The sequence below is a fragment of the Hordeum vulgare genome, chromosome 4H (assembly GCF_904849725.1).
Source record: "Hordeum vulgare subsp. vulgare chromosome 4H, MorexV3_pseudomolecules_assembly, whole genome shotgun sequence".
Taxonomy (NCBI): Eukaryota; Viridiplantae; Streptophyta; class Magnoliopsida; order Poales; family Poaceae; genus Hordeum; species Hordeum vulgare.
In genome coordinates, this window is record NC_058521.1 from 20,362,075 (window position 1) to 20,434,163 (window position 72,089).

The 72,089-nt window shown below is 43.4% G+C and overlaps 1 protein-coding gene across 1 annotated transcript; it reads right to left on the bottom strand.

Annotated features, from left to right (window-relative positions):
* Positions 1 to 10,939: 10,939 nt before the first annotated feature.
* LOC123447541 (putative 3,4-dihydroxy-2-butanone kinase) lies at positions 10,940 to 19,830 on the bottom strand. The gene is made up of 20 exons (XM_045124148.1): positions 19,650 to 19,830; positions 19,466 to 19,539; positions 19,312 to 19,375; positions 17,682 to 17,794; positions 17,542 to 17,589; positions 16,775 to 16,846; positions 16,598 to 16,687; positions 15,688 to 15,861; positions 15,435 to 15,518; positions 14,823 to 14,878; positions 13,755 to 13,885; positions 13,366 to 13,458; positions 12,830 to 12,894; positions 12,423 to 12,566; positions 12,295 to 12,338; positions 12,005 to 12,088; positions 11,850 to 11,917; positions 11,628 to 11,740; positions 11,460 to 11,555; positions 10,940 to 11,288 (listed from the first exon to the last, which is right to left on the bottom strand). Exons 1-20 carry the CDS (start codon positions 19,687 to 19,689, stop codon positions 11,157 to 11,159), a joined length of 1,785 nt encoding a protein of 594 aa, XP_044980083.1. The 5' UTR covers positions 19,690 to 19,830; the 3' UTR covers positions 10,940 to 11,156.
* Between the last annotated feature and the right edge of the window lie 52,259 nt (positions 19,831 to 72,089).

A 72,089-nucleotide genomic window follows, 5' to 3' on the forward strand; every position in this document is an offset into this window, starting at 1 on the left:
ATGCAAGAATAATACTCTATCTGTTCCTAAATATAAGTCATTTTAGATATTTCACTACGGACTATATACAGAACAAAATAAGTAATTTACACTCTAAAATATGTCTATATACATCCATATGCAATTCATAGCGAAATATCTAAAAAGACTTATATTTAAGAACGGAGAGAGTATTAGTGTTTTTTTGCAAGATTCTCTTATATTATACGCACAATCAATGTATTAAAACTATGAATAGATTGAGCATGGAGGATTAATATTGTTGTATTTTTTATAAGATTCTACTATCTCCGTCCTAAAACTTTTGTCTTAGATTTGTGTGAATACAAATGTATCTAGTTACGTTTTAGTATAAGATACATCTACATCTACACAAATATAAGATACATCTACATCTACATCTACACAAATATAATTTTACTTCACAGTTTTTAAGTTCTTTATCAGCGGGGTTGATTTTGACTGGCATCGTCTCCCTCCAAGAGGAAGATCCGGTGGGATTTTACTTGGAGTCAGATGTGATACCCTTCAAGTTAGAGAAGTGGTGTTGGGAGATTATGCGGTTAAATTCAGGATTACATCCAAAGGGGATGGATTCCAATGGGCTCTCATACCTGTGTATGGGGCTGCTCAGCCGGAGCTTAAACCTGAATTTCTCGCTGATCTGGTTCGGATTTGCGATGAGAAATTGCCACTTTTGATAGGGGGTGATTTCAATATTATTAGGCGGGCTGACGAAAAGAGCAACGATAATTTGATGGCAGATGGCCATTTATGTTTAATACTATTATAGAGAGACTGGACCTAAGGGAGATAGAACTCTCTGGTAGGAAATTCACATGGGCTAATTCCGTACAAAACCAAACTTTTGAAAAGTTGGACCGGGCTCTTACTAGTATTGAATGGGAACAAAAGTTTCCACTAGTAACAGTGCGTGCGCTTCAAAGAGCGATCTCTGACCACACGCCACTGTTGCTGGACTCTGGCAATGCAAACCATATGCGTAACAAAAATGGATTCTCCTTTGAGTCAAGTTGGTTCTCACGGGAGGGATTCATGGATATGATTGCTAGGGAATGGAACAAGGAGTTGGGGGGGACATCCAACGTTGATCGATGGCAAAATAAAATTCGACATCTTAGACAATACCTTCGTGGTTGGGCTAAGAACGTATCTGGGATCTATAAGGATGAGCGGGATAGGCTTATCAAACTTATAGATGATCTCGACCGTAAGGCTGAGACCAATATTTTGGATATGAACGAGCGATCTTTGAAGGATGAGGCTGAACAACGACTTCGAGTACTCCTTAGAGAGGAGGAAATGAAATGGGCAAGTAGAGCAAAAGTACGGGCAATCGTTCATGGGGATAATAACACTAAATTTTTCCACTTGATTGCAAATGGCAAACATAAGAAAAAGAGAATCCTGCAGCTCGAGCAAGATGAGTGTACAATAGTAGGTCATGAGAATCTAAAATTGTATATCTCTAACTATTATAAACAGTTATTCGGTGCTCCTGATCATAGCTTTGTGACTATGGATGAGCATCAAGTAGCGGATATTCCTCAAGTTGGAGAGGCTGACAATGAGTTTTTATCCGCCCCTTTTACAGAGAAAGAGGTGCTGATGCGATTGGGGAAATGAAGAACGGTAAAGCTCCCGGGCCATATGGGTTTCCGGCTGAGTTTTACAAGAAATGTTGGCATATTATCAAGAATGATCTCATGGCAATGTTTCATGATATGTATGATGGTCACCTACAACTCTTTCATTTGAATTTTGGCACCATATCGCTGCTACCAAAGAAAGAGGGGGCGACACGTATTGAACAATTTCATCCAATTTGTTTGCTAAATGTTAGTTTCAAAATTTTCACAAAGATGGGAACGAATAGACTAACGAAGATGGCTCATTCGGTGGTGCAATCTACGCAAACAACTTTTATGCCCGGACGGAATATCCTAGAAGGGGTCGCTGTCCTGCATGAAACTTTACATGAAATTCATTCGAAGAAACTTGATGGTGTTATCTTCAAAGTGGATTTTGATGGCGTACTATAAAGTTAAATGGTCTTTTTTGCAGCAAAACCTGTGCATGAAGGGGTTTGACGAGCTTTGGCGAAAGCATGTCGACTGTTTTATAAAAAAAGGAAGTGTCGGTATTAAGGTAAATGATGACGTGGGTCATTTCTTTCGGACACTGAAGGGTCTCACACAAGGGGACCCAATGTCTCCTATTTTATTCAACATTGTTGCTGATATGTTGGCTCTTATGATTAAGCGGGCCAACGAGAAGGAACTGGTAGGGGGACTAATCCCGCATCTTGTGGACGGGGGTGTCTCCATTCTACAATATGCAGATGACACGATTCTTTTTATGGAGCACGATCTGAAAAAAGCTAGAAATATGAAGCTCATCCTTTGCTTATTTGAGCAGCTATCTGGGCTGAAGATTAATTTCAATAAAAGTGAAGTGTTTTGTTCTGGTAGGGCCAAAAACGAACATCACACTTATAATCAATTGTTCGGTTGCGAAAGTGGGAATTTACCTTTCACGTATTTAGGGATTCCTATTCATTACCAAAAACTATCAAATAAGGAATAGAAATGCATTGAGGATCGATTTGAAAAGAAATTAAGTTGCTGGAAATGCAAGCTTCTATCCTATGGAGGACGGTTGGTACTTGTTAATTCCGTATTAACAAGCATGCCTATGTTTCTCTTATCCTTTTTCAAAGTACCTGTCGGGGTGCGAAAAAGGTTGGATTTCTATCGATCTCGATTTTTCTGGCAAAGCGATGAGGTCAAGACTAAGTATAGGCTTACTAGATGGGACATTATTTGTAGACCTAAAGAACAAGGGGGATTAGGAATCAAAAATTTAGAGACCAAAAATAGATGTCTACTCAGTAAATGGCTGTTTAGACTATCTATGGAAACAGAAGGTATGTGGGTACAGATTCTGATGAACAAGTACTTACAAAACAAAACCTTATCTCAGGTTACAGCACGATCAACTGACTCTCCTTTCTCGAAGGGTTTGATGCGGGCAAAAAATGCTTTCTTCAACAGAACTAGGTTCATCATAGGAGATGGTGAATCGACTAGATTCTGGGAAGATACTTGGCTAGGGGAGATGCCTTTAGCTATTCAATATCCGCAGCTGTACCATATTGCACAACATCGACAAGCGTCTGTTGCGTCAATATTATGCGAGACACCTCTAAATATTCAATTTCGTAGATCCTTAATTGGTGACAAATGGATTAGCTGGCTGCATCTTGTCAGAAGGTTGATGGACGTTAACCTCTCTGACAGACCCGATCGTGTTTAGGGGGACCTGACCACGAATGGAGTCTTTACGGTAAAATCTATGTACATGCATCTCATAGATTTAACACCTATTCCAAAATCAGCGCATGTATGGAAGATCAAAGTTTCCCTTAGAATTAAGGTCTTCATGTGGTTTGTTCACAAAGGGGTTATTCTAAAGAAGGATAATCTAGCCAAGCGAAATTGTAATGGTAATCCTAGATGCAGCTTCTGTCTGAATAAAGAAAATATTAAGCACCTCTTTCTAGATTGTCCTATGGCTAAACTGGTATGGCGCTCGCTTCACATTGCTTTCAACATCAGTCCTCCTAATAGTATCAACACGTTATCTGGGATGTGGTTACAAGGGGTTGATGTTCAAACTGCTAAACTTATTCGTGTGGGATCTTGTGCACTATTGTGGGCTGTATGGAATTGCATAAATGACTTAGTGTTTAACAGACAACGCGATATTCACTTCTTGCAGGTTATCTTCAGGGCTACCGCACTGATCCGCACGTGGTCATTACTCACTCCTGTGGAAGCCAGGGAGCAGAGGCGGAGGCAGTGGGGGGCGAGCGGGGGCCAGCCCCCCCTATGGTTCGGCCCCCCTCAATGAGTTGTAGCAGAGTACTATATTAGGCTTAATTATCCGGCTATTAGCAAGGATGTGGGCTAAGCTACTAGTGTCAAGCCCAAAACAATTCCGCAAGAAGGCAACATGGGCCAAGGCTGCACTTACGCATCCACCATCGTTCGGACAACACGTACTCTTTAATCGATCAATGCACACGCACGCACTCAAGCGTTGAGGCGAGTTCCTTCCTATACTCTTTCTTCCGCTAGGGCTTCGTTTCGCCGGGCTGCCGGGGGTCGCGCCGACGCAGGTTGGTAATTAGCAAAGATGTCGTTTGCCATGCGTCAAATCTGAGTAAGATCCTACAAGTCTAGCCTACGAACGACGGTCTGTCGGGCGGCCGCGAAACAGACTACCAGATGCAGAGGTATTGTCAAATTGATTACATACACCTTGACACCAATTAATCAATTGTTTGTAGTTAGCATATTTTGTTACTTGCGAGATTAATTACATGTCACATATTGCTTTTTTTGCGGGGTAGGTTACATATTTTCTTTGTACTAATATATGGGAATTGTAAGGTCAGGAAGATGAATAAACCATGGATAAGTAATTTCTTCAAGCCAATGCTTCAAACTCTAACTCCAGAGTTGAAGATACAAATCTAACCATGGAGATAGATGTCACAGAGCAAGCTACTGCACATAATGTCCACAATCTTAGTTCAATTCATATGTGAACATCTCAACATAATGTTCCCAGTCTCAGATCTCAAAGGTATCACTACCGACAACTAAAATAGTAGTTACATATTTTATTAAAGTGCTTACAAATTGTTGACTAGACAAAAATAAATTAATTGATCAATGGGAAATATAATTTATTTATTTGTCATTAGGATGGCTTCATCATATTAGTTTTATCTTTCAACTTATTGTATGTTTCTTAATAAAACAATAAAATCAAGTTGATTTATTGAAATGAAAGATATACCATATTTCAATTTCATCATCTTGGAATAATGAAGACGAAGACTAGACAATTAAGTAGTTTGATCGGTCTGCTAGCAATTCATAATTCTACACGTAAATTAGAAAAGTAATTTTCTATATGTAAAACTTAATTATATATATATATTGATAAATCTTATATGATGAACTTCATCATTATGTTCTTCGCCCCCCTTATGATCAAATCCTGGCTCCGCCCCTGCCAGGGAGCCTATGGTTACTGGATGTGTCCATTGAAAGATGATAGCACATGGTATCTTCAACCGGTTTGGATGGCGACATATTAATAGGATAGGTGTTTAGTCATCTAGGTCTATTGTCATCTTCGGTTTGGACGCGACAGACGCCTTGTATCTTTTTATTCACTTTTTGCTAGACTTTTCATGTACTTTGCTGAGACTTGATTTTGATTTTAATATATGTCTGCATGCATCTCTCAATGGAGAGGCCGGGGCTTTGCCTCCTTTTTGAAAAAAAAGAAACTTTGGGACGGAGGTAATATGAAGTTATATACAATTTTAGGCATATTACACACAAAATTCATTGTAAATGTTATGCATTGGAGATATTTTGAAAAGTCAAGCGGCATAAATCCATAAACAACAACATAAAAACGATTTACAGAATACAAATTTACAGAAAAGATGTCCTAGCTAGAGACAAGGCAGGTGATTAGGATCAGGATTAGATAGACTTCACTTATCACGGTGCAAAGGAACAATCACGTGAGCGTTCTCCCAAACCCTGCACGCCCTTAATTTTGCCAGGTGTATACGGGTCCGCATGCTCACGCTCGATCAGTACAAGTTAGAGCTAGCTACTCCTAATCAGGAAGCACTGATTAATTGTGACAGGCAAGAAGCAGACATTATCCAGATTAGATATGCAGAACCCCTAATCAGCAGGCAGCATCCTTGCCCTGCCTGTACGGGATGAATAATATTCTACGGCACCAGCCAAGAATCTCGCTTAATTCCCAGCCTCTCTTTCTTTTGGCTTAGCTTTTCTTGGATTATTATAAGCTTTACAGTGATGATTTAGCTAATACTTGAAAGCACTAGCCTTAAACAAATGAACAAGCACAATGATCGTACTGCGTATCTACATTTTATTGATGGTTGTATGCTTTGCAGAAAAAAATACATGAAAGGAGATATTACCTACTCAAAGGCTGATTATACACCACCCTTATTGAGCCCACAATGATTGGAAACTTACGAACTATCTAGCATATACCACATAAACAGATATGTGCCATGGTAATCACTTTCATTATAAAGAAAATCCCCAACAAAGGTACCTTTACTTCGACAACTCGTGATCACATTCTTTTTCAGAGATTTTCATTTAGTTGATATATTGAGGTGATACAACCACACTAAGCAAAAGTCTGGCCCCTGTAACATGATGCACACGGTCAACACAATCAAAAAGAAAATATTGTTTTACAGTAAAAGTAGAAAAGTAGTTTATCGATAAAGGAACATCATTTTTTTAACAGAGAAGTGGCATCTAGTTGGTAGAGAGCGGCAAAGCTTCACCCAGAAAATTTATTCGGAATTTAAGTACACTTACTACTGAAAGCTGTTCTAATTATATGCATAGAGCATGCCCATTGGTTCTCAGCTAAGCCAACCCAAGGGTTCCATGCCTGGAGCATTTTATTAATTAGGTGCACAATCATATATTGTCGGAGTACGTAGTATATTATATTACGTATAATCAGTTCCAATCATTCCTTAGATCCTATGAGGAACACTCGCGGATCATGTGTGCCGATCTGTAGGTTACAACTGCAGAAACCGAAGACAGTATATTCTTTTACACCTGAATACCACGCAGACAGTATATCTCTAGCAGACTCGTACAATGCGGATCCGCATAAGGCGTTTACAGTTTCGATGAAGATATATTTTGCGGGACGAAATCGTCCGCTCCAGAATAGACCCCGTATATAAAACTGTATAATTTTAAAAAAATGCAGGAGAAATTGCAATCATACTGATCATTAATAGTTCATCACATACTAGATGATCGTACATACTATATTCTACTACTACTACTAGAGGGGGTGGGGGATCTCACGGCGGCGAGGCCGAGCTCGATGTATCAAAATGGACGAGCTCGCGACCGAGGACGACGCGGTGGAGGAGCTCAGTCCTCCTCGTCGGAGCTGGCGAGGTCGATGAACTTCTCCCTCTCCTCCTCGCGGATGTGCTGTCACTCGTTCTCCTTGTCCTTCGCAACGAGGTTGGCCGCGACAGCATGCTTGAACAGGAGGTCTTCAAGCTCCTCGTCGTGGCGGCGGCGCTCCGCCTCCTCGCGCAAGCTCCGTTCGGCAATGGCGGCCGGGACCGCGTCGACATCATCGCCGACATAATCTTCGGGCCCGACATGGCGTTTGGAGGCGGAAGAGGGCTCGTCGGTGGCGAGAAATGCGAAAGGGAGAGTGGGGAATCGCGGCGAAACGCGTCGGCGAGGGGATAGGGTTTCGATCCGTATCTGCCCCGCAAACCCGTAAATATACGGCTTCGGGGTAAGGTTTGCGTGTCGTGGTAAAATAAATTACGGACTGGACGAGTATAAGGGCTCTGTTCTAGCCAGAAAGTTGGGCCGAGCCCGTATACTCGGCGGAATTATGCGGGTTCGCGCGTTATACAGGGTCTGCTAGAGATGCTCTTAGAGCAATTTTAGCAAACTCGTATATCTCCCCAACCCGTAAGATAACCGCCATTTTAGAGTTTTGTGGTAAAAAAAGTCCCGAACAGACCCCATAAACGCGAAAGACCCTTAAATAAAATTAAGGGGCGCGGTAAAATTGCCCCTCCGACCCGTGAATACACAGTTTTCGCCCCCGCCCGGTCGGCGCCCTGTATCTCACGAAAGCGGTTGATGGAAGGGACATTTCAGCCCTTGCTGGCTCGCTTCCCCCATCCTGCAACGCCGCGCCCTCCGAAAGCGGTTGGCGGGAGAGACATTTCAGCCCGCGTTGGTTCCCTTCCCTCATCCCGCGGCACCGCCACCCGCCCGCTGCCTGCGATTTCGGCCATACCCGCCGCCGGAATCACGCTGCAATACAGCTGCTGAGCCCACTCCATCGTGTCTCCTCTCCGCCTCACCGGATCCTCCGAGTCGCGCCGCCCCCGGGTGCCCACCGGACCGAATTGACTCCCACCGAGCCGCCAGCGGCTCCGCCCCGTCTCTGCCTCGGATTAAAAAATTTGCGGCCGCTGCCGATGAGTCCTTTCGTTCCCTTGTCTAGTTCGAAGCAGCAGTCGATTTGGCGAAAAAATCCGTTCATGCGAGCTCGGGTGCGCCATTTTTGTAGATGGATTTGAGCCCTTGCGGACTTTTTGCTCGAGGATTCATCCTTGTCGGATGACTCGGGCATAGAGTCGCTGCTCGAGAGACATCGGCAGCAAATGGTCGTGGTCGTGCTCCCCATGAAGGAATACGAGGATAGGAACCGGAAGATACGGCGAGGATCCACCGCCGGACACATGTGCATCCCTCGCAACCGCCAACTTAGGAACGAGATGCTCATGCAAGACTACTTCGCAGACAATCTAACATATCCGCCCCACCTCTTCCGACGAAGGTATCGAATGCGTCGACCCCTCTTCATAAAATTAGTGCAAGCTTGCGAGGTAAATTCTCGTTTTTTTTACTCAAAGGAGGAAAGCCGCTACCTTGAAGGGTTTTAGCGCATATCAAAAAGTCTTGATAGCTACGCGAGGATTGCATATGGCATTCTAGCTGACTATGCCGACGAATATCTTCACATTGATGAAGATACTACAATTGATTGAGTGTGTCGGTTTGCCAAAGTGATCGTCCGCGTCTTTGGCCTTGTATATCTTCATGCACCCAACGAGAAAGACACAAAAAGGTTGATGACGGCAAGTGAGAGGAGAGGTTAGACTCGTATGCTAGGAAGCGTTGATTGCATGCATTGGACTTGGAAAAACTGTCCGAAGGCATGGCACGGGCAATATTGTGGCAAGTTTCATGATGCAACAATTGTGCTAGAAGTCATAGCATCCGAGGATTTATGGATTTGGCATTGCTTTTTTGATATGCTAGATACTCTCAATGATATTAATGCGTTGCAACGGTCTCATTTGTTTGCTAGACTTGCTAGTGGTGATGCTCCTGCTTATAACCAAGGTTGTCAGAAATGTGATTTCGAATCGGATCGGAGCTCCTTAGAAGGATCACAAATCGTAGAATCTTCACTATCACGGTTGTAAAAACGTAGATTCTATGAATCAAAATCGTAGAATCATAGGGGTTAGTTTGGATCGTAAAGCCATAGAATCACAACAGAATCGCGATTCTGACAACCTTGCTTGCAACTACATGGTCAATGGGTATGAGTACACCAAAGAATACTATCTTGCAAGTGGTATTTATCCTTCTTGATGTACATTTGTCAAGAGCATAAAAAGACCCTGCACTAGGAAGCATGTTGAATTTGCAAAGGTACAAGAGGCTGCCCGAAAAGGTACTGAAAGAGCCTTTGGGGTTTTGCAATCAAGGTTTACCATTGTTCATGGTCATGCCCGATTTTGGGACAAACGAACCCTGAAGAACGTCATGAATTGTTATGTGTTTCTTTACAACATGATCCTTAAAGATGAGAGGGACATGAACTTGAAATTCTTCTACAACAATGTCGCTAGTCGTGTGAAACCAGCTAAAGACCCTGACTGCATACAAACATTTTTTCAGACATACCGGCAAATTAAGGACACAAACATCCACTATCAACTTGATGAGGATCTCATTGAGCACCATTGACAAAGACATGGGCAATAATTTCTGCCATTTTTTGATTCATTTAATTTAATTCATGTGTGACTTTCATCATTGTTGTTTAATAGTTTTTTATTGAATTATTACTTTATTTTAGAGATTTGAATAATTATTGTAATCTGAATGATTGTTGTATTATGATTTTGATATTTGATCTTATGTCTTTAGTCTGTTTCAACAAATACCACACTTTTGATAGGCCGGCGTGGCGACGGTGGTGGCAAAACAAAACCCGCATCATGAAACTGTAAAACCAAATATTCGCAAAATATTCAAGAATCCATTTCGATCTCAGGCTTATCTGCACCCTCGATGAGTAAAGAATTCAAAACAAATACTAAAAAATCCAAACAAAATTGCATGAAAAGCGTGAAGTCTGCTTCAAATTTTGAATCATTTGAACATGTGAGCAGCTCTCAATAAAAAAAACAAATTCAAGGTCTTTAAAATAGTTTATTGTTCATCTATTGTTTTGACCCAATTTTTCATTTTGCTAAGAGCTATTCAGATGTCCAAATGATTTGGAAATTGAAGCAAACCTGACGTATCAAATTATTTTTCATAAAAAAAGAAAAAATATATTTTAGTGTTGTTTTGATTTATTTTTATTTTTATTTGAAAATTGAAGCAGACCTGACATATGAAATTATTTTTCATAAAAAAATAAAAAATATATTTTAGTGTTGTTTTGATTTACTTTTTTATTTTTTAACCGGATGCAGATGAGTCTGGACACCGAAAGGTTACACTCTAAAAAATTATTTTTACAGTTCCGCAATGCAAGTTCTGTTCTGCCGTGGCCCTCATTAACCCGTAGAAAACGTTTTTCATGAATTATAGTGTAAACACGCAATACAGGTCCGCTAGAATTGCTTTTACACCGGACGTATCACATAGCTCAAAGAATAGACGAAGTCATCAGTTTTAAAAATTACTCCCTCGGTTCCATAGTATAAAAACGTTTTTGACACTGTCTCAAGAAACTGTCTCAAAAACGTTAACATATTATGGGACGGAGAGAGTATTATTCTATATAAGACTGATCTTATTCATGCAAAGGCTGAGAAAAATATAGACAGCAGAATAGAAAAGGTATAGGGAAGATACTACCGTCAAGATGAAAAATTGATGTGGTTCGGGCCATTCAGGTAAAATAGACAACAATCGTTAGCATCAACACCATTGACCACCCAACGCGCACACGCACAGATAAGCATCACTTCACCAGCAAGCCAAAATCACAGTTTAACTCAACCTTTGTAAAAGTCTACAAATCCTTTGAACTGCTCTCAGCACAAAACAATACGGAACTCGATTTCTCGGCCCATGCAAAAGCACAAGCGGAAATCAAATCAGAGGGATTGACAAAGGCCCCTGAGGATTTCGCCGTCAGTATAGTATTTTGAACTGTGAAGAGAGGCATACCATGCACTACTACTAGCTTTCCGAGGCATGCAGCTTGTTCATCACCGAAAGCGCTGCAGCTCGGTACCATGCAGCTGCAGCCATTGCTCCTGGGTCAGGAATTGAAACCAGGTGGTCGGGAGAGATGTACGATGACCGTCCTGCCTGCAAGTGCAACTCAACCTCATTACTACGGGAACGGAGATAATCAAAGGGAAAAGGCACAAGAGCACAGATTTTCGTGAAGGCTAAAGAAAAGTTTTTTCTGAAGGAGACAAGGCAAGTTCTAGATTTTTATTTCTTCTTATTAAGCAAGGGCCAGGTGAAAGATCATACCTTTGCTTGCATTTGTTTAGTGGATTCAGCGCCAACTGATGCTGCTTCAGAAGAAGCGATAAATGCAGTCACCGGATCATCCCCAGCTTTAAGAGACTGTTCAAGCACAATTAATACATCACATAATTAAAGATAATGATGCCAGAAGAACAAGGATTGGGAAGTAACCTGTTTCAAAACTGTAGAAGCGGGAATTAGAGCATCCAACATCGTGCGATATCCTGCACTGGCACCACCATATTTGCTAACAGCAGCAATAGAGGCTTCTAAAGCATCAGCCCCTGCAGAAAAAACAGCATACTTTCTTTAGTATGCACATTTCTTGATACTTATCTCAGATCATAATGGAATATATGCTGTTTCTTAAGCTTTCAATCATAATGATCTTACATTCATATGCCGTAATATTTTTGTTTTGTTTTAAGCTTGCATATGCAGCCTTGCAGAGTATGTCATACCTGGAGCATAGTATAGAAAAATAATTACTTGTGTTTTCATATCTGCCCAATAATGCAACAAGGAGTGGACAAGCACAGATTACTTACAGGATTCCACTTGTTCCACCCATCACCTTCCGGATTGTTGACCCAATCTCATTTACTGTTCCAGCTGCATCATTCATATGATAACTGGCAAAGAGGAAAGTTCACAAAATAGGTCAACTTGTATGCATGACTGGAAAAACCAAGCCAACATAGAAGGGGTTTGAATGAGAAAACAGGACAATCATGCAGAAAGACATGATGTCCTTAACCAGTAAATCTTTACAAGAATTACATATGAATACTAGGTAAGGTGAGTCACACATCAATAATATGCATTCTCTGTAACTTACCGTGTTTTCATATCTTCAAGAATAGCTGTTGCACCTCTATACATCTGAAAAAAAAATTCAGTTACTAATAAATCTTAAAACAGCTCTCATTGGACAAATGCTAAGTTGATAAACCCTACAAGACCTACCGTAGTTCCACAGTCACCGTCACCAACTTTACTGTCCCAATCATTTAGGTTATCCTTAAGATCAATGAGTTCTTTAGCAGCTGCTTCAATAGCAGCCTCCAACATACACCCTTGCTTGCTTAGTTCCTGGCGTTCTGAAAGAATCTGCAGAACAATAGCTAACCATCATACTTGAGAAATTGGGAGTGGCAACTTATATGCATATTCCAGTATGGTCAAAAATTCACTAGTATTGGCTAAATTTGCTGACAGAATAAAAAATGCTTTCGTAGTTCTCCTTTTTATTAACTCATGCAGAACCAGTCGACGGCATTATGAAGTTCTTGTATAGTTGTATATTTCCAAATAAAAACGAAGGTTAACCTACTCCCAGCATGACAGCCTCAGAGAATATGATTTTACTATACCTCATCATCCTTCATTGAAGGTGATGGTGGTACTGGAACCGGAAATTTTGCTTGTGGGCGATTTCCTACAATAAACATCATTAGAAAACTGGTGACGGAATGACAAAAATGTTGTATCAAAGATCAAAAAACATTCTTACATAACAAACTAATACTGAGTACTAAATTATGTGTGATAAAACCCAATATATATTTAAAACGCTTGTAACTTCGCACTCTAGATTCAGTTCAAAAAAGCTACCGATTATACATCTGAATCCTTCTGCACCCAAACTAGCCTGGTACTGCCGCCTCCAATTAAAGCTTGTATAGAAAGAGTTTGAAATAGCTGTGCTAAAATCACTAAAAACATAAACTGCTATATAATAAATGATGAAACCCAAAAACTTCGCAAGTTAGCTAGTAAAAGAAGTATACTCAAAAACAAAGCTAGTAACAGGAAGGCACAGAACTAGAAAAACCATCACATCAAACCTAGAAAGATATTAGTGGCTAATGCTGCAGACATGCAACTAGTTTTCCAGCAAGATAAATACCTTCAGAACCAACAGGCCAAGCTGGAGCTTTAGTGGGAGCGTCAAGTCGCTGCAAAATCTTTTCATCTGATCGCATGATGGTGATAGAAAGTCCTGCAATGGAAACATAATTTGAAGTATTTAATATACGTCATTCATAATAACCTAAGGAATTAGCCATGAGTCAAATGCTTGCATATCCAATGAAAATGCAGTATACAGCACATTAGAAGAAAAGTAAAGTGGCTAGCTAACCAGCGATTGGTCAAATAAAATTAATGCTGATACATATTCAAGCAACCACGGAGATCATCATAACATATGTGTCATACTATTTAGTAATTAAAGTGGAGAGATTCATAAAGCTTAGCCACTGATTTTTAGGGCCTTTAGCAGATACAAGAACTAACCAGCCATATCAAGTGATGTCATAAATGTGCCAGTGTAGACTCTGTCAACAGCAATCCCATACGCCAACTGTAACTCAGGGACCGCTTTTCTTGCTGCAATCATAAGCTCCATGACAGGGGTAGCGCCTAATCTGTAAGATAGTATTAGACAACAAAGTAATAAGTATGACATACTTGATCCATAATGTAAACAATGCAGATAAAGGAACTGATACAGTAATGCACCTCTAAAGATATCACAGTTTGTCACGGTAGATTTTATGGCAGTAATTTATATGGAAGATGAAGTTGCCATGGAAAGCTCATACATATTTCTCAAATGTGGGAAACTGAGAACAAGTATATCACCATGATACAGAAAGAGAAGCACTTTACTTATAAGCACAAGCTTGAACTGATGTAGTACAAGCCCACCAAAACTAGATTTGTGGGTAAAACTTGCAACACTTTGTCTGAGTTTAACAATTGGTCCTAATTTCCTATGACCCCTTTAATCTCACTGAAGCCAATGAGAGATGGTATCAATCTCCTAAAATGCTAAGTCACTGCCTGCTTCAGTCCTAGCACTGCAGACCAGTCAGTTTCCTCAGGACATTTTCCGTTGTAATAGAAATGGATAACTAGATAGATAATGGGCATAGTCAAATTCCTCCAGAACTGACATCTCAAGTACCAAATTCTCTAATTGCTGAGAAAGCTGCAAATGGTGAAATACATGCAGACCCATATAACTATCCTCGTCATATTCAGTATTTGTGCTAGTAATTTGCTGATAGTAAAATCAAGAGTAAAATGCACTCTGGGTCACTAAACTTATTCCTCGTGGTCACTTTGATCATTGTATTCAAAGATTGACTCATTACAGTAATTGTACTTGACTGGACGGACTCATTTGGTCACTGGCTACGTTTTCATGGCTTGTAACATGGAAGAGTACAATTACCGTAACGAGTCAATCTTTGAATGCAATGATCAAAGTGACCACGAGGAACAAGTTTAGTGACCCAGAGTGCATTTTACTCTAAAATCAACTCTTAAAGTAACAAGGATGCTCAGATTTGTAGTTACCCGTTGATTAGGAGAACAGCATTGCTCCCTCTTGTGATAGGAAGATACTGAGTTTCCTGCATAGACAAAAGACCGCCACACAATAAGCAAAAGTACCAAAACTAGTAAATACAAATAACATTAGTTGGCAGAAACTCACACTGAAAACAGTATCTACAAAAATTCAACTTTATACCAGGACAGGAACAACACGAGTTTTCTTGCTTACTGAAAGCTAGTCTCCTTTCAGCATTAACCTTAAGTGAGTGTGAAATGATTAAATGAAGGTAAAGCGATGCCATGGAAGAAGAGTCCTACCCAAACTTTCAACCCCCGTTCCACTCCTTTCCCTGGCATTCAGGCAATGGCCTCTTTATTACTAGTGAGGACCTACCCTAGTTATTTTCATAATCTACTGCAAACTTTGCCTTTCGGTATTTCTGAACAAATTATAGCTAGCTAAGGTTAGCTTAGTGTTGAACTTCACAAAGAATAAAAAACATGATTTCATTGTACTCAAAGATGACCGATAAAGATGCCTAACAATAGTTCAGTGCTTGCACTCATCTAAAGGAGAAATGAAGAAACACAAGAGAGGTTAGAAATAAATAAATTGCATATCACGAACCATACCTGTGACAGTATCTGCTTAAGAACATGTTCGACCACCACATTAACTGTCTGTAGCTCAACAACAGCAGCACCAGGTTCTCCATGCTGGGAAACAAATCAGATGCTTATTATATTTGGAAAAAGTGAAGTTCGCAGCTCTTGGGTATACTGAAAGCAAACGCAAACTAATAACAAAATCCAAGTACATCTATTGCTTATTTGCATACATGCTATAGCCTATATGAGAACAATTGTTGATACCGTCTAGACTTACAATTCCAAGGCCAAGCTCAATTTGCTCAGGACCTAAACGATCAGATGTCACTTGCCCAGGCAACGTGCAAACAGAAAGTGCTACTCCCATTGTACCAACAGCCTCAGATGCATGTTTTGCTTCTGCAGCAACATCTGCAAGAGATAAACCAGCATCTGCAGCAGCCCCAGCAACCTGTAGAATCAAAAGAAGTGAAGACTTCGGAGAACAGCAAAGTATAATTACAACAAAACATTGGTTTTCTTCTTGAAGTTAGGATGACCACAAAATGTTGGTGGACACTATCACAACCCAAGTTCGTGAGAATGCAGCCATGAGGTGGTGGCTGCACCGTGGCATTAATGAGGTCAGCGGGGACAGGGTATGGTGGAGGAGAAACCTCCTTTGATGAGCCTGAGGCTTACACGCTAGTCCATTATATGGATAACTCCTTGGTCCACAAGTCGGATCTTCCTAACAAACCCTGATTATTTCATATCTTACTTAGCACTTAACCTTTTGAAACTAACTGACAAACTTGATAAGCAAGAAAATAGAGGTCGCAAAGCTACATGCTGCAAGCTGCTGGCCACGATGAACGTAATGCTGGCCCCACACAGAAAATTTTACTCTTGCAAGATTAGATCTCTGGTATCACATCAATCAAAATAATTACTGGTTAATGTCTGCTACTATGATCTCCTCATCTAGCAGGCTAGCACCAAACTTTAAAAGGCACCATTGTTTGTTTAGACAAGATACAAGCTGGTCAAGCCGGATTAAAAAAGGCTTCCATGAACAAGTGGTAGATCAACTGGAAGGGATTTTCCTATGTGCATCACTTAATAAAACAAGTGCAACACACCAGTAATCACCACAGCGCATAAAACAAGAATCTAAAATTGAGAAGGCAATAGCCACAATGAAGTACCTTATGCACAAGAATTGTTCCTGCTAAACCTCTTCTACCAGCTATCCCCCGAGGCGGGGGAAGGGCACAATCATCTCCAACAATTACCATCTGCAATCGGTGGACAAATACTGATTAGAAGCTGATTTTAACATGGTATGCTATACGAAGGTCTTAAGATGTTGTATGCTCATCAACCTCTATCTTATAGCCTTCAGATTTTGCCTGCTCAGCAGCTAATCCAAAATTAAGTCTATCACCAGTGTAGTTCTGCAAATGTCCAAGAACATAATGTGAGAACAGAATGCAGCATACCTTGGAGAACAGAATGGAGTGTAACTAGAACAAAATATAATGACATAAACAGAAACAAGCGCTGCATAATTTTTTTGGAGAACAACACCAGTATAACAGCACCACACATGCATCTATAGCAAAATAAGCCCCAGTGAGCAGTGGCTAGGTTTTTCCTTTTGAGCATAGGTCAAGGATAGCCTTCATCCGATAATCAGTAGAGGACGGTGTCAACACCATAAATAAAAAGATGAACTGTAAGTTTGTTTTCTCTTTGACTGTATTTCCCATCTCAAGAACATTTCCTCAGAATAATTAAAATATTACAAACAAATATTGAGTGTGTTCCCTCCATTCCTTCTCAGCCTTTCACCACAGCCAGTTTCTCCAGGAGCTTGCATAGCACTTTGAGCAGGAGAGAGACCACAGACCTTCACCACTAAAGTTGCCAAGAACTCTAACAAATATTCAAAATTCAATCCCCAAATCAAATTCTTAGCTCTCTACACTCTAACAAACAGGTGGAGAAAGCGATAGAAAATCTTTCTGAGAATCAAATTGGCAATTGATCAATCCCAACTTCCAACGCATCAGATAAAGCAAACTTCAGGTGCATCATGTTGATCCTATTAAGTAACGATTGTTGTTTCATAATAGAAACTACTGAGTACCTTTATTATCAGAAGGCATCCCATGGTGCCCGTTACAGCTCGAATAGCCTACAAATGCAAACATAAAGTACAAAAAAATGTGAGCTAGAGCAATCTTAGGAGTGAAAGCAGGTTGACACGATTTATTTAAAGAACCATACGGCTAAAATAGAATCAACAGGTGGAGAAGCAAAAACATCTCCAGAAACAGCAGCTGTCAACATTCCTGGACCAACAAATCCCGCATGGGCTGGTTCATGGCCACTTCCACCACCTAAGAATAAAATTGGTATAGTACAAATAAGATTTTATGTATGGTCTTAATGATATAAAATCTACCTGCTGGAATCCTGGCTAAAAGTAAATAGTTGACATGTTTGTTTATGCAGGAAGAACAACAATCTGTATAAGAGTATCTACTTGACATTTGTATCGGTCATTAGAATATAATCTTTACAGCTACCAAGAGTAATAGCAGACTAGATGCATATTTGCTAAATCTTTGAAAACTACATGGAGACAACAATTACATTTCCTAGGAACCAGTTCAAGGTTTCGTAGAACCAGCAGAAACGTTTCATTAATAAACAGTAACCACATAAACAATAATACAATATTCAAACTGAGTACAGTCAAGCTGCAACTCTGATGTATCATATTACTGAGGTTAACCTCAGTACAGGTTTTTCATGAGAACTGGGTGTATTTACCCTTCAGCAATTGTTATCAAAATTAGATGTTATTTTGTTCAACCATATTAACTATATTAAAAATGAGTGAGCTGGTAACAAGTCTAATAGACTACAAGCTCATGAATTTAGGCTCCAAGTCTGTTGCTACAAAGATGTACAGGCACCTCGCAATAACATGGCTCTAGTGTCTAGACATAGTTCAGGCACAAAGACGAACACAGTGCCCTACATGCCCTTCATGCCTCTCAGATAATATAGTGGGAACTGGTGAGGACAAAGGCTAACAGATCACATGTTGGCTTTGTTCAATGTGAAATCTACGAGTGCTACAAATTTTGGCGTTCACGAGTAACATGAGTATTCAATACAACTCTTAGATGAGCAACCTATGCATACAGAAAAACAGAGCGCAAACACCACAACAAACATAATGTATCTTCCTGGTGGGGGCCACAGTGCACCGCCTTCACATGGGCAAGCAGCATGCCTTTTCTATCAAAATGCCACAGGATTCAGTACATCTAGGTGTACAATGTCATCTGTATACACTGTCCTGTGCCCTCCAACATCAATAGCACCAAGCACAGATCCCCACCTTCACATGGGCAAGCAGCATGCCTTTTCGGATGCAGTACATCTAGGTGTACAATGTCATCTGTATACACTGACCTGTGCCCTCCAACATCAATAGCACCAAGCACAGATCCGAGATTGTACCCCTACCGCACTATGAACCTCACATTTTGAGATATCATGTAATCATAAGCAACCAAGAGCATGGCCACTATCATACATTCATATTAGTGCAGAACTTGCAAAACTGAAAGCCATCCTTATACTGAACTCATTAGATTTTTTCAAACTAGATATGCGAGATGACACGCTTCATTGGCAAATTCAGTCAGTGGCCAGCATAAGGAGGCAAACCCTACAAACGGTGTAAGCTGTGATCTCCAAAGCTGGGTCATACCATACCAACCATACATACTGCATTTCACACACAGAGAGCAATCAACATAAAAAGGAAATCCGAACAATCCCACTAGACGAAGCAATGAACCATCGCATTCGCAAATCCGAGTTCCCAACAGGGACGTACCCGAGATGACGGCAACCTTGTCAAACGCGCCGCCCACAGCATCAGCGCGGAGAACAACTTTAATCTGCACACATTGTGGGAGAATTTCGTCACGGAAGGGTCCCAAGCGTCGTCAGAGCCATTTCCCCAGCGAACAGTGCCTCTCTCTTCTCACCTGAGGGAACCCGTCCAGGTACTGCAGGCCCGGGTAGGTTTCCACCAGCCCCTCGATGAACTCCGTCACCACATCTGCAAGAGCGGGGCCGGGCGACGGCTATTAAACCCTAGAATCGACCAGAACCCGCCGGGAATCGGCGGAGAAACGGAAGGGGGATGGGCGCGGGGAGGCGGGCGCGTACCGTCGGGGTTGTTTACGAGCTTCTTCCCCTGGAGGGCCATGGCGAGGGGGCGGGGGCTCCCTGCGGCGGCGCGCGCGCGCCCCGGCGATCGCCGGCGGGGTGGGGCGAGCAGTGCTAGGAAGCGAGTCGCCGCCCCTGGTTTCCTGTGGCCTTTTCCTTCGCTTGCTTCTTCGCGTTGAAGTGGGGTGGGGTGGGGTGGGGAGGAGGATTATCCTTTTATAGACGCGGATTAGCAGTCCACTCAAATGGATAACGATGGAATTACATTACAGGCGCGTCCCTACTTTTGGTACTACGGTATTGGTAGGACCGCCCGCTCCCAATTCACCCCCCCCCCCCCCCCCCCCAAAAAAAAATTCCTCTCAAGATAGAAATGAAAATTGTGGCGCTATATTTACCCGCAAACAAAAAAAAAGAACCGTCCACTGTACAAAATGGGGAAGAATTAGATCCGGCGAGTGGCCGCTCGCCGGCACGCGCTTGCCTTGCGGGGCCCACGCACCGCTCTATCCCCCCCCCCTTGTTATCTTTGTCTTCACCGAACAACCTTATCCATGCATTCCCCGGTGTTGACTCCATCTTCTCCTTCTTTTTCTATCTCTCCCTTGTGTCCCCCGTCTCCGTTGCGGTCAAACACGGGGGTCATGTGCCTTCCCTAGGAGGCCAACGCCCCCCCCCCTTTCCTCCTATCTCTTCGATGGCTCCACACTGCGAAGCTCCGTCGACACCCCACTCTTTGCGGCTCTTGTGCTTCCTGGCGCACCTTCACTTCCTCTAGAGCCTCCTCACATAGCTCTGCTCTGAGTTGTCACAAGGTCAATGGAGGACAGGCGACGCAGCCAAGTGGCAAGCCCTTGACTCGCTCTTTTGGTTATTTTTCTATCTCTCTCACGTGATCCTCTGCCACTGTTGCGGGCAAACCTAGTGTTCATGTGTCTTCGCAAGCCGGCCAACAACCTCCTCTCCATCTATCGCTCTCGCGAATCCACGCTTCAGCGTTCCACCGACACCCCACTTCTTTACGGCTCTTGTGCTCACTCTCGCACCTTCACTTCCTCTAGAGACCTCCTCCCGTGGTTGTGCTCTGAGTTGTCGCAAGGCCGACAGGGGACACGCGATGCTGCCAAGCAGCAAGCAATCGACCACAACGCTTGCAAGGGGTATGCGCATTGCTACAAATCCATCAGACGGATCACGTTTCAGGTTGTCGTCTTACCACACGTGCTGCTGCAAAGCGGGTGGAGCTACATGGGCGTCCAACAGCACTGTTGCGATGGACAATCACCGGTATTGTGACAGAAGAGCCTACCAGTGTCATGACAGATGGCCACAGGGCGATACGGCAGGCGGCAACCGGCGGAATGAGGCGTGTGGCACTCGTGGTGGAACACAACGATACTTTATGCTAGAACTAACATTCGATAGTTCGTCGACGATGGGTTAGTGATGTTGCTTTTTCATCTAGAGAGCTAAGCGGCAACGATAGGGTAATGCTTGAACCAGCGATCGCTCGTACTGGAAACGACGCCTAGGCATGTTGGGTGACGCATTGGCACAACACACACTGATGCTAGAATCGGTGGCTCGGCGTGTTGCAAGGAGGCAACGGTGAATCATGATGTTGGAACTAACTGTTGGGGAATGTCGCATGGGAAACAAAAAATTTCCTACGCGCACGAAGACCTATCATGGTGATGTCCATCTACGAGAGGGGATGAGTGATCTACGTACCCTTGTAGACCGTACAGCAGAAGCGTTAGAGAACGCGGTTGATGTAGTGGAACGTCCTCACGTCCCTCGATCCGCCCCGCGAACAATCCCGCGATCAGTCCCATGATCTAGTACCGAACGGACGGCACCTCCGCGTTCAGCACACGTACAACTCGACGATGATCTCGGCCTTCTTGATCCAGCAAGAGAGACGGAGAGGTAGAAGAGTTCTCCGGCAGCGTGACGGCGCTCCGGAGGTTGGTGATGACCTTGTCTCAGCAGGGCTCCGCCCGAGCTCCACAGAAACGCGATCTAGAGGAAAAACCGTGGAGGTATGTGGTCGGGCTGCCGTGGAAAAGTCGTCTCAAATCAGCCCTAAAACCTCCGTATATATAGGTGTGAGGGAGGGAGCCTTGCCTTGGGGTCCAAGGACCCTCAAGGGGGTCGGCCGAGCCAAGGGGGAGGAATCTCCCCCCAAACCGAGTTGGACTAGGTTTGGTGGGAGGGAGTCCCCCTTCCTTCCCACCTCCTCCTTTTTTTTTTCTCTCTTGATTTTCTTCTCCTTGGCGCATAGGGCACTTGTGGGCTGTCCCACCAGCCCACTAAGGGCTGGTGTGTCTCCACCAAGGCCTATGGGCTTCCCCGGGGTGGGTTGCCCCCCCCCCCTGTGAACTCCCGGAACCCATTCGTCATTCCCGGTACATTCCCGGTAACTCCGAAAACCTTCCGGTAATCAAATGAGGTCATCCTATATATCAATCTTCGTTTCCGGACCATTCCGGAAACCCTCGTGACGTCCGAGATCTCATCCGGGACTCCGAACAACATTCGGTAACCAACCATACAACTCAAATACGCATAAAACAACGTTGAACCTTAAGTGTGCAGACCCTGCGGGTTCGAGAACTATGTAGACATGACCCGAGAGACTCCTCGGTCAATATCCAATAGCGGGACCTGGATGCCCATATTGGATCCTACATATTCTACGAAGATCTTATCGTTTGAACCTCAGTGCCAAGGATTCATATAATCCCGTATGTCATTCCCTTTGTCCTTCGGTATGTTACTTGCCCGAGATTCGATCGTCAGTATCCGTATACCTATTTCAATCTCATTTACCGGCAAGTCTCTTTACTCGTTCCGTAATACAAGATCCCGCAACTTACACTAAGTTACATTGCTTTCAAGGCTTGTGTGTGATCTTGTATTACCGAGTGGGCCCCGAGATACCTCTCCGTTCACACGGAGTGACAAATCCCAGTCTTGATCCATACTAACTCAACTAACACCTTCGGAGATACCTGTAGAGCATCTTTATAGTCACCCAGTTACGTTGCGACGTTTGATACACACAAAGCATTCCTCCGGTGTCAGTGAGTTATATGATCTCATGGTCATAGGAACAAATACTTGACACGCAGAAAACAGTAGCAACAAAATGACACGATCAACATGCTACGTCTATTAGTTTGGGTCTAGTCCATCACATGATTCTCCTAATGATGTGATCCCGTTATCAAGTGACAACACTTGCCTATGGCCAGGAAACCTTGACCATCTTTGATCAACGAGCTAGTCAACTAGAGGCTTACTAGGGACAGTGTTTTGTCTATGTATCCACACAAGTATTGTGTTTCCAATCAATACAATTATAGCATGGATAATAAACGATTATCATGAACTAAGAAATATAATAATAACTAATTTATTATTGCCTCTAGGGCATATTTCCAACAGTCTCCCACTTGCACTAGAGTCAATAATCTAGTTCACATCACCATGTGATTTCAACGAATCCAACACCCCTACAGTTCTGGGGTCTGATCACGTCTTGCTCGTGATAGAGGCTTTAGTCAACGGTTCTGAAACTTTCAGATCCGTGCGTTCTTTACAAATCTTTATGTCATCTTATAGATGCTGCTACTACGCGCTATTCGGAAATGCTCCAAATATCTACTCTACTATACGAATCCGTTTCACTACTCATAGTTATTCGGATTAGTGTCAAAGCTTGCATCGACGTAACCCTTTACGACGAACTCTTTAATCACCTCCATAATCGAGAAAGATTCCTTAGTCCATTTAGTTACTAAGGATAACTTTGACCGCTGATCAGTGATTCAATCCTGGATCACTCTGTGTACAGACTTGCTGCAAGGCACACATCTAGTGCGGTACTCAGCATGGCATACTTCAGATTCTATGGCTAAGGCATAGAAGAAGACCTTCGTCTATTCTCTTTATTTTGCCGGGGTCGGGTTTTGAGTCTTACTCAAATTTACACCTTACAACGCAACCAAGAACTCCTTCTTTGCTGATCTATTTTGAACTCCTTCAAAAACTTGTCAAGGCATGCATCTTGTTGAAACTTCTATTAAGCGCTTTCGATCTATCTCCATAGATCTTTGATGCTCAACGTTCAAGTAGCGCAATCCAGGTATTCCTTTGAAAAACTCCTTTCAAACAACCTTGTATGCTTTATAGAAATTCTACATTACTTCTGATCCACAATATGTCAACCACATATACTTATCAGAAATTCTATAGTGCTCCCACTCACTTCTTTGGAAATACAAGTTTCTCATAAACCTTGTACAAACCCAAAATCTTTGATCATCTCATCAAAGTGTATATTCCAACTCCGAGATGCTTGCACCAGTCCATTAAAGGATCACTGGAGCTTGCATACTTGCTAGTATCTTTAGGATCGACAAAACCTTCTGGTTGTATCACATACAATGTTTGCTCAAGGAAACCGTCGAGAAAACAATGTTTTGACATCCTACGTGCAATATTTCATAAATAATGCATCAACAACTAACATAATTCTAACAGACCTTTAGCATCGCTATGAGTGAGAAAGTCTCATCATAGTCAACTGTATGATCTTGTCGAAAACATCTTTGCGACAAGTCGAGCTTTTCTTAATAGTGACTTATCACCATCATCGTCTGTCTTCTTTTAAAGATCCAATTTTACTCAATAGTCCTATGACCATCAAGTAATTCTTCCAAAGTCTACACTTTGTTTTCATACATGGATCCTCTCTCGGATTTCATGGCTTCCAGCCATTTGTCGGAATCTGGGCCCACCATCGCTTTCTCCATAACTCGTAGGTTCACTGTTGCTCAACAACATGACCTCCAAGACAGGGTTACCGTACTACTCTACAGCAGTACGCGACCTTGTCGACCTACGAGGTTTGTAGTAACTTGATTCGAAGCTCAATGATCACCATCATCAGCTCCCACTTCAATTGGTGTAGGCGCCACTGGAACAACTTCCTGCGCCTTGCTACACACTGGTTGAAGTGATGGTTCAATAACCTCATCAAGTTCTACTACCCTCCCACTCAATTCTTTCGAGAGAAACCTTTCCTCGAGAAAGGATCCGTTTCTAGAAACAAACACTTTGTTTTTGGATCTGAGATAGGAGATGTACCCAACTGTTTTGGATATCCTATGAAGATGCATTTATCCGCTTTGGGTTCGAGCTTATCACACTGAAACTTTTTCACATAAGTGTCGAAACCCCAAACTTTCAAGAAACGACAGTTTAGATTTCTCTAAACCTCAGTCTATATTGTGTCATCTCAACGGAAATACGTGGTGCCCTATTTAAAGTGAATGCGGTTGTCTCTAATGCTTAACCCATAAACGATAGTGACAATTTGATAAGAGACATCATAGCATGCACCATACCAAATAGTGTGTGGCTATGACGTTCAGACACATCATCACACTATGATGTTCTAGGTGACATGAACCGCGAAACAATTTCCACAGTGTCTTAACTGCGTACCAAAACTCGTAACTCAGATATTCATTTCTATGATCATATCGTAGACAGTTTATCCTCTTGTTACGACGAACTTCACTCCGAAACAGAATTGAACTTTTCAATATTTCAGACTTGTGATTCATTAAGTAAATACTCTAGTATCTACTCAAATCATCATTGAAGTAAGAACATAATGATATCCACTGCGTGCCTCAGCACCCATTGGACTGCATACATCAAAATGTATCACTTCCAACAAGTTACTATCTTGTTTCATCTCAATGAAAACAAGGCCTTGCTCATGTGGTATGATTTGCATGTCACTAGTGATTCAAAATCAGGTGAGTACAAAGATCCATCAGCATGGAGCCTCTTCATGCAATTTATACTAACATGACTCAAGCGGCAGTGCCACAAGTAAGTGGTACTATCATCATTAACTCGTATCTTTTGGCACCAATTTTATGAACATGCGTAACACTACGATCGAGATTCAATAAACCATTGAAGGTGAATATTCAAAAAAAATAGAGTAACCATTATTCTCCTTAAATGAATAATCGTATTGCAATAAACACGATCCAATCATGTTCATGCTTAACGCAAGCACCAAATAACAATTATTTAGGTTTAACACCAATCCCGATGGTAGAGGGAGCGTGCGACGTTTGATCATATCAACCTTGGAAATACTTCCAACACGTATCGTCACCTCGCCTTTAGCTAGTCTCCGTTTATGCCGTAGCTTTCATTTCGTGTTACTAATCACTTAGCAACCGAACCGGTATCCAATACCCTCATGCTACTAGGAGTACTAGTAAAGTACACATCAACATCATGTATATAAAATATACTTCTTTCGACTTTTGCCAGCTTTCTTATCTACCAAGTATCTAGAGTTGCTCTGCCACAGTGACTGTTCCCCTCATTACAGAAGCACTTAGTCTCGGGTTTGGGTTTAATCTTGGGTCTCTTCATTAGTGCAGCAACTGTTTTGCCGTTTCACGAAGTATCCCTTCTAGCCCTTGCCTTTCTTGAAACTTAGTGGTTTTACAAACCATCAACTATTGATGCTCCTTCTTGATTTCTACTTTCGCAGTGTCAAACATCGCGAATCGCTCAAGGATCATTGTATCTATCCTTGATATGTTATAGTTCATCAGGAAGCTCTCACAGCTTGGTGGCAGTGACTTTGGAGAACCATCACTATCTCATCTGGAAGATTAACTCCCACTTGATTCAAGTGATTGTCGTACTCAGACAATCTCAGCACACGCTCAACGATTGAGCTTTTCTCCTTTACTTTGTGGACAAAGAATCTTGTTGGAGGTCTCGTACCTCTTAACAAGGGCACAAGCATGAAATCACGATTTCATCTCTTTAGAACATCACTTATGTTCCGTGACGTTTTACAACGTTTTCGGCGTCTTGCTTCTAAGCCATTAAGTATTTTGCACTGAACTATCGTGTAGTCATCAGAAACGTGTATGTCGGATGTTCATAGCATCCACAGACGACGCTCGAGGTGCAGCACACTGAGTGGTGCATTAAGGACATAAGCCTTCTGCGTAGCAACGAGGACAATCCTCGGTTTTACAGACTCAGTCTGCAAAGTTTGCTACTATCAACTTTCAACTAAATTTTCTCTAGGAACATATATAAAAACAGTAGAGCTATAGCGCAAGCTACATCGTAATTCGCAAAGACCATTAGACTATGTTCATGACAATTAGTTCAATTAATCATATTACTTAAGAACTCCCACTAAAAAAGTACATCTCTCTAGTCATTTGAGTGGTACATGATCCAAATCCACTATCTCAAGTCCGATCATCACGTGAGTCGAGAATAGTTTCAGTGGTAAGCATCTCTATGCTAATCATATCAACTATACGATTCATGCTCGACCTTTCGGTCTCATGTGTTCCGAGGCCATGTCTGCACATGCTAGGCTCGTCAAGCTTAACCCGAGTGTTCCGCGTGCGCAACTGTTTTGCACCCGTTGTATGTGAACGTTGAGTCTATCACACCCGATCATCACGTGGTGTCTCGAAACGACGAACTGTAGCAACGGCGCACAGTAGGGGAGAACACAATTTCGTCTTGAAATTTTAGTGAGAGATCACCTCATAATGCTACCGTCGTCCTAAGCAAAATAAGGTGCATAAAAGGATTAACATCACATGCAATTCATAAGTGACATGATATGGCCATCATCACGTGCTTCTTGATCTCCATCACCAAAACACCGGCACGATCTTCTTGTCACCGGTGTTACACCATGATCTCCATCATCATGATCTCCATCAACGTGTCGCCATCGGGGTTGTCGTGCTACTCATGCTATTACTACTAAAGCTACGTCCTAGCAAAATAGTAAACGCATCTGCAAGCACAAACGTTAGCTATAAAGACAACCCTATGGCTCCTGCCGGTTGCCGTACCATCGACGTGCAAGTCGATATTAACTATTACAACATGATCATCTCATACATCCAATATATCACATCACATCGTTGGCCATATCACATCACAAGCATACCCTGCAAAAACAAGTTAGACGTCCTCTAATTTTGTTGTTGCAAGTTTTACGTGGTGACCATGGGTATCTAGTAGGATCGCATCTTACTTACGCAAACACCACAACGGAGATATATGAGTTGCTATTTAACCTCATCCAAGGACCTCCTCGGTCAAATCCGATTCAACTAAAGTTGGAGAAACCGACACTTGCCAGTCATCTTTGAGCAACGGGGTTACTCGTAACGATGAAACCAGTCTCTCATAAGCGTACGAGTAATGTCGGTCCAAGCCGCTTCAATCCAACAATACCGCGGAATCAAGAAAAGACTAAGGAGGGCAGCAAAATGCACATCACCGCCCACAAAAACTTTTGTGTTCTACTCGAGAAGACATCTATGCATGAACCTAGCTCTGATACCACTGTTGGGGAACGTCGCATGGGAAACAAAAATTTTCCTACGCGCACGAAGACCTATCATGGTGATGTCCATCTACGAGAGGGGATGAGTGATCTACGTACCCTTGTAGACCGTACAGCAGAAGCGTTAGAGAACGCGGTTGATGTAGTGGAACGTCCTCACGTCCCTCGATCCGCCCCGTGAACAATCCCGCGATCAGTCCCACGATCTAGTACCGAACGGACGGCACCTCCGCGTTCAGCACACGTACAGCTCGACGATGATCTCGGCCTTCTTGATCCAGCAAGAGAGACGGAGAGGTAGAAGATTTCTCCGGCAGCGTGACGACACTCCGGAGGTTGGTGATGACCTTGTCTCAGCAGGGCTCCGCCCGAGCTCCGCAGAAACGCGATCTAGAGGAAAAACCATGGAGGTATGTGGTCGGGCTGCCGTGGAAAAGTCGTCTCAAATCAGCCTAAAACCTCCGTATATATAGGTGGGAGGGAGGGGGCCTTGCCTTGGGGTCCAAGGACCCTCAAGGGGGTCGGCCGAGCCAAGGGGGAGGACTCTCCCCCCCAAACCGAGTTGGACTAGGTTTGGTGGGAGGGAGTCCCCCTTCCTTCCCACCTCCTCCTTTTTTTTTCTTTCTCTCTTGATTTTCTTCTCCTTGGTGCATAGGGCACTTGTGGGCTGTCCCACCAGCCCACTAAGGGCTGGTGTGTCTCCCCCAAGGCCTATGGGCTTCCCCGGGGTGGGTTGCCCCCCCCCCCCCGGTGACCTCCCGGAACCCATTCGTCATTCCCGGTACATTCCCGGTAACTCCGAAAACCTTCCGGTAATCAAATGAGGTCATCCTATATATCAATCTTCGTTTCCGGACCATTCCGGAAACCCTCGTGACGTCCGAGATCTCATCCGGGACTCTGAACAACATTCGGTAACCAACCATACAACTCAAATACGCATAAAACAACGTCGAACCTTAAGTGTGCAGACCCTGCGGGTTCGAGAACTATGTAGACATGACCCGAGAGACTCCTCGGTCAATATCCAATAGCGGGACCTGGATGCCCATATTGGATCCTACATATTCTACGAAGATCTTATCGTTTGAACCTCAGTGCCAAGGATTCATATAATCCCGTATGTCATTCCCTTTGTCCTTCGGTATGTTACTTGCCCGAGATTCGATCGTCAGTATCCGTATACCTATTTCAATCTCGTTTACCGGCAAGTCTCTTTACTCGTTCCATAATACAAGATCCCGCAACTTACACTAAGTTACATTGCTTGCAAGGCTTGTGTGTGATGTTGTATTACCGAGTGGGCCCCGAGATACCTCTCCGTTCACACGGAGTGACAAATCCCAGTCTTGATCCATACTAACTCAACTAACACCTTCGGAGATACCTGTAGAGCATCTTTATAGTCACCCAGTTACGTTGCGACGTTTGATACACACAAAGCATTCCTCCGGTGTCAGTGAGTTATATGATCTCATGGTCATAGGAACAAATACTTGACATGCAGAAAACAGTAGCAACAAAATGACACGATCAACATGCTACGTCTATTAGTTTGGGTCTAGTCCATCACATGATTCTCCTAATGATGTGATCCCGTTATCAAGTGACAACACTTGCCTATGGCCAGAAAACCTTGACCATCTTTGATCAACGAGCTAGTCAACTAGAGGCTTACTAGGGACAGTGTTTTGTCTATGTATCCACACAAGTATTGTGTTTCCAATCAATACAATTATAGCATGGATAATAAACGATTATCATGAACTAAGAAATATAATAATAACTAATTTATTATTGCCTCTAGGGCATATTTCCAACACTAACGACCACTCATGTTGAAACCGAAATATGCCCTAGAGGCAATAATAAAGTGGTTATTATCATATTTCCTTATTTATGATAATCGTTTATTATCCATGTTATAATTGTATTGATTGGAAACTCAGATACATGTGTGGATACATGGACAACATTGTGTCCCTAGTAAGCCTCTACTAGACTAGCTCGTTGATCAAAGATCGTTAAGGTTTCCTAGCCATTGACATGAGTTGTCATTTGATAATGAGATCACATCAGTAGGAGAATGATGTGATGGACAAGACCCAACCGTAAGCATAGCATGTGATTGTATCCTTAAGTTTATTGCTATTGCTTTATGTATGTCAAAGTATCTGTTCCTAAGACCATGAGATCATGCAACTCACTCACACCGCAGGAATACCTTGTGTGTATCAAACGTCACAACGTAACTGGTTGATTATAAAGATGCTCTACAGGTATCTCCAAGGGTGTCTGTTGAGTTGGCATGGATCAAGACTAGGATTTGTCACTCCATATGACAGAGAGGTCTCTCTGGGCCCACTAGGTAATACAACATCACAATAGGCTTGCAAGCAATGTGACTAAGGAGTTAGTCCCGGGATCTTGTATTACGAAACGAGTAAAGAAACTTGTCAGTAACGAGATTGAATTAGGTATGGAGATACAGACGGCCGAATCTCGGGCAAGAAACATACCGATGGACAAAGGGAACTTTATACATGATTAATTGAATCCTTTCCATTGTGGTTCGGCCGATAAAGATAGTCGTATAATATGTAGGAACCAATATGGGCCTCCAGGTCCTGCTATTGGTTATTGACCCTAGAGGTGTCTCGGTCATGTCTGCATAATTCTCGAACCCGTAGGGTCTCCACACTTAACGTTCGGTGATGATATAGATATAGTTGAGTTATTATGTTGGTGACCGAAGGTTGTTCGGAGTCCCGGATGAGATCCTGGACGTGATGAGGAGCTTCTGAGTGGTCCGGAGATAAAGATTGCCATATGAGAAGTTGGTATTCGAGTTTCGTAAGAGTTTTGGAAAGTTACGTGTTTTGTGACGGAGGTTCTCAAAGTGTTCCGGGGGTCCATCAGAAGGGTCCACCGGCCTCGAAGGGGCCCATGGGCTGTGACAGGTGGTGCACCAGCCCTTGGTGAGCTGGACGCCCCTCCCACCTAAGGCCCATGTGGGCAAGGAGGTGGGCTGTCCCAGAGGTGGTCGTCGGCCCTCCTTCCTTGAGGGCCAAGGCACCCCTTGCGGGCCGCCACCCCACCCTAGGGGAAACCCTAGGGTGTCGGCCTCCTCCTCATGTCCCCTATATATACTTGAGGACAGGGAGGGCAGCCGCACTCAAGTGTTGGGGAATATCGCATGGGAAACAAAAAAATCCTACGCTCACCAAGATCAATCTATGGAGACTAACATATACGAGAGGGGGTGCATCTACATACCCTTGTAGATCGCTAAGAGGAAGCGTATATAACGCGATTGATGTAGTCGAACATCTTCACGATCAAAATCGCAATCCGTCCCGTGATCCCATCACGATCCGTCCCGCGATCTCATCATGATCCATCCCGATCTAGTGTCGAACGGACAGAACCTCCGCATTCAGCACACGTACAACTTGACGACGATCTCCTCCTTCTTGATCTAGCAAGAGGGGACGGAGAGGTAGATGAGTTCTCTCACAGCACGACGATGTGGCGGCGATGGTGGTGGAGATGTCCCGACAGGGCTTCGCCAAGCACTACCGAAACTGATCTAGAGGAGAAACGAACTAGAGGGAGAGAGAGAGGGTTGCGCCTTGGTGGGGGAAGGGGTGTCCCTAGGGTTTCCCCTAGGGCCTTGGCCGCCACCCCAAAGGAGGAGTCCTTCTCCACCAACGGAGGTGGAGTCCTAGTAGGACTCCCTCCCCACTTGGCCTCCTCCCACCTCTTGGCGCAAGGGCCTTTAGGGGCTGGCTGCCCAGCTCACTAGGGGCTAGTGCGCCACCTCTTAGGCCCATGTGGCCCCTGGGGTGGGTGTACCTCTCCCGATGGACCCCCGGAACCCATTCGTCACTCCCGGTACACTATCGGAAGTGAGCGAAACCATTTTGGAGCCAAAATACCCTTTTCCTATATATCAATCTTCGTCTCCGGACCATTCCGGAACTCCTTATGACGTCTGAGATCTCATCCGGGACTTCGAACAATCTTCGGTCACCAACATACATAACTCAACTATACCGAAACATCACTGAACATTAAGTGTGCATACCCTACGGGTTCGAGAACTATGTAGACATGACCGAGACACTCTTCGGTCAATAACCAAATAGCAGGACCTCAATGCCCATATTGGCTCCTACATATTCTACAAAGATCTTTATCGGCTGAATCTCTATGTCAAGGATTCAGTTAATCACGTATACTATTCCCTTTGTCCATCGGTATGTTACTTGGCCGAGATTCGATCGTCGGTATCTCCATACCTAGTTCAGTCTCATTACCAGAAAGTCTCTTTACTCATTCTGTAATACAAGAGCCCGTGACTAACTCTTTAGTCACATTGCTTGCAAGCTTATCGAAGTCGATATTACCGAGTGGGCCCTAGAGATACCTCTCCGTCATACGGAGTGACAAATCCCATTCTGGATTCACCCAACCCAACAGACACCTTCGGAGATACCTGTAGAGCACCTATATGGTCACCCAGTTACGTTGTTACGTTTGATACACACAAGGCATTCTTCCAGTGCCCGGGAGTTGCATGATCTCATGGTAATAGAAACAGATACTTGACATGCAGAAAATAGTAGAAATAAACTGACACGGTCACATGCTATGTTCATAGTTTGGGTCTTGTCCATCACATCATTCTCCTAATGATATGATCATGTTATCAAATGACAACTCATGTCTATGGTCATGAAATCTTTACCATCTTTGATCAACGAGCTAGTCCTTAGAGGCTCACTAGGGACTGTGTGTTGTCTATGTATCCACACATGTATTTCAGTTTCCAATCAATATAGTTCTAGCATGGATAATAAACAATTATCATGAACAAGGAAATATAATAATAACTAACTTATTATTGCCTCTAGGGCATATTTCCAACACCAAGAGCCGTGGCTCAACCCTCCTCTCTCTCTCTCTCGTAGTTCTTCTCCACCGTCGCGATCGCGACAGCGCTTGGCGAGCCCTGCCAATATCGCACCATCACTACCACCATCACGTCATCGTGTTGTCGGAGAAATTAGCTACTACTTCACCTATTCTTGCTGGATCGAGGTGGTGAAGGCGTCATCAAGCTGTACGTGTGCGGAACGCGGAGGTGCCGTCCGTTCGATGCTCGATCGTGATTGGATCACGGGATGGATCGTGATTGGATCGCTAAGACGTTCGACTACATCAACCGCGTTCCTTAAAGCTTCTACTTAGCGATCTACAAGGGTATGTAGATGCATTCCCCTCTCGTAGTTGTTGATCTCCATAGATAGATCTTGGGTGTTCGTAGGAAAAAAAATGTTTCGCATGCAACGTTCCCCAACAGTGGCATCATGAGCTAGGTCTATGCGTAGATAACATGCATGATTAGAACACAAAGTGTTTGTGGGCATTGATATTCAGATTTCTTACTTCCTTAGTCTTATCTTGATTTGCCGGTATTTTGGGATGAAGCGTCCTGGACCAACCTTACTCGTCCATGTACAAGAGACCAGTTCCATCGACTGACATGTAACTTGGTTGCATAAAGATAGCTGGCGGGTGTCTGTCTCTCCCACTTTAGTTGAATCGGATTCGACAGGGGCGGTCCTTGTGGAAGGCTAAATAAGAACTTGAATATCACCGTTGTGGTTTTGCTTAGGTAAGAATGGTTCTTACTAGTTGCCCATAGCATCCACTTAAACCTGGCAACAACAAAGTAGAGGACGTCTAACTTGTTTTTGCACGACATGTTGTGATGTGATATGGCCAAAGACATGATGTGATATATGTGATGTATGAGATGATCATGTTTTGTATAGATTATCTCGACTTGCATGTCCAGGAGTACGACAACCGACATGAACCATAGGGTGTTGGAAATATGTCCTAGAGGCAATGATAAAATAGTTATTATTATATTTCCTGTTTCAAAGATAACCGTTTATTATCCATGCTATAATTGTATTGAATGAAAACATAGATACATGTGTGGATACATAGACAAAACAATGTCCCTAGCAAGCTCTAGTTGGCTAGCCAGTTGATCAATGATAGTCAAGGTTTTCTGACTATATGCAAGGTGTTGTCACTTGGTAACTGGATCGCATCATTAGGAGAATCATGTGATGGACTAGACCCAAACTATGAACGTAGCATGTGACCGTGTCATTTTGTTGCTATTGTTTTCTGCGTGTCAAGTATTTATTCCCATGACCATGAGATCATATAACTCGCTGACACCGGAGGAATACCGATACGTCTCCATCGTATCTACTTTTCCAAACTCTTTTGCCCTTGTTTTGGACTCTAATTTGCATGATTTGAATGTAACTAACCCGGACTAACACTGTTTTCAGCAAAATTGCCATGGTGTTGTTTTTGCGCAGAAATAAAAGTTCTCGGAATGACCTGGAAATTTACGAGGATTTTTTGCGAAATATATAAAAAATACTGGCGCAAGAATCAACCGGAGAAGTGGAGCATGGAGCCCACAAGCCCACTAGGCACCCCCTGGCTGCGCCTAGCAGGCTTGTGGGGCCCACGGAGCTCCACCGCCTCCAATTCTAGCTCTATTTAGTCCCTTCCGTCCGAAAAAAAATCAAGGAGAAGAGTTCATCGCGTTTTACGATACGGAGGCGCCGCCACCTCCTGTTCTTCCTCTGGAGGGTAGATTTGGAGTCTGTTCTGGGCTCCGGAGAGGGGAGATCGTCGCCATCATCATCACCAACATTCCTTCATCGGCAATTCCATGATGCTCTTCACCGTTCGTGAGTAATCTCATCGTAGGCTTGCTGAACGGTGATGGGTTGGATGAGATCTGTCATGTAATCGAGTTAGTTTTGACGGGGATTGATCCCTAGTATCCACTATGTTCTGAGATTGATGTTTCTACTACTTTGCCATGTTTAATGCTTGTCACTAGGGCCCGAGTGCCATGATTTCAGATCTGAACCTATTATGTTGTCATCAATATATGTGTGTGATACGTCTCCGTCGTATCTACTTTTTCGAACACTTTTGCCCTTGTTTTGGACTCTAATTTGCATGATTTGAATGGAACTAACCCGGACTAACGTTGTTTTCAGTAGAATTGCCATGGTGTTGTTTTTGTGCAGAAATAAAAGTTCTCGGAATGACCTGAAAATTTACGGAGAATTTTTTGTGGAATATATAAAAAATAATGGCGCAAGAATCAGAGGAGGATGTGGAGCATGGAGCCCACAAGCCCACCAGGCGCGGGCCCCCTGGCCGCGCCTGGCAGGCTTGTGGGGCCCACAACGCTCCACCACCTCCAATCTCAGCTCTATTAAGTCCATCTCGACCGGAAAAAAAATCAAGGAGAAGAGTTCATCGCGTTTTATGATACGGAGGCGCCGCCACCTCGTGTTCTTCCTCTAGTTACATACGGAATACATGCTTACATTAGATTGATGAACTGAAGCTAGTTACATATCTCTCTGTGTTATAACTGTTGCATGATGAATAGCATCCGGCATAATCATCCATCACTGATCCAATGCCTACGAGTCTTTTCCTACTGGTCCTTGCTACATTACTTTGTTGCTACTGTTACTCTGTTGCTACTGCTGTTACTTTGCTGCTACTGGTTAGTGTTGCTACTGTTGCTATCACCCTACTTTGCTACTGATACTTTGCTGCAGATACTAAATCTTTCAGGTGTGGTTGAATTGACAACTCAACTGCTAATACTTGAGAATATTCTTTGGCTTCCCCTTGAGTCGAATCAACAAATTTGGGTTGAATACTCTACCCTCGAAAACTGTTGCGATCCCCTATACTTGTGGGTTATCAAGACCTTTTTCTGGCGCCGTTGCCGGGGAAGCACAACTATATTCTCTGAGTCACTTCGGATTTACGTCTGCTGATCACTATGAGGAATCCGAAAGATCCAAGAACTAAAGTCTTGCCCTCAACTATGAGGATAGGTAAGGAACTGCCATCTAGCTCTGCACTTGATTCACCTTCAGTTATGAGTAAGTTTGCGACACCACCTCCTACTAGAAATCTTGATATGTCGCCTATGCTTGATGATGCTACTTCTGGTGCCCATGATGCTTGTGATGATGCTATGCTTGATACTGCTTTCCCTGATTATGCTATGCTTGATACTGCTTTGCCACTTGGTGCATTCCTTGATGCACAAATTGCTAGAGTTGCTGCTAGATGTGATGATACTTCTGAAACTGCTGATACTATTGAAGTAGAACCTCCTATTCTGCCTACTAGAACTAGCTCTCCTAGATATGAATTTCCTGATATGCCTGAGTGTTATGTTATGGAGGGAGAGATAGCTGAGGATTTTCTTGCATGTAAGGATAGATATGATGTTGAGAATTTACTACGCAAGTGGAAAGAAAAATCTCTGAACGCTAGGATGAAATACGACCCGAAGTTCGCTACTTCGCCTATCTTTGTGACCGATAAGGATTATGAATTCTCTGTTGACCCTGAGTTAATCACTCTGGTCGAATCTGATCCTTTCCATGGTTATGAGTCTGAAACGGTTGTAGCCCATCTTACCAAACTGCACGATATAGCCACCCTATTCACTAGTGAGGAAAAGATCCGCCACTACTATATCCTCAAGCTGTTTCCTTTCTCGCTAAAGGATGATGCTAAGACCTGGTTCACTTCTCTTGCTCCTGGTTGTGTGCGTAGCTCCCAGGATATGGTCTACTATTTCTCTTAAAAATATTTTCCTGCCCATAAGAAGCAAGCTGCCTTGCAGGAAATATACAACTTTGCACAAGTTGAAGAAGAGAGTCTCCCACAAGCTTGGGGGAGGCTCATCCAGCTACTGAATGCTTTGCCTGATTACTCTCTCGATAAGAATGAAATACTTGATATATTCTATAATGGACTTACCGATGCTTCTAGAGACCACCTAGATAGTTGTGCTCGTTGTGTTTTTAGGCTACGAACTGTAGAACAGGCTGAGATCCTATTGAATAATATCTTGTGCAATGAGAATGCTTGGACTATTCCCGAACCACCTCCTAAGCCAACTCCGAAGAAAAGAGGTATTCTATTCCTCGGTCCTGAAGATATGCAAGAAGCTAAGAAGTCTATGAAAGAGAAAGGCATTAAATCTGAAGATGTCAAAAATCTACCACCTATCAAAGAGATCCATGGTCTTGATAACCCGATACAGGTAGTAGAAGTAATTTCTCTACGTAGATTCGGTGAGAGTGATATTCCTTTTGATAAACCTGCTAGCTTGTGCCTGGATGAATTTGATAACTTCGTTGCCAAACAACAGAGTTTCAATGATTATGTTAGCATACAATTGGAACAGAATGCTCGTATGCTTAGTCATTTAAGTGCTTGTGTGGACAGAAATGTCAGTGATCTTAAGCTCTTGAGTAAACATGCCTCTATGGTTACTACTCAAGTAGAACAAGTACTTAAAGCTCAGAATGACTTGCTCAATGAGTTGAATGAAAATTCTGTCAGAGTCGTCACTAGAGGCGGTAGAATGACCCAGGAACCTTTGTATCCTGAGGGTCATCAAAAGAGAATTGAACAGGATTCTCAAGGAGTTAGCACTGATGCACCTAGTCATCCTAGAGAGAAGAAGAAAGATGATAGGAACCTACACGCTAGCAACCCTGTTGCTGCTACACCTGAGAGTCCAAACGATGTCTCTGTCTCTGATGCCGAAACACAATCTGGTGATGAACATGAGCATAATGATAATATCGATAGTGATGTTCATGATGATGCTCAACCTAGCAATGATAAGGATGTGGAGATTGAACCAGTTGATCTTGACAACCTGCAGCCTAAGAATAAGAGATACGATAAGAATGACTTTGCTGCTAAGAAGCATGGTAAAGAAAGGGAACCATGGGTTCAGAAACCCATGCCCTTTCCTCCCAAACCATCCAAGAAAAAGGATGATGAGGATTTTGAGCGATTTGTTGAAATGATTAGACCTGTCTTTCTGCAATTGTGTTTGACAGATATGCTCAAAATGTCCCCATATGCTAAGTACATGAAGGATACCTGGATACCTAAGGTTGAGATTTCCACCATGCTCACTAATTATACCTTCAAGGATGGAACTCCTAAGAAACTAGGTGATCCCGGAGTGCCCACTATACCTTGCTCCATTAAAGGCAACTACGTTAGAACTGCGTTATGCGATCTTGGAGATGGTGTTAGTGTTATGCCTCTTTATCTTTATCATAGACTTGAACTCGATAAGTTGACACCCACTAAAATCTCTTTGCAAATGGCCGACAAATTAACTGATTTCCCTATCGGCATTTGCGAGGATGTGCCTGTTGTGGTTGCAAACATCACTATCTTAACAGACTTTGTTATTCTAGATATTCCCAAGGACGATGCCATGGCGGTCATCCTCGGAAGACCCTTTTTAAACACTGCATGGGCTGTTATAGATTGCAACAAAGGCAATGTCACTTTCCATGTCAACGGTAAGGAGCATACGGTGCACTTTCCGAAGAAACAATATCGAGTACATTGCATCAATGCTATCAAAAAAACTTCATCGATTCTTATTTGGAGCTTTGAATGCCCTATACCTACTGTTAAGATGAAGTATGATTTGCTTGTTGGGGATATTCACATCCCCATTGCGGTAACCTAGTGACTATTCGAAAATTCTCCGTTTTCTTTTGCGATTTGAAAAAGTTTGTCTAGGAGACTTGATCAACCTCATTGACAGATTTCTTTCGATGACCATGAGACGGATGAATCGAGGAGTCACAAACCTCTGTTCCAAGCTTTCACCTTCGGTTGCTTAGAAGAAAAATGATAGATTTAGTTTAGTTTTCCCTGCTTTCTGTTTTAGCGTCCCGTCGAAAAGTACCTCGAAAATAAAAGTTCTCCAAACGTCCTGAAAATCAAGTATGATTTTTCTGGAATTTTTAAAAAATACTCAGACGAAGAGCAAGTTTGGGGGCTGCACCAGTGGACCACAAGCCCTGCACGTGCGGGCACCCCCTGGCCGCACCTACCTGGCTTGTGGTGCCCATGTGCACCCCTCCACTCATTCGAGCTCCCATCTGCTTCTCCTACTTCCAGAAAAAATCGTTTTGCAGCTCAAACCCGTGTTCTTGCTCTTCTTGCTGGGATTTTCGATCTCCTTGCTCAAAGCACCATTCTCCGAACTGTTTTGGGGAAATTACTCCTTGGTAAGTGACTCCCCCATTGGTCCAATTAGTTTTTGCTCTAGTGCCTTATACTTCACGTATTTTTGCTGCCTTGGTGACCATGTTCTTGAGCTTTGCATGCTAATTTTAGCTGGTCCCAAGTAGTTTTGCGTAATATGGACTCTAGGCACTTGTAGGAGTAGTTGCTATGAGTTTTGTTGAGCCTTGTTCACTTTTCCTTAGAGTCACTAAAAATTTCAGAAATTTTCAGAGATAGAAAAGGGAAAAGATGAGGACATTCTTAAGAGGCTCTTCAAGCCGTGACCCCAAGGATGATGGAAGTGAGAAGAAGCCCAAGTATCCGGTCCCTCGAATTGCAGAAGTTCGAGCGTGCCAATGGCCAAGCGATGCGTTCTTACGCTCCGCCGGACTTTATGAGGACTTTTATCACTTGGTGGAGAACACATGCCTTACCGCCTTCGTTGAAGATAAGTGTCCGCAATACCTCCTCCTCACTAATATTTTCGTACAAAGCTTTAACTTCCATCCAAGGAAGAATCCTCCTATGGTTGAGTTCAAATTATATGATATTCCCCAGCGCATGTCAGTCCAGGATTTTTGCAATGTTTGCAAATTACCTTATGTTGGGGATATTCATGAACCTCGTCCACGGGACTTGGAGGCTTTCATCGATACAATTGCTGTAGGAGAGGAGAGAGGAGTGTCTTGCGCTAGAGCTCCTAGCATACATTTTCCCATGCTTCGGTACTTCTCATTATTTGTGGGAAAATGTTTGATTGGCCGTGGGAAAGGTGAGTCCCTTAGCTCCCCAAATCTTGCGGTCTAGCGCGAAGCCCTTTATAATGACAAAACTTATAGCTTGGGCGCTATAGTAGCTCAACGGTTGAACACGAACCGTTCTAAAGGCGTTCTCTATGGAGGTATCTATGCTACTCGTCTTGCTAGACATTTTGAGATACCTATTAGACTGCACGAGGAAGAAGAGATTCTTCTTCCCGAGAGATATCTAGATTATGATAGCATGGTTCGCCATGACTTTCTTGATAGAGATATAAATAGAAGGATGATTTATAACCTGGTATTTAGTCAGGGTACTCGTGAGACTATTACTTTGCCTGCTCCTTCTTTGTTCAATCTTCATGCAGGCAGGTACATTATTATGCCCTCGGACATCTACGCATATTGGGGCCTAGCCCAACCACAGGTGCCCGTGCCCGAGCTACCAGTCGAGTACCAGACGCTAGTTTATCAGTGGGAGCCAGAGGAGTTCACACAGCAGTGGCATCCTCAATCCACTACGGAGTACCCCGGAGCTGGTTATTTCCCTCCTTGGGAGTAGACCAACTTAGGCCAAAAGCCTAAGCTTGGGGGAGTACGTGTTTCTCACCGACTTTACATTCTTGCTTATGCTTTCACTTTGTTCGTCGGTGTTCACACTTTGCCACTGTATCATCCATGCTAGTTTATTTTCTTTTTCTCGTTTTCTTTTCGTGTGTCTGTCTAGTTTGAGAAAACCCAAAAATATTTTCTTTTTCTTCTTTTGCTTGTTTGGAGCTTTCCCGTGTAAATAGTTTTTATTTTTCTTTGGGTCAAGGTAGAAGACCATGGTTACAATGTTTAGTGGCTCTGGCATTCATATCTGTTTATCTGTTAAAGAGCCATATTACTTTGTCTTCTCCTTTGTGTTTGCCTGTAGATTCCAACTTAGTCCAATGCACGAGATCGCTTATTATTGTTCACATCATTCGGTCGTGCAAGTGAAAGGCAATAATGATGATATATGATGAAGTGACCGAGCCTGGAAAAGCTGGTATGAACTCGATCTATTTTATTTTTGTAAATATGACTAGTTCATCGTTCCAAATTAAGCTTTGTTGTGAGAGAAACATGTTTGCAATGACAACTTAGAGATCATAGTTTCTGATGCCATGCTTAATTAGCTAGGAGCTTATAATGGTTTGCCTTGGATGCCAACATGAATTTTGAGATGATTGTGATGTAGTATGATAGGATGGTATCCTCCTTTGAATGTTTCAAGTGGCTTGACTTGGCGCATGTTCACGCATGTAGTTGAAACAAAATCAACATAGCCTCGATGATACTCATGTTCATGGTGATTTATGTCCTACTCATGCTTGCACTCATTGTTGGTTGATCTCAATGCATTTTGATGACTGTTGTCGCTCTCTAGTTGGTCGCTTTCCAGTCTTTTGCTAGCCTTCACTTGTACTTAGCGGGAATACTGCTTGTGCATCTACTTCCATAAACTCAAAGTTGTTACATATGAGTCCACCACACCTACCTATATGCGGTATCTACCTGCCGTTCCAAGTAAATTTGCATGTGCCACTCTCTAAACCTTCAAGAAATAATCTGTTTTGCATGCCCGAACCGCTCATGTGGTGACAGGGGGCTATTAGTATCTTCCATGCTAGGCGTGTTATCCTCGATATGTGTTTATTCACTATCATTCACGAGAAAGGGGCCGGTAATTGGAATTCCCAGTTCCATGCTCAAATCGAAAAGATAATTGCAAACATAACTCCCCCTGGATTGATGTTGGTATGGACGGCATCCGAGGATTCGGCTAGTCGTGGAGTGTGATTGATCGGTGGTGGGGGAGTCAAAACTTTACTTTTCTGTTTGGGAACCGCCTATAGCATGTGTAGTGTGGAAGATGGTGAAAACTCTTAGTCATTGCGTTGACAATGAAAGCATGCCACCCAAAATTATTATCTCTGTTTTCAAAGCTTGAGCTCTGGCACCTCTGCAAATCAATGCTTCCCTCTGCGAATGGCCTGTCTATTTATTTTCCTGCTGAGTCATCCTCTTCTTATAAAAGCACCAATTAGAGAGCACCTCTGTCATTTTTATGCTTTGCTTTTAACTGTGATGGAGTACGACTGTGACTGGATCTTCTTTGCCATGAATTACAATGTTTAGTCCGCCCTTGGTCTTTTAAGGTGCTCTGTATTTATGTTTTGTGGTCTCAGAAAGAGCTAGCGAGATACCATCTGTTCGTACTGCTTCATGATTGTTTTGATTGAAGTGTTGACGTTTGAGACTTATTATTACTTGCTCGCTAGTTGATTATGCCATTGATATGAGTTTACCGTGAGACCTAGATGTCATTTGCTTATGCGGTTAGATTGTAATCTTGCTGAAATTCTGGTTATGAGTTAGACATAGTTGCAACAACAAGATCAAACAGAGTTCGTAAAAGTTTTTCTTTTGTCTCTTTCAGTTTGTCAACTGAATTGCTTGAGGACAAGCAAGGCTTTAAGCTTGGGGGAGTTGATACGTCTCCGTCGTATCTACTTTTCCAAACTCTTTTGCCCTTGTTTTGGACTCTAATTTGCATGATTTGAATGGAACTAACCCGTACTAACGCTCTTTTCAGCAGAACTGCCATGGTGTTGTTTTTGCGCAGAAATAAAAGTTCTCGGAATGAGCTGAAAATTAACGGAGAATTTTTCTGGAATATATAAAAAATATCGGCACAAGAATCAGCGGAGGATGTGGAGCGTGGAGCCCACTAGCCCACCAGGCGCGGGCCCCCCTAGCCGTGCCTGGCAGGCTTGTGGGGCCCACAATGCTCCATCGCCTCCAATCTCAGCTCTATTTAGTCTGTCACGACCGGAAATACAATCAAGGAGAAGAGTTCATCGCGTTTTACGATACGGAGGCACCGCCACCTCCTGTTCTTCATCTGGAGGGAAGATCTGGAGTCCGTTTTGGGCTTCGGAGAGGGGAAATCGTCGCCATGGTCATCATCAACCTTCCTTCATCGCCAATTCCATGATGCTCTTCACCGTTCATGAGTAATCTCATCGTAGGCTTGCTGGATGGTGATGGGTTGGATCAGATCTATCATGTAATCGAGTTAGTTTTGACGGGGATTGATCCCTAGTATCCACTATGTTCTGAGATTGATGTTGCTACTACTTTGCCATGCTTAATGCTTGTCACTGGGGCCCGAGTGCCATGATTTCAGATCTGAACCTATTATGTTGTCGCCAATATATGTGTGTTTTTGATCCTATCTTGCAAGTTGTAGTCACCTACTATGTGTTATGACCCGACAACCCCGGAGTGACAATAGCCGGAACCACTCCCGGAGATGACCATAGCATGAGGAGTTCATGTATTCACGAAGTGTTAATGCGTTGGTCCGGTTCTTTATTAAAAGGAGAACCTTAATATCCCGTAGTTTCCATTAGGACCCCGCTGCCACGGGAGGGATGGACAATAGATGTCATGCAAGTTCTTTTCCCTAAGCACGTATGACTACATACGGAATACATGCCTACATTAGATTGATGAACTAGAGCTAGTTACATATCTCTCCGTGTTATAACTGTTGCATGATGAATAGCATCCGGCACAATCATCCATCACCGATCCAATGCCTACGAGTCTTTTCCTACTCGTCCGTGCTACGTTACTTTGTTGCTACTGTTACTTTGTTGCTACTGTTGTTACTCTGCTGCTACTGGTTACTGTTGCTAGTGCTGCTATCACCCTACTTTGCTACTGATACTTTGCTGCACATACTAAATCTTTCAGGTGTGGTTGAATTGACAACTCAACTGCTAATACTTGAGAATATTCTTCGGCTTCCCCTTGAGTCGAATCAATAAATTTGGGTTGAATACTCTACCCTCGAAAACTATTGCGATCCCCTATACTTGTAGGTTATCAGTGTGTTCTTGATCCTATCTTGCAAGTTGTAGTCACCTACTATGTGTTATGACCCGGCAACCCCGGAGTGACAATAGCCGGAACCACTCCCGGAGATGACCATAGTATTAGGAGTTCATGTATTCACTAAGTGCTAATGCGTTGTTCCGCTTCTCTATTAAAAGGAGAACCTTAATATCCCGTAGTTTCCATTAGGACCCCGCTGCCACGGGAGGGATGGACAATAGATGTCATGCAAGTTCTTTTCCCTAAGCACGTATGACTATATACGGAATGCATGCCTACATTACATTGACGAACTGGAGCTAGTTACATATCTCTCCGTGTTATAACTATTGCATGATGAATACCATCCGAGATAATCATCCATCACCGATCCAATGCCTACGAGTTCTTTCTACTCGTCCTTGCTACGTTACTTTGCCGCTACTGCTGTCACTGCTGCCACTACTGCTACCGTTACTCTATCACTACTATTGTCACTGTTGCTACTGTTGCTATCACACTACTCTGCTACTGATACTTTGCTGCAGATACTAAGTCTTTCAGGTGTGGCTGAATTGACAACTCAACTGCTAATACTCGAGAATATTCTTTGGCTTCCCCTTGTGTTGAATCATCAAATTTGGGTTGAATACTCTACCCTCGAAAACTGTTGCGATCCCCTATACTTGTGGGTTATCTAGACCTTTTTCTGGCGCCGTTGCCGGGGAGGCATAGCTATATTCTCTAATTCACATGGGATTTACGTCTGTTGATCACTATGAGGAATCCGAAAGATCCAAAAACTAAATTCTTGCCCTCAACTACGAGGACGGGTAAGGAACTACCATCTAGCTCTGCACTTGATTCACCTTCAGTTGTGAGTAAGTTTGCGACACCACCTCCTGCTAGAAATTTTGATTTGTCGCATGTGCTTGATGATGCTACTTATGGTGTCCATGATGCTTGTGATGATGCTATGCTTGATACTACTTTGCCACTAGGTGCATTCCTTGATGCACAAATTGCTAGAGTTGCTGCTAGATGTGATGATACTTCTAAAACTGCTGAGATTATTGAAGTAGAACCTGCTATTTCACCTGTTAGAACTGGCTCTCCTAGATATGAATTGCCTGATATGCCTGAGGGTTATGTTATGGAGGGAGAGATAGCTGAGGACTTTCTTGCTTGTAAGGATAGCTATGATGTTGAGAAATTACTGCGCAAGTGAAAAGAAAAATCTTTGAACCCTAGGATGAAATACGACCCGAAGTTTGCTACTTATCCTATCTTTGTGACCGATAAGGATTATGAATTCTCTGTCGACCCTGAGTTAATCACTTTGGTCGAATCTGATCCTTTTCACGGTTATGAGTCTGAAACGGTTGTAGCCCATCTTACCAAACTGCACGATATAGCCACCCTATTCATGAGTGAGGAAAAGATCCGCCACTACTATATCCTTAAGTTGTTTCCCTTCTCGCTAAAGGATGATGCTAAGACTTGGTTCACTTATCTTGCTCCTGGTTGTGTGCGTAGCCCCCACGATATGATCTACTACTTCTCTGAAAAATATTTCCCTGCCCATAAGAAGCAAGCTGCCTTGTAGGAAATATATAACTTTGCGCAAGTTGAAGAAGAGAGTCTCCCACAAGCTTGGGGGAGGCTCGTCCAGCTACTGAATGCTTTGCCTGATCACCCTCTTGAAAAGAATGAAATACTTGATATCTTCTATAATGGACTAACCGATGCTTCTAAGGACCACCTAGATAGTTGTGCCGGTTGTGTTTTTAGGGAACGAACTATAGAACAAGCTGAGATCCTATTGAATAATATCTTGTGCAATGAGAATGCTTGGACTATTCCCGAACCACCTCCGAAGCCAACTCCTAAGAAAATAGGTATCCTATTCCTCAGTCCTGAAGATATGCAAGAAGCTAAGAAATCTATGAAAGAGAAAGGCATTAAATCTGAAGATGTCAAAAATCTACCACCTATCGAAGAGATCCATGGTCTTGATAACCCGATACATGTAGTAGAGGTAAATTCTCTTCGTAGATTCAATGAGAGTGATATTCCTTTTGATAAGTCTGCTAGCTTATGCCTCGATGAATTTGATAACTTTGTTGCCAAACAACAGAGTTTCAATGATTATGTTAGTAGGCAATTGGAACAGAATGCTCGTATGCTTAGGCATTTAAGTGCTTGTGTGGACAGAAATGTCAATGATCTTAAGTTGTTGAGTAAACATGCCTTCATGGTTACTACTCAAGTAGAACAAGTACTTAAGGCTCAAAATGACTTGCTCAATGAGTTGAATGACAATTCTGTTAGAGTCGTCACTAGAGGCGGTAGAATGACCCAGGAACCTTTGTATCCTGAGGGTCATCCTAAGAGAATTGAACAAGATTCTCAAGGAGTTAGCACCGATGCACCTAGTCATCCTAGAAAGAAAAAGAAAGATGATAGGAACTTGCACGCTAGCAACCCTGTTGCTGTTACACCCAAGAATCCAAACGATGTCTCTGTTTCTGATGCCGAAACACAATCTGGTGATGAACCTGAGCCTAATGATAATATCGATAGTGATGTTCATGTTTATGCTCAACATAGCAATGATAAGGATGTGGAGATTGAACCTGTTGATCTTGATAACCCACAACCTAAGAATAGGAGATACGATAAGAACGACTTCACTGCTAGGAAGCATGGTAAAGAAAGGGAACCATGGGTTCAGAAACCTATGACCTTTCCTCCCAAACCATCCAAGAAAAAGGATGATGAGGATTTTGAGCGATTCGTTGAAATGATTAGACCTGTCTTTCTGCAAATACGTTTGACAGATATGCTCAAAATGTCTCCATATGCTAAGTACATGAAAGATATTGTGACTAATAAGAGGAGGATACCTGAGGTTGACATTTCCACCATGCTCGCTAATTATACCTTCAAGGGTGGAACTCCTAAGAAACTAGGTGATCCCGGAGTGCCCACTATACCTTGCTCCATTTAAGGAAACTATGTTAGAACTGCTTTATGCGGCCTTAGAGCCGGTGTTAGTGTTATGCCTCTCTCTCTTTATCGTATACTTGAACTGGATAAGTTGACACCCACTGAAATCTCTCTGCAAATGGCCGACAAATCAACTGCTTTCCCTATCGGCATTTACGAGGATGTTCCTGTTGTGGTTGCTAACGTTACTATCTTAACAGACTTTGTTATTCTGGATATTCCCGAGGATGATGCCATGGCGGTCATCCTTGGAAGACCCTTTTCAAACACTGCAGGGGCTATTATTGATTGCAACAAAGGCAATGTCACCTTCCATGTCAATGGCAATGAGCATACGGTGCACTTTCCGAAGAAACAACATCGAGTACATTGCATCAATGCTATTGAAAAAACTTCATCGATTCTTATTGGGAGGTTTTAATGCCCTATACCTACTGTTAAGTTGAAGTACGATTTGCTTGTTGGGGATATGCACATCCCCATTGAGGTAACCTAGTGACTATTCGAAAATTCTCCGTTCTTTTTTATGTGATTCAAAAAAGTTTGTCAAGGAGACTTGATCAACCTCATTGATGGATTTCTTTCGATGACCATGGGATGGATGAATCGAGGAGTCACAAACCTCTCTTCCAAGCTTTCACCTTCGGTTGCTTAGAAGAAAAATGATAGATTTAGCTTTAGTTTTCCATGTTTTCTGCTTTTAGCGTCCCGTAGAAAAGTGTCCCGAAAATAAAAGTTCTCCGAATGCCGTGAAAACCAAGTATGATTTTTTCTGAAATTTTTGAAAAATTCTGAGACGGAGAGCTAGTCAGGGGGATTTACCAGTGGGCCACAAGCCTTGGAGGCGCGGGCACCCCCTGGTCGCACCTACCAGGCTTGTGGGGCCCACGTGTCCCCCCTCCACTTATTCCAGCTCCCATCTCCTTCTCTTACCTCCAGAAAAAATCGTTTCGCAGCTCAAACCCGTGTTCTTGCTCTTCTTGCTGCGATTTTCGATCTCCTTGTGCAAAGCTCCATTCACCAAACTGTTTTGGGGAAATTTCTCCTTGGTATGTGCCTCCTCCATTGGTCCAATTAGTTTTTGCTCTAGTGCCTTATTCGTTGCGTATTTTTGTTGCCTTCGTGACCCTGTTCTTGAGCTTTGCATGCTAATTTTAGCTGGTCCCAAGTAGTTTTGATGCGTGATATGGCCTCTAGGCACTTGTTGGAGTAGTTGCTATGAGTTTCGTTGAGCCTTGTTCACTTTTCCTTAGAGTCACTAAAAAATTCAGAAATTTTTAGAGTTAAAAAAAGGAAAATATGGGGAGGTTCTTAAGAGGCTCTTCAAGCCGTGACCCCAAGGATGATGAACATGAGAAGAAGAAACCCAAGTATCCGGTCCCCCGAGTTGGAGAAGTTTGAGCGTGCGACTGCCCAAGCGATGTGTTCTTACGCGCCACTAGACTTTATGAAGACTTTTATTACTTGGTGGAGAACGCAGGCCTTACCGCCTTCGTTGAAGACAAGTGTCCGCAATACCTCCTCCTCACTATTATTTTCGTGCAAAGCTTTAACTTCTATCCAAGGAAGAGTCCTCCTATGGTTGAGTTTAACTTATATGATATCCCCCAGCGCATGTCACTTCAAGATTTTTGCAATGCTTGCCAATTACCTTATGTTGGGGATATTCATGAACCTCGTCCACGGGACTTGGAGGCTTTCATTGATACTATTGCTGTAGGAGAGGAGAGAGGAGTGTCTTGCGCTAGAGCTGCTAGCATACATTTTCCCGTGCTTCGGTACTTGTCATTATTCGTGGGAAAATGTTTGATTGCCGTGGGAAAGCTGGAGCCCTTAGCTCCCCATATCTTGCGGTTTTGCGCGAAGCCCTTTATAATGATAAAACTTATAGCTTGGGCACTATAGTAGCTCAACGGTTGAACACGAACCATTCTAAAGGCGTTGTTTATAGAGGTATCTATGCTACCCGTCTTGCTAGACATTTTGAGATACCTATTAGACTGCACGAGGAAGAAGAGATTCTTCTTCCCGAGAGATATCTAGATTATGATAGCATGGTTCGCCATGAATTTCTTGATAAAGATATAAATAAGAGGATGATTTATAACCTGGTATTTAGTCAGGGTACTCGTGAGACTATTACTTTGCCTGCTCCTTCTTTGTTCAATCTTCATGCACGAAGGTACACTATTATGCCCTTGGACATCTACGCATATTGGGGCATAGCACCACCACAGGTGCCCGTGCCCGAGCTACCAGTCGAGTACCAGACGCCAGTTTATCAGTGGGAGCCAGAGGAGCTCACACAGCAGTGGCACCCTCAGTACACTTTGGAGTACCCCGGAGACGGTTATTTCCCTCCATGGGAGTAGACCAAGTTAGGCCAAAAGCCTAAGCTTGGGGGAGTACGTGTTTCTCACCGACTTTATATTCATGCTTACACTTTCACTTTGTTAGTCGGTGTTCACACTTTGCCACCGTATCATCCATGCTAGTTTATTTCTTTTTCTCGCTTTCTTCTCGTGTGTTTGTCTAGTTTGAGAAACCCCAAAAAGATTTCTCGTTCTTCTTTTGCTTGTTGGGAGCTTTCCCGTGTAAATAGTTTTCTTTTTCTTTGGGTCAAGGTAGAAGACTATGGTTACAATGTTTAGTGGCTCTCACATGCATATCTGTTATCTGTCAAAGAGCCATATTACTTTGTCTTCTCCTTTGTGTTTGCTTGCAGATTCCATCTTAGTCCAATGCACGAGCACTCTTATTATTGTTCACATCATTCATTCGTGCAAGTGAAAGGCAATAATGACGATATATGATGAAGTGACTGAGCCTGGAAAAGCTGGTATGAACTCGATCTATTTTGTTTTTGTAAATATGACTAGCTCATCATGCCTGATTCAGCTTTGTTGTGAGAGAAACATGTTTGCAATGACAACTTAGAGATCATAGTTTCTAATGCCATGCTTACTTAGCTAGGAGCTTATAATGGTTTGTCTTGGATGCCCAAATGAATGTTGAGATGACTATGATGTAGTATGATAGGATGGTTGATGACCCACAAGTATAGGGGATCAATCGTAGTCCTTTCGATAAGTAAGAGTGTTGAACCCAACGAGGAGGAGAAGGCTCTTATAAACGGTTTTCAGCAAGGTAATAACTGCAAGCACTGAAAATAGCGGTAACGAGTGATGGAGTAGTGAGGGGAAACGTAGCAAGCGTAAAGTAACAAGTAACAAGTAGTAGCAATGGTGCAGCAAGTGGCCCAATCCCTTTTGTAGCAAGGGACAAGCCTGAACAAAGTCGTATAAGAGGAAAAACGCTCCCGAGGACACACGGGAATTTCTGTTATGCTAGTTTCATCATGTTCATATGATTCGAGTTCGTTACTTCGATAGTTTGATATGTGGGTGGACCGGTGCTTGGGTACTGTCCTTACTTGGACAAGCATCCCACTTATGATTAACCCCTCTCGCAAGCATCCGCAACTACGAAAGAAGAATTAAGACAACGTCTAACCATAGCATTAAACTAGTGGATCCAAATCAGCCCCTTACAAAGCAACGCATAGACTAGGGTTTAAGCTTCTGTCACTCCAGCAACACATCATCTACTTACTACTCCCCAATGCCTTCCTCTAGGCCCAAATATGGTGAAGTGTTATGTAGTCGACATTCACATAACACCACTAGAGGAAAAACAACATACAACATATCAAAATACCGAACGAATACCAAACTCACATGACTATTATTAGCAAGACTTATCCCATGTCCTCAGGAACAAAAGTGACTACTCACAAAGCATAATCATAATCATGATCAGAGGTGTAATGAATAGCATCAAGGACCTGAACATAAACTCTTCCAACAAGTATCCAACTAGCATCAACTACAAAGACTAATCAACACTACTAGCAACCTTACAAGTACCAATCGGAGTCGCGAGACGGAGATTGGTTACAAGAGATGAACTAGGGATTGGAGACGAGATGGTGCTAATGAAGATGTTGGTGGAGATGCCTCCCCTCCGACGAGAGGAGTGTTGGTGATGACGGTGGCGACGATTTCCCCCTCCGGGAGGGAAGTTTCCCCGGCAGGATCGTCCTGCCGGAGCTCTAGATTGGATCTGCTCAAGTTCCGCCTCGTGGCGGCGGCGAAACCACGAAAAAGCTCCCGAATGATTTTTTCTGGAACGAAACCCTTCATATAGCAAAAGAGGGGGGCCAGTGGGCCGCCAGGGTGCCCACAAGCCCTGTTGCCACGGCCAAGGGGGTAGGCCGCGGCAACCAGTCTTGTGGGCCCCTGGTTGCTCCCCTCTGACACTTCTTTCGCCCAGTATTTTTAATAAAATCCAAAAAAATCCACGTTGATTTTCAGGACATTTGGAGTTGCGCAGAATAGAGCACTCAGACATGTTCCTTTTCCAGTCCAGAATTCCAACTGCCGGTATTCTCCCTCTTCAAATAAACCTTGCAAAATAAGAGAGAAAAGGCATAAGTAAGGTTCCACAAAGTATAATAACAGTCCATAAAGCGATAAATATCAACATGAAAGCATGATGCAAAATGGACGTATCAACTCCCCCAAGCTTAGACCTCGCTTGTCCTCAAGCGAAAACCAAGACCCAAAACATGTCCACATGTTTAGGGATGAAGGTGTCGATAAAACAAGATACGTACATGAGGGAATCATGATCACACATAGAACAACAATACATCATAGAGATTCTTATGGGAAAGTAACAATTCCTTCACAAACCAAAGTATTTGACAAAAAACCTTACCGAGAAGTAGCCAACAACAGTCAATAGTCATTGAACCAATTGCAATTTATCATATTACCAGAAAGAGTCAAATGAGAGCTTGTAAGGCAAATCCACATACTCAATCATCTCTTTTCTTTTCCACAATTGTTACAACTCACGTGGTACTCATGATATCAAAGTTCCAGTTGGACACAGAGAAAGATAGGGGCTTATAGTTTGCCTCCCAACCATTTACCTCAAGGGTAAGTTCAACAATAATAAAGCATATGTACTCAGCTCCAAGTTGATATATGAATATAGATCTTTCCCAAGCATATGACGTTCACCAAGAAAAAGGCTAAATAAGGAATTGGTGAAGATCACCATGACTCTTACAAGGGCAAAAAGTAAAGGTACAAGATAGGCCCTTAGTAGAGGGAAGGAGAGGTTGTCATGCGCTTTTGAGGTTTGGATGTGTGTCCTCTTAGTGCGGAGGAACGTCACTTTATATTGCCTCCTGTGATAAAGAACTTTATTATGCAGTCTGTCGCTTTTATGTCTTCCTCATCACAGGTTCGTACAAAGCTTATTTTCCACACACTAATAGATCATACGTATTAGAGAGCAATTTTTATTGCTTGCACCGATGACAACTTACTTGAGGGGTCTTATTCAATCCATAGGTAGGTATGGTGGACACTCATGGCAAAACTGGGTTGAAGGTTTATGGATGCACAAGTAGTATCTCTACTTGGTGCAGGAGTTTTGGCTAATATGAGGTGGAAGTAATCGTCACATGCTAAGGGATCTCTAATCATATAACATTGTTTGGAACCAAGCAAACACAATTCATTATGTTGCCTTCCTTGTCCAACATCTACTTCTAGGCATGTAATAGTTTGGTGAGTGCTCATAATTATAGAAAGTGTCTAAGATGATATATTTATATGTGAACCTCTCTTTACTTATCACTTCTTATTAATTGCAACAATGACTGAGGTTTATGTTGGTCTACTCTCAACAAGTTTCAATCATCATACTTGTTATATGTGAAGCTATCACTTTCCATAAGATCATCTCATGATCTTTCATGCTATCGTTCTTTTCATACTTTTGATCATGGCACAAAACAAAGCCCTTGACTGAGATACTCTTTATTATATAGCTCGCAAGCTTGAATACATCGGGGGAGACACAAGGCAAAAAGACTCAAACTAAACACTAAAGACTTATTCCACAAAGAGAAGAAATAAAAACTGAAAAGGAAATAACTAAAACAAAGGTAAAAGCAAAAGATATAAAGGTGATACGATACCAAGGCAACTCCCCCAAGCTTGGCAAAAGCCAAGGGGATTGACCATACCAATGCTTAGTTGTCTTCCTTTGGTGGTGATGGTGGTGGTGTTGTTGAAGTAGTCTTTGCCTTTGATTCCAAGAGAGCTATCAATCTTTGATTTATACCTTTGGGATCTGCGACATGGTTTTCCAGCAAAACAACTTCATGAGAAAGGGAAATATTGCGAGCACGAGTTGTTTCACAAAACCTCAAGAGTTCAATCAAGGAAGGAGACAACACGTGAAGGAAAGGTTGGAGAAAATCTACTCCTTCAACGTCTTCAATGTTGAACCTAGGTTGAGCTTCCTCCCTAGCTTGGATTTTCTCCTCAGTTTTGTCCCTGGCTTCCGTGACTTCTACTCTTTTCAGATCAGCATCTTCTTCTTCATGAACTTGAGGGAGACTATTCTCCCCAACAGATTCCTGAGACATCTTTGCTCTAAATCTGCGGCAGACAACAGGCTCGAAACGAAAACAGAGGAAAACTACGCGATACGGAGATCAAAACCCTCGGGCGTATATATAATGATTTTTTCTGGTCTAGAAGGAGTGCTCCGCAAGAAAACGGAGTCCGGGAGGCACACGAGCCGCCCACAAGCCATGTTGCCGCGGCCAGGGGGAGGCCACGACAACCAAGCTTGTGGCCGCCTCGTGCGTTCTCCGGACTGCTTTTTATTTTTCTAATTTTCCAAAAATTCCAAAACAGAGAAAATTTCCTATTGGAAAAGTTTCGGAGTCCAATTACTTACCGAAACAGATACCTCTTGGTTTTCAGGGTCTGAAACAGGCTGATAAACATCCCTTATGTACTCCTCTGGAGTTATGATATTGATGATATTGGTCTCAACATTTATGGGAGTACCAGAGATATAATGCTTGATTCTTTGCCCGTTTACCACTCTAGGAAAATTGCCTTCCGTGTTATTGATTTTGATGCCACCGGAACGATATACTTCCTCGACAACGTAGGGACCTTCCCATTTAGAGAGAAGCTTGTGTGCGAAGAATCTTAAACGAGAATTGTATAGCAGGACATAATCACCTACATTGAACTCTCGTTTTTGTATTCTTTTATCGTGCCATCTCTTAACCTTTTCCTTGAACAACTTGGCATTCTCATATGCCTGGGCCCTCCATTCATCTAATGAGCTGATATCAAACAACCGCTTCTCACCGGCAAGTTTGAAATCGAAGTTGAGCTCTTTGATTGCCCAATAAGCTTTGTGTTCAAGCTCAAGAGGTAAATGACAGGCCTTACCGTAATCCATTTTATATGGCGACATGCCCATGGGATTCTTATAAGCAGTCCTATAAGCCCATAGTGCATCGTCAAGTTTGCTAGACCAATTCTTTCGAGATCTATTGACGGTCTTTTGTAAGATCAATTTGATCTCCCTATTACTCAACTCCACTTGACCACTAGACTGAGGATGATAAGGAGATGCAACTCTATGGTTGACATCATACTTAGCGAGCATCTTGCGGAAAACACCATGAATGAAGTGTGAACCGCCATCATTCATCAGATATCTAGGGACTCAAAATATTGGAAAAATAACTTCTTTAAGCATCTTAATAGAGGTGTGGTGATCATCATTCTTAGTGGGGATACCCTCTACCCACTTAGTGACATAATCCACAGCAACTAAGATGTGAGTGTACCCATTGGAACTCTGGAAAGGTCCCATATAATCAAAGCCCCAGACATCAAATGGTTAAATGACCAGTGAATAGTTCATAGGCATTTCCTGACGCTTACTGATGTTCCCTATTCTTTGGCATTCGTCACAAGACAGGACAAACTTATGGGCATCCTTGAAGAGCGTGGGCCAATAGAAACCTGATTGCAATACCTTATGAGCAGTTCTGTCTCCAGCATGGTGTCTTCCGTAAGCCTCGGAATGACACTTCTGCAGGATCTGTCCCTGTTCATGTTCAGGCACACAACGTCTAATAACACCATCTACTCCTTCCTTATAGATGTGAGGATCATCCCAAAAGTAGTGTCTCAAATCAAAGAAGAATTTCTTCTTTTGCTGGTAGGTGAAACTGGGTGGTATGTATTTGGCTACGATATAGTTTGCGTAATCAGCATACCATGGTGCACTGTGTGAAGTGCGGATGACATTCAATTGCTCATCAGGAAAGTTGTCATCAATAGGTCGTGGCTCATCAAGGACATTCTCTAGCCTAGACAAGTTATCTTCTACAGGGTTATCAGCACCCTTTCGGTCAACAACATGCAAATCAAATTCCTGTAGCACGAGAACCCATCTGATTAGCCTAGGCTTAGCGTCCTTCTTCTCCATAAGGTACTTAATAGCAGCATGATCAGAGTGAATAGTGACTTTGGAGTCAACTATATAAGATCTGAAATTTTCACATGCAAACACGACTGCTAAAAGTTCCTTCTCCGTAGTAGCATAGTTTCTTTGGGCACTGTCTAGAGTTTTATTAGCGTAGTGAATGTCATTCAACTTCTTGTCAACTCTTTGTCCTAGAACAACACCAACATCATAATCACTAGCATCGCACATGATTTCAAAGGGCAAGTTCAAATCAGGTGGTTGAACAATAGGTGCGGTTATCAAAGCCCTCTTAAGTATTTCGAAAGCTTCCTCACAATCCTCATCAAAAACAAAAGGAACATCCTTCTGCAAGAGGTTGGTAAGAGGCCTAGAAATCTTAGAGAAGTCTTTAATGAACCTTCTATAGAAACCAGCATGACCTAGGAAACTTCGTATACCTCTGATATCTGTGGGGCAAGGCATTTTCTCAATTGCATCAACCTTAGCCTTATCAACTTCAATGCCTCTCTCAGAGATTTTGTGTCCTAAGACGATGCCTTCATTAACCATGAAGTGGCACTTCTCCCAGTTCAAGACAAGGTTGGTATCTTTGCATCTCTGTAAGACCCGATCAAGGTTGTTGAGGCAATCGTCAAAGGAAGAACCGTAGAGGGAGAAATCATCCATGAAAACCTCAACAATCTTTTCACAAAAGTCAGAGAATATAGCCATCATACACCTTTGAAAGGTGGCAGGTCCATTGCACAAGCCAAAAGGCATACATCTATAAGCGAAGGTACCGAAGGGGCATGTGAAGGTGGTTTTCTCTTGATCAGATTGTGTAACAGGTATTTGCGAGAAACCTGAATAACCATCTAGAAAGCATAAGTGTGTGTGTTTAGATAGCCTTTCTAGCATCTGGTCGATGAACGGTAAAGGATAATGGTCCTTCCTGGTTGCCTTGTTCAGTTTCCGGAAGTCTATCACCATCCTATAGCCAGTAATAATCCTCTGCGGGATTAGTTCATCCTTATCATTAGGAACGACGGTGATACCTCCCTTCTTAGGTATGCAATGTACTGGACTTACCCAATCACTATGAGCAACAGGATAGATGATTCCTGCTTCCAGAAGCTTTAATATTTCTTTTCTCACAACCTCTTTCATCCTCGGATTTAATCTCCGTTGATGATCAGCAACTGGCTTAGAATCAGGATCGGTTTTAATCTTGTGCTGACATAGAGTGGGACTAATACCCTTAAGATCATCAAGAGTATATCCAATAGCAGCACGGTGCTTCCTCAAGGTTTTTAATAACTTCTTCTCTTCGTGATCCGAGAGGTGAGCACTAATAATAACATGATATATCTCCATCTCATCAAGATAGGCATACTTAAGAGTATCTGGTAATTGTTTTAGCTCGAACACAGGATCTCCCTTTGGTGGGGGAGGATCCCCAAGCAGTTCAACAAACAGATTATTCTTGAGAATAGGATATTGTTCTAAGACAATTTTATCTATCTCATCTCTTTCCTCCATATGCTTATCATTTTCATGGTCAAGCAGATATTGCTCTAAAGGATCCGTAGGAGGTACGACAATAGAGGCAAGAGCAATGATTTCATCCCTACCAGGCGACTCTTTTTCATGGGGTTGTCTTCCAAACTTGGAGAAATTAAATTCATGAGAGACACCCTCGAAACTAACCGTGACAGTCTGCTTAATGCAATCAATGTGAGCATTGACAGTGTTGAGAAAGGGTCTACCAAATACGATGGGACAAAAGCTATCTTGTGTAGTACCAAGGACGAGGAAATCAGTAGGATACTTCGTCTTACCACACAGGACTTCTACGTCTCTCACAATTCCAGAGGACAAATAGTGTCTCTATTAGCTAGCGTAATAGTGACACCAATGGGTTCTAACTCAGCAGGTGCAATCTCATCTTTGATTTCATCATATAGGGAACGGGGTATTGCACTAACACTAGCTCCCATATCACATAAACCATGGTAACAATGATCTCCTATCTTGACAGAAACAACGGGCAGGCCAACTACATGTCTGTATTTGTCTTTCGCGTGAGGTTTAGCAATTCTAGCGGAGTCCCCACAGAATTTGATAACATGCCCGTCTATGTCTTCGGCTAAGAGATGTTTGATAATAGCAGCACTAGGTTCAACTCTAATTTCCTTAGGGGGTGCAAGTGGTCTAATGTAACCCCTACGTATCACAGTTGGAGCTTTAGAATAATCCTTTATCCTAGCAGGGTAAGGTGGTTTCTCAGCATAGGCACAAGGAACAACATGATCACTAAAAGCAATGAATTTCTCCTCAACTAGATTGGTTTTGACTATGTTGCTTTCTACAGGAGGATGATATTTAAACAACTTCTCTTTGGGAAGATTAACATGAGCAGCAAAAGATTCACATAGAGAAGCTACTATCTCAGAGTCAAGTCAATACTTAGCGCTAAAATCTCTAGAAGTGTTTGTTTCAACAAAAGATTTAACGCAATCAACCTGGAAATTCATACCTGACTCCTTACCTTCTTCAAGCTCCCAATCTTCAGAGTTACGTTTGATTCTTTCCAATAAATTCCACTAGTGATCAATATCCTTCTTCATAGAAGAACCGGGGCATGATTGGGACATGAATATAGCATTGATTTAAGCCTCCCCCAAGCTTGAGCTATGCTTTCCCTGTCACGAGGCCAAAAGTTATAAATATAATTCCGATCACGATGTACTAAATGCATAGGATAAAACTTTTGATGAAATTCCAATTTCAACGGATTGTAGTCCCATGATCCAGTATCATCACATAGCCTATACCATGTCAACGCCTTTTCCTTCAAAGATAAAGGAAATACTTTCTTCTTTACCTCATCCTCGGGCAAACCTGCAAGCTTAAATAAACCACAAACTTCATCTACATAGATCAAATGCAAGTCTGGATGTGATGATCCATCTCTTGTAAAAGGATTAGCCAGCAGTTTCTCAAGCATACCCGAAGGAAATTCATAAAAGATATTTTCAGTAGGTACCTCAGGTTGAGGAGCAACTCCTCGTGCTTCCGTTCGTGGTGAAGATACCCCGAACAAACTCCTCAAAGGAACAATTTCCAGAGTGACAAGTGACAATAAATTTCAGCATAGTATATAAATGTTTCCTTACCAAATTCCACTTACCAACGACGCTTCCCTCCCCGGAAACGGCGTCAGTTGATGACCCACACGTATAGGGGATCAATCGTAGTCCTTTCGATAAGTAAGAGTGTCGAACCCAATGAGGAGGAGAAGGCTCTGATAAACGGTTTTCAGCAAGGTAATAACTGCAAGCACTGAAAATAGCGGTAACAAGTGTGGAGTAGTGAGGGGAAACGTAGCAAGCGTAAAGTAACAAGTAACAAGTAGTAGCAACGGTGCAGCAAGTGGCCCAATCCTTTTTGTAGCAAGGGACAAGCCTAAACAAAGTCTTAAGAGGAAAAACGCTCCCGAGGACACACGGGAATTTCTGTTATGCTAGTTTCATCATGTTCATATGATTCGCGTTCGTTACTTTGATAGTTTGATATGTTGGTGGACCGGCGCTTGGGTACTGCTCTTACTTGGACAAGCATCCCACTTATGATTAACCCCTCTCGCAAGCATCCGCAACTACAAAAGAAGAATTAAGACAACGTCTAACCATAGCATTAAACTAGTGGATCCAAATCAACCTCTTACGAAGCAACGCATAGACTGGGGTTTAAACTTCTGTCACTCCAGCAACCCATCATCTACTTACTACTCCCCAATGCCTTCCTCTAGGCTCAAATATGGTGAAGTGTTATGTAGTCGACGTTCACATAACACCACTAGAGGAAAAAACATACAACATATTAAAATACCGAACGAATACCAAACTCACATGACTATTATTAGCATGACTTATCCCATGTCCTCAGGAACAAAAGTGGCTACTCACAAAGCATAATCATAATCATGATCAGAGGTGTAATGAATAGCATCAAGGACCTGAACATAAACTCTTCCAGCAAGTAATGCAACTAGCATGAACTACAAAGAGTAATCAACACTACTAGCAACCTTACAAGTACCAATCGGAGTCGCGAGACGGAGATTGGTTACAAGAGATGAACTAGGGATTGGAGAGGAGATGGTGCTGATGAAGATGTTGGTGGAGATGTCTCCCCTCCGACGAGAGGAGTGTTGGTGATGACGATGGTGGCGATTTCCCCCTCCGGGAGGGAAGTTTCCCCGGCAGGATCGTCCTGCCGGAGCTCTAGATTGGATCTGCTCAAGTTCCGCCTCGTGGCGGCGGCGAAACCACGAAAAAGCTCCCGAATGATTTTTTTTCTGGAACGAAACCCTTCATATAGCAAAAGAGGGGGCCAGTGGGCCGCCAGGGTGCCCACAAGCCCTGTTGCCGCGACCAGGGGGGTAGGTCGCGGCAACCAGGCTTGTGGGCCCCTGGTTGCTCCCCTCTGACACTTCTTTCGCCTAGTATTTTTAATAAAATCCAAAAAAAATCCACGTTGATTTTCAGGACATTTGGAGTTGCACAGAATAGAGCACTCAGACTTGCTCCTTTTCCAGTCCAGAATTCCAGCTGCCGGTATTCTCCCTCTTCAAATAAACCTTGCAAAATAAGAGAGAAAAGGCATAAGTAAGGTTCCACAAAGTATAATATCAGTCCATAAAGCGATAAATAACAACATGAAAGCATGATGCAAAATGGACGTATCAATGGTATCCTCCTTTGAATGTTTCAAGTGGCTTGACTTGGCGCATGTTCACGTATGTAGTTGAAACAAAATCAACATAGACTCTATGATGTTCATGTTCATGGTGATTTATGTCGTACTCATGCTTGGACTCAATGTTAGTTAATCTCAATGCATTTTGATGACTGTTGTCGCTCCCTAGTTGGTCGCTTCCGAGTCTTTCGCTAGCCTTCATTTGTACTAAGCGGGAATACTGCTTGTGCATCCACCTCCATAAACCCAAAGTTGTTCCAGATGAGTCCACAATACCTACCTATGTGCGGTATCTACCTGCCGTTCCAAGTAAATTTGCATGTGCTACTCTCTAAACCATCAAGAAATAATCTGTTTTGCATGCCTGAACCGCTCATGTGGTGACAAGAGGCTATTGGTATCTTCCATGCTAGGCATGTTATCCTCGATATGTGTTTATTCACTATCATTCACGAGAAAGGGGCCGGTAATTGGAATTCCTAGTTCCATGCTCAAATCGAAAAGATAATTGCAAACAAAACTCCCCCAGGATTGATGTTGGTATGGACGATATCCGAGGATTCGGCTAGCCGTGGAGTGTGATTGATTGGTGGTGGGGGAGTCAAAACTTTGCTTTTCTGTTTGGGAACCGCTATAGCATGTGTAGCGTGGAAGATGTTGAGAACTCTTAGTCATTGCGTTGACAATGAGAGCATGCCGCCCAAAATTATTATCTCTATTTTCAAAGCTTGAGCTCTGGCACCTCTGCAAATCAATGCTTCCCTCTGCGAAGGGCCTGTCTATTTATGTCCTATCGAGTCATCCTCCTCTTACAAAAGCACCAATTAGAGAGCACCTCTGTCATTTTTATGCTTTGCTTTTAATTGTGTTGAGTATGACTGTGACTGGATATTCATTGCCTTGAATTACAATGTTTAGTCGGCCCTTGGTCTTTTAAGGTGCTCTGCATTTATGTTTTGCGGTCTCAGAGAGAGCTAGCGAGATACCATCTATTCGTACTGCTTCATGTTGGTTTGATTGATGTGTTGACCTTTGAGACTTATTATTATTTGCTCGCTAGTTGATTATGTCATTGATATGAGTTTACCGTGAGACCTAGATGTCATTTGCTTGTGACCTTGCTGAAACTCTGGTTATGAGTTAGACATAGTTGCAACAACAAGATCAAATAGAGTTCGTCAAAGTTTTTCTTTTGTCTCTTTCAGTTTTTTCAACTGAATTGCTTGATGACAAGCAAGGCTTTAAGCTTGGGGAGTTGACACATCTCCGTCGTATCTACTTTTCCGAACTCTTTTGCCCCTGTTTTGGACTCTAATTTGCATGATTTGAATGGAACTAACCCGGACTAACGCTGTTTTCAGCAGAATTGCCATGGTGTTGTTTTTGTGCAGAAATAAAAGTTCTCGGAATGTCCTGAAAATTTACGAAGATTTTTTCTGGAATAAAAGAAAAATACCTGCGCAAAGATCCACCAGAGGAGGTGGACCAGTGGCCCACAAGCCCATAGGCCGTGGCCACCGCCCTGGCCACGCCGTGAGGGCTTGTGGGGCCCACGTGGCTCCACCGCCCCCAAACTCAGCTCTATATCTTCCGTCTCACCCGGAAAAAATCAGAGAGAAGGTTTCATTGCGTTTTGCGATACGGAGGCGCCGCCACATCCTGTGCTTCATCTGGAGGGCAGATCTGGAGTCCGTTTCGGGCTCCGGAGAGGGGAAATCGTCGCCATCGTTATCATCAACCTTCCTCCATCGACAATTCCATGATGCTCTTCATCGTTCCTGAGTAATCTCATCGTAGGCTTGTTGGACGGTGATGAGTTGGATGAGATCTATCATGTAATCGAGTTAGTTTTTGACGGGGATTGATCCCTAGTATCCACTATGTTCTAGATTGATGTTGCTACTACTTGGCTATGCTTAATGCTTGTCACTAGGGCCCGAGTGCCATGATTTCAGATCTGAACCTATTATGTTGTCGTCAATATATGTGTGTTCTTTATCCTATCTTGCAAGTTGTAGTCACCTACTATGTGTTATGACCCGGCAACCCCGGAGTGATAATAGCCGGAACCACTCCCGGAGATGACCATAGTATGAGGAGTTCATGTATTCACCACGTGTTAATGCGTTGGTCCGGTTCTTTATTAAAAGGAGAACCTTAATATCCCGCAGTTTCCATTAGGACCCCACTGCCATGGGAGGGATGGACAATAGATGGCATGCAAGTTCTTTTCCCTAAGCACGTATGACTACATACGGAATACATGCCTACATTAGATTGACGAACGGGAGCTAGTCACATATCTCTCCGTGTTACAGCTGTTACATGATGAATCATATCCGTCATACTCATCCATCACCGATCCAGTGCCTACGAGTCTTTTACTACTGGTCCTCGCTACGTTACTTTGTCTAGGCTTGTCTCTTGCGCCAAAAGGGATTGGGCCACTCTGTTGCTACTGCTGTCACTTTGCTACTACTGTTGCTACTGCTGTTACTCTGCTGCTGCTGTTACTGCTGTTCCTTGCTACTTCGCTATTACTTGTTGCAAGATCCTTTTCCGACACCGTTGCCAGGGAAGAATATTTCCCGTCCACGGGCAACTTACTGGCGCCATTTATACAAAAGTTAGGAATAGTCTGCCGTGAACAAATCGTTTCTGGCACCGTTGTTAACATACTACTTTGCTACTGATACTTTGCTTGCACACACTAATCTTTCAGGTGTGGTTGAATCTGATAAACTCAGCTGCTAATACTTGAGAATATTCTTTCGCTTCCCTTGGCGAACCAACAAATTAGGGTTGAATACTCTACCCTCGAAAACTACTGCGTTCCCATACGCTTGTGGGTCATAATTAACCATCGCGCGATCCCGACCTCAACACAAAGGATGACAATCAATAGATCAATTATGCTCCGACTTCCTAACATAGCGGTTCACCATACGTGCATGCTATGGGAATCACTAACTTCAACACAAGTATTTCTAGATTCACAACACCCTACTAACATAACTCTTAATATTACCAAATCCACGTCTCAAAATTAATTGAGAGGAATCAAGACTTCTCTTTCTACTCAATGCACATGAAGATGGAGGTTTTTGTATCCCCTTTGGGTACCTATCACCTTTGGGACTACTTTCATAGCATAAGCCAACTACCAAGTTACGCACCGCCGTGCTCTAAAAGATCTAAGTGAAGCACATAGAGCAACATTATCTAGCTCAAAAGATATAAGTGAAGCACGATGAGCATTATAGCAAAATCACGATGAGTGCATGTCCCTCTCTAAAGGTGTGCAGCAAGGATGATTGTGACACAACAAAAAGAAAAGACTCCTACGATGCAAGACGCTCCAAGCAAAACACATATCATGTGGTGAATAAAAATATAGCTCCAAGTAATGTTACCGATGGATTGAAGACGAAAGAGGGGATGCCTTCCGGGGGCATCCCCAAGCTTAGGCTTTTTGGCGTCCTTGAATTTGGCTTGGGATGCCTTGGGCATCCCCAAGCTTGAGCTCTTTCCACTCCTTATCTCTTTCTCCATGAGAACATCACCCAAAACTTGAAAACTTCACAACACAAAACTTAAACAGAAACTCGTGATAACATTAGCACAAGAAAACAAACTACCACCTCTTTTGGTACTGTAGCAATCTTGATTTCTATTTATATTGGTGTTAGATTATTGTATTCTCACTTTTCCATGGCTAGTACCCCCCGATACTATCCATAGTTTCATCAAAACAAGCAACCAACTCAACAATAAACATAATCTGTCAAAAACAGACCAGTCTGTAGAAATCTGTATACTTCGTATACTTCTGGTATCTCAAAAATTCTGAAAAATTACGAATGCCTGGGAAAAAGGCATATCAACCAGCAGCAAAAATAATAAACTCAAAATATCTTTCTGAATAAAAATGAAAAATCATCTCATGAGCAAAAAGTTTCTATCTTTTTCCAGCAGGATCAAACAACCATCACCAAGACTAGTCATAAAGGTTTTGCTTGGCTCAAACACAAAAAGAAACACAAAAGACACTATCATAACAGAATTATGATGGTGTGGACGCAACAAAACAGAAAGAAAAATATAAATTCATTGGGTTGCCTCCCAACAAGCGCTATTGTTTAACGCCCTTAGCTAGGCATAACGAATTCAATGATGCTCACACAAAAGACAAGAGTTGAAGAACAATGAGAGCATCATAAAGCATGTGAAAATCACATCTAAGTCTAGCATACTTCCTATGCATAGGCATTTTATAGGAAAAAAATTGGCAAGACAATCAATAGTTACCAAATGCAAGGAAGAAGAAAGAGACAATAGCAATCTCAACATAACGAGAGGTAATTTGGTAACATGAAAGTTTCTACCACAATATTTTCCTCTCTCATAGAAATTACATGCGGGATCATATTCAAATTCAACAATATAGCTATCCCATAGGATATTCTTTTCATGATCCACATGCATGCAAAGTTGACGCTCTTCAAAAATAATGGGGTTATCATCAACTAAAGTCATGACTTCTCCAAACCCACTTTCAATATTATTGCAAATATCATTGCAACAAGTAGTGGACATAGCAAAACTAGCATCCCCAAGCTTAGGGTTTTGCATATTTTTAGCATGATTGTCACTAATATAATTTACAGCGAAACCATTGCAATCATGCTTTTCATCCAAGGAGTCCTCGTGAATCACTTCATAAATTTCTTCCTGACAATTTTCAGATTCACACATCTCAAGCAAAACTCCATAAAGATAATCTAGTGCACAAAACACACTAGCAGTTGGTTCCACATAAGTGGATCTCTTAAAGAGATTAGCAAGTCGGTGAGGATCCATATCACTAGATTCTTAGCAAGCAAAGATGCAAGCATATTGAAGGCACATAACACACAAGCAAAGGAAAGGCAAGCAAGAGAAAGGGCGAATGAAAATGGCAAACGAAAAAGGCAAATATTTTTTTTGTAAATTTTTGTTTTTCAGAAGTGGGGGAGAGGAAAACGAGAGGCAAAAAAAGTAAATGCAAGAGATGAGTTTGCGACACTTACTTGGATTAGTTCTTGACTTGATCCTCCCCGGTAACGGCGCCAGAAATCCTTCTGCTACGGCGACAGAAATCTTCTGTCGTCTCTTGAGCTTGCATTGGTTTTTCCCTTGAAGAGGAAAGGGCGATGCAGCACATGAGCAGTAAGTATTTCCCTCAGTTTGAGAACCAAGGTATCAATCCAGTAGGAGAATCTCGTCAAGTCCAGAGTACATGCACAAACACAAAAGAGCTTGCACCCAAAGTTATAAAGGGGTTGTCAATCCCTTCAAGATTGATTGCAAAGTGAGATCTGAAGGCAGAAAGTGCAACGAAGTAAAAAGTGTAGTGCTTAGTGAAGCTCCACCGGAGAACCACAAGCTCCACCGCCACCACGCCGTCGTGCTGCCGAGCTCTCCCTCAACTTCTCCTCCCCTCTTGCTGGACCAAGAAGGAGGAGACGTCCTCGGGCTGTACTTGTGTTGAACGCGGAGGCGCCGTTCGTTCGGCGCTTGGATCGTATCTTCCGCGATTTGAATCATCGCGAGTACGACTCCATCAACCGCGTTCTTTGCAACGCTTCCGCTTAGCGATCTTCAAGGGTATGAAGATGCTCTCTCTCTCTTGTTGCTAGCATCTCCAAGATTGATCTTGGTGACATGTAGATTTTTTTTGAATTATTATTACGTTCCCCACCACATTTATCTTCATGAAAATGAACAAAGTGCAAGAGGCGTCGGCTGCTCGCGCGTGCTGAGTTTTAGCGTGTCCGCTGGAGCGGCTCGTGCGCGCTATACTTTGGCACGACCGTTGGAGCCGGCGCACTCCGGCGCGCTAAAAATTCTTGTTTAGGCGGTGCATAATATTTTTAGCACGCGCGGCGGCTGGCCGCCCTTTGGAGATGCTCTTAGAGTTTTCACTAGGGGACTATATATGAATGTCTATGGACATATAATTTAATGTTTATATACACTAATTTTGTTCCGTATGTAGTCCCTAGTAAAATGTCTAAAAAGATTAGGAGCAGTGGGTATTTTGGTAAATTGACATTGTTCTTTCTTCCGTGGCCAGCGAGCGCCGAGCAGTGGCTTCCTGCCATGCATATAGACTAAAATCAATTCACTGCGAGAAATAAAACTCGATCCTCCTCTCCTCTGTCCTGCCCTGCCCTGCCATCTCTGCCGCATCGCAGCTCCTCGTCGGGCAGTTACCACACCAAACAACATAGCCATGCAGCGCCGTCATTCCTGCGTGCGGCTATGCTACCGCAGTTCAACACTTCTCTCTGAGTGCAGGAAGGCGGCGACGGCCATGAACACAAGGGCCCCGACCACGACCAGGCGGCGGCGATGGGGATGCTTCCCATGATGGGGCAGGAGGCCGGCAACCAGTGCCTCCTGCCCATGCCCTCAGGGGAAGGCGGGGGGTTCGGCGCCCCGTCGATGCTTCCTGAGCACGGCTGGTACTTCGACCAGGGCGCGCTCCGCGGCGCCGCCGGGAACGAGTCCATTGTCCCTCCACGGGCGGCTATGGAAGCGTTGGGATCTAGCTCCGGCTTCGGGGATGGTTCCCAGATGTTCCCGCTCGTCAACCTGGGAGTGGATGGTATGTGACCGCATGATGTCTCTGAGTTTGACCTCGACATCCCCTCGCGTATTCATGACCATATGGTTCCCGAGTTGTTCAGCGGGCACCAAGTGAAGCTTGGGCCTTGTGGGCGTATGTTGTTCTCCCCGGGTTGTCACAGGGTAAGAATCCTTTAAGCGAGTTACGGAGATCCGTCGCAAATTCCTTCTTTGGATTTGGATTCCTAGAGCTTCAACATCCCCTCGGGCATTCATGACAATATGTGTGGGGGGCTCTAGGAGTACGTGCAAGGCTCCGTGGCCTTTGCGGTGGTCGGTCGTGGTGTGACCTTGATGTGATGGGCTCTTGGTTTGGTGGCTCCTTACTTGTCGCCGAGATCATCTCATGATCTCCCCCAGTTTGGCAAGCGTATAACGGTGTTGAGCCCCCTTATGCGTTCCCCGAGCGTTCGTATCACCTTGGAAACCAAAATCATTGAGTAATAGCATACAAAACTAACCAAAATGGACCAAATCGACGAGTTTTGACGTGGTCCCCGTAACCGGTCCCCAGAGTTCAAAGAACGTTCGGATCGTCCCGGCAACTTAAATCATTGAGTAATAGCATACAAAACTGTCCAGAATGTATAAAATCTGTGAGTTTTGACGAGGTCCCCGTAACCAGATGAGGAGTTCCCCGAACGCTTGTAGCTCCCGGGACCCAAACACAATGAGTAATAGCACACAAAACTAGCCAAAACGGACCAAATCTAGAAGTTTTGACGAGGTCCACATAAATAGACTTCGAAGTTCCCCGAACGTTCGTATCGTCCCGGGACCCAAAATCAGTGAGTAATAGCATAGAAAACTTGCCAGAATGGGCGAAATCTGCGAGTTTTGACGAGGTCCTCGTAGCCGGTCTCCAAAGTTCCCCGACGGTTTGTAGCGCCCCACGACCCAAAAACAGTGAGTAATAGCATACAAAACTAGCCAGAACGGACCAAATCTGTGAGTTTTGACGAGGTCCCCGTAACCGGTCCCCGGAGTTCCCCGAACATTGATAGCGCCCCGGGACCCGAAATCAGTGAGTAATACATGGAAAACTGCCAAGAATGGACCAAATCTACAAGTTTAGACGAGGTCCCCGTAACAGGACCCCGGAGTTTGAGGAACGTTTGGAGCGCCTCGGGAACCAAAATCAGTGAGTAATAGTATACAAAACTGGCCACAATGTATAAAATCAGTGAATTTTGATGAGGTCGCCGTAACCGGACCCCAAAGTTCCCCGAACATTTGTATCGCCTCGAGAACCAAAATGAGTGAGTAATAGCATAGAATACTGGCCAGAATGGGCGAAATCTGCGAGTTTTGACGAGGTCCTCGTAACCGGTCCCCAAAGTTCCCCGACGGTTTCTAGCACCCCAGGACCCAAAAATAGTGACTAATAGCATACAAAATTGGCCAGAACGGACCAAATCTGCGAGTTTTGACGAGGTCCTCGTAACCGGTCCGCAGGGTTCGCAGAACGTTCGCATCGCCCCGGGAACCAAAATCAGTGAGTAATAGCATACAAAACTGGCCATAATGTATAGAATCAGTGAGTTTTGACGAGGTCCCCGTAACCGGACCCGGAAGTTCCTCGAACGTTCATATCGCCCCGGTACCCAAAATCAGGGAGTAATAGCATATAAAACTGGTCAGAATGGACCAAATCTGCGAGATTTGACGAGGTCCCCGTAACCGATCCCCAGGGTTCGCAGAACGTTCACATCGCCCCGGGAACCAAAATCAGTGAGTAATAGCATGCAAAACTGGCCAGAATGTATAAAATCAGTGAGTTTTGATGAGGTCCCCATAACCAGACCCAACAGTTCCCCGAGCGTTTGTATCGCCATGGGACCCAAAATCAATGGGTACTAGCATAGAAAACTGGCCAGAATGGACCATATTTGCGAGTTTTGACGACGTCTCCGTAACCAGACCCTGAAGTTCCCCAAACGTTCGTATGGCCCCGGGAACCAAAATCATTGAGTAATAGCATACAAAACTAGCCAGAATGGACCAAATCTGCGAGTTTTGATGAGGTCCCCGTAACCAGTCCCCAGAGTTCGAAGAACGTTCGGATCGCCCCGGGAACCAAAATTAGTGAGTAATAACATACAAAACTGGGAAGAATGTATAAAAGTTCCGAGTTTTGATGAGGTCCCCGTAACCAGACCTAGGAGTTCCCCGAACGTTTGTAGCTCCCGGGACCTAAACACAGTGAGTAATAGCATAGAAAACTGGCCAGAATGGGCGAAATCTGCGAGTTTTGACGAGGTCCCCGTAACCGGTCTCCAAAGTTCCCCGATAGTTTGTAGCGCCATAGGACCCAAAAACAGTGAGTAATAGCATACAAAACTGGCCAGAACGGACCAAATTTGCGAGTTTTGACGAGGTCCCCGTAACTGGTCCCCGGAGTTCCCCGAACATTTGTAACTCCCCAGGACCCAAAATCAGTGAGTAATACATGGAAAATTTCCTAGAATGGACCAAATCTGCAAGTTTGGATGAGGTCCCCGTTACCGGACCCCAGTGTTCGTGAAACGTTCGGATCGCCCCGGGAACCAAAATCAGTGAGTAATAGCATACAAAACTGGCCAGAATGTGCAAAATTAGTGAGTTTTGACGAGGTCCACGTAACCGGACCCTGAAGTTCCCCGAACGTTCGTATCCCCCGGGAACCAAAATCATTGAGTAATAGCATACAAATCTGGCGAGAATGCATAAAATCAGTGAGTTTTGAAGAGGTCCCCGTAACCGGACCCAAGAGTTCCTCGAGCGTTTGTATCGCCATGGGACCCAAAATCAGTGGGTACTAGCATAGAAAACTGGCCAGAATGGACCAAATTTGCGAGTTCTGACGAGGTCGCCGTAATCGGATCCCGAAGTTCCCCGAACGTTCGTATTGCCCCGGGAACAAAAATCACAGAGTAATAGCATACAAAACTAGCCAGAATGGACAAAATCTGCGAGTTTTGACGAGGTCCCCGTTACCAGTCCCCAAAGTTCCCCGAGCGTTTGTGTCGCCATGGCACCCAAAATCAGTGGGTAATGTTGGAAATATGCCCTAGAGGCAATGATAAAATAGTTATTATTATATTTCCTGTTTCAAGATAATCGTTTATTATCCATGCTATAATTGTATTGAATGAAAGCATAGATACATGTGTGGATATATAGAGAAAACAATGTCCCTAGTAAGCCTCTAGTTGGCTAGCCAATTGATGAAGGATGGTTAAGGTTTTCTGACCATATGCAAGTGTTGTCACTTGATATCTGGATCACATCATTAGGAGAATGATGTGATGGACAAGACCCAAATTATAATCGTAGCATGTGATCGTGTCAGTTTTTTGCTATTGTTTTCTGCGTGTCAAGTATTAATTCCTATGACCATGAGATCATGTAACTCACTGACATCGGAGGAATACCTTGTGTGTATCAAACGTCACAACGTTACTGGGTGACTATAAAGGTGCTCTACAGGTATCTCCGAAGGTGTCCATTGAGTTAGCATGGATCAAGACTGGGATTTGTCACTCCGTGTGACGGGGAGGTATCTCGGGGCCCACTCGGTAATACAACATCACATATAAGCCTTACAAGCAATCTGACTCAAGTGTAAGTCACTGGATCTTGTATTACGGAACGAGTAAGAGACTTGCCGGCAACGAGATTGAAATAGGTATAGAGATACCGACGATCAAATCTCGGGCAAGTAACATACCAAAGGACAAAGGGAATGTTATACGGGATTATATGAATCCTTGGCACAGAGGTTCAACCGATAAGATCTTCGTAGAATATGTAGGATCCAATATGGACATCCAGGTCCCGCTATTGTTTATTGACCAAGGAGTGTCTCGGGTCATGTCTGCATAGTTCTCGAACCCGTAGGGTCTGCACAGTTAAGGTCCGATGACGTTTTAGTATAGTTGAGTTATAGGTGTTGGTGACCGAAGGTTGTTCGGAGTCCCGGATGAGACCACAGACGTCACGAGGGTTTCCGGAATGGTCCCGAAACAAAGATTGATACATGGGATGGTTTCATTTGGTCACCGGATAGATTTCAGGCGTTACCGGCACTGTACCAGGAGTGATGAATGGGTTTCGGGTATTCACGAGGAGGGGCCCACCCACCCGGGAGTGAGCCCAACAGTCCTAGGGTGGCGCACCAGCCCTTAGTGAGCTGGTGAGGCCAACGCAAGTGGGCTATGGCGCCAAGGAAAGAACAACCAAAAGAAAAAAAAAGAGAGGGAGGTGGGAAGGAAGGAGTGGACTCCTCCTCCTCCAAACCGAATTGGAGTGGGAGTCCGTCTCCTCCTTCAGCCGGCGCCCTGGGGTCTCTCTTGAGCCCCAAGGCTAGCCCCTCCCCTCGTCCTATATATACTAGAGGTTTTAGGGTTTTTGAGACACAACTTTGCCACGTGCAACTCAAACCTATACTTCGTAGTTCTACCTCTAGATCGGATTTCTGCCTAGCTCGGGTGGAGCCCTGCAGGAATAGATCATCACCATCACCGGCGCACCGTCATGCTGCCGGAGAACTCATCTACTTCCCCGTCTCTCTTGCTGGATCAAGAAGGCGGAGATCGTCAGCGAGCTATACGTGTGCTGAATGTGGAGGTGCCGTTCGTTCGGTGTTAGATCGGGACGGATCGTGGGACGATGGTGATTTGAATCACGAAGCTGTACCACTACATCAACCGTGTTTCTTAATGCTTCCCGCTTAGCGATCTACAAGGGTATGTGGATCCAATCTCCCTCTCGTAGATTAACATCTCCATGATAGGTCTTCGTGTGCGTAAGAATTTTTTTGTTTCCCATTCAACGTTCCCCAATAGGTACTAGCATAGCAAACTGGCCAGAATGGACCAAATTTGCGAGTTTTGATAAGGTCCCCGTAACCAGACCTTGAAATCAGTGAGTAATAGCAAGGTCCCCAAAATCAGTGAGTAATAGCAAGGTCCCCAATTACACACCGGATCTCGAGCGAGGGGCGTGGATTGAGAGTTACGAGCTTGCGATGGATATGCTTGATGTTAACGAGGCGGTATGTGCCTAGTACTTTACAATGATGCTTGAAGGGAAGACACACACTTGGCTGAAAAACCTGCCGCCCAACTCCATCGACACATGGGCAAAGCTAAAGGAGCATCATTGGATCCGATGACTCTTGAGCAGCTGATAAAGAGGGACTTGCAAGCGCCCGATGACTATTGTTGACTTACATCATTGCATCCAGCGCCCAAACGAGTCGGCCCATCATTGGACGCGGTGGGTTGTAGAGGCAATCCACTCATCGGATGGTATTTCGGCGGCTCATGCCATGCTGATCTTGGAGAAAAACTG

Coding starts and splice junctions, on each gene's coding strand:
- LOC123447541 (XM_045124148.1), bottom strand. CDS start 19,689: ATGGCCCTCCAGGGGAAGAAGCTCGTAAACAACCCCGACG. Junction 11,556..11,627: donor CTTCTACAGTTTTGAAACAG/GTTACTTCCCAA, acceptor GTGCTTGAACAG/TCTCTTAAAGCTGGGGATGA. Junction 11,289..11,459: donor CTAAACAAATGCAAGCAAAG/GTATGATCTTTC, acceptor TTGCACTTGCAG/GCAGGACGGTCATCGTACAT.